Below are 69,753 nucleotides of genomic sequence, written 5' to 3'. Positions count from 1 at the left end.
CTGGCAAATGCTTTTTTTCTCCATCCTTGTCCATAGGGCCCACCGGAGCAGTTTGCTTTCACCTGGCATGGTGAGTAATACACATTCCCTGTCCTACCTTGAGGGTATATCCGCTCTCCAGACCCACGTTATAATTTAGCTGGCAGGGATCTTGATCACCTTTTCCTTCTACAAGATGTCACACTAGCCTGTTACATGGATGACATTATGCCAATTGGACCCAGTAAGCAGGAAGTAGCAACTACTTTACATTTACTGGTAAGACATTTGCGTGTCACAAAGTGAGAAGTAAGTCTGACAAAAATGTGGGTGTCTTCTACCTCGGTGAAAGTTCTAGAGGTCCGGTGGGGTGGGGTGTGCCAAGACATCCCTTCCAAGGTGATAATCAGTTGCTGCGTCTGGCCCCTCCTAGGGCCAAGAAAGAGGCACAATGCCCAGTGGGCCTCCATGGATTTTGGAGGCAACGTATTTTCCACTGGGGGGTGTTAGCCCAGCCTGAGTAGTGAGTGACCCAAAAAGCTGCTAGTGTTGAGTGGGGCCCAGAGTAAGAGAGAGCTCTGTCATTGTGCCATCTGAACCAGCAGATCCAGTTACAGAAATCAGGGTGATAATTGTCTTGAGTATTTCCTCCTTATTTAATTACGAATACATTTGTGTGGATACATATTTCTTAAGTAAGTATCTTTGTTTCCTCTGTTCTGTTATTACCTTATCATGTAACATAAGATGTTTTGACTTTAAAATACTGGTATTTAAGGATTGTTAATTTTACATCGTATTTCAGTAATCCTCCCTTATCCATGGTTTCACTTTCAATGATTTCAGTTACCCGTGGTCAACCACTGTCCAGAAGTAGAGGTTCCTCCTTTTGACAGCATCCGAAAATCCATAGGAACCCAACGCTTCGTCAGGAAGCCCCTGTCATTCACCACACTTTATCTCATCACGTGGGCACTTTAGCACTTTACATCATCACAAGAAGAAAAAGAGTGAGTACAGTAAGATATTTTGAGAGAGAGAGACCACATTCACATATGTGAATTACAGTATGTTATTATCATTACAGTATGTTGTTATAATTTGTCCTATTTTATTATTAGTTATTGTCATTAATCTCGCTCTGTGCCTAACTTACAAATCAAACTTTGTCATAGGTATACATGTATCAGAAAAAGCATAGTATATTTGGGGTTCAGTACTACCCACGTTTTCAGGCATCCATGGGTGGTCTTGGAATGATCCCTTGCACATAAGGGGAACCACTGTATTTCAGTTATGGGATTGTCAGGAGAGGAGTAAACATCATTCAAAGACCTTTCGCTTCTTTTGGGAAAGAGATTGGCACATTTTTGGTTGTACACGGAGTAATTCTGTCATGTTAGATGGAATTACGGCTTTTTATTGCTTTTATTTGGAGATTAAGTATAGCTTAAGGAAATATATATGTGCACCAAGTTGACAAGCGGTAGATTTATGATGATGATGGTCATAACCTCACTTTCCATGCATACTGATGGTTAATTTTATGTGTCCAGACTAAGGAATGCCCAGAGAGTTGGTAGGACATTGTTTCTTAGTGTGTCTGTGAGAGCTTTTTGGGGAAGAGGTTAGCATTTGAATTGGTAGACTGAGTAATGAAGACGGCCCTCACCAGTGTGGGTGGGCCCCATCCAATCCCTTGAGGGCCTGTCTAGAACAAAAAGGTGGAAGAAAGATGACTGTGCTCTTTGCTTGAGCTGGGACATCCATCTTTTCCTGCCCTCAGACATCGGACAACACTCTCCTGGTTCTTGGGCTTTTGGACTTGAGTTGGGACTTACATCATTCGTCCCCTGGCCTTTACATATTGGATATATATATATATATACATCTATCTCCCACTGGTTCCATTGCTCTGGAAAACTCTGGCTAATCTAGATGTGGTCATCAGTATTCAGAAGAAGACTCAAAGGCTTCTCTGCAGATCTCCAGAACTTTTTCATGCTTGCTTGCTCTCAATCTTTCTTTCTTTCTTCCTTCTTCCCATCCTTTCCCTCCCTCCTTCCCTCCTCTCTCTTCCCACCCATCTCCCTTCTCTCTTCAGTGACACTACCCTGTGAATTCTAGCTGCCTTGGCCTCCCAGGTGCACCTCCTCGACTCAGGGAGACCACTGGACTCCACCTAGGGGCACTGTGGCTTGAAAACTCTGTCTAGATAGTCAGATGTTGGGATCCTCTCTCTCTCTCTCTCTCTCTCTCTCTCTGTCTTTTAATCTCTCAGGGATCACTTCCTTTGTTCTCTGATGCCCAATGTCAAACAGTTGGCTTGTTTATTTTGCTCAGTTTTTTGTTTCCGATGAGAGGATAAACTCATTTCATGACACTCCATTGTTACTCCATGTTACTGGCCAGAAGGAATGAGCCCAGCTCTCTTCTCAAGCAACCAATACATCTCCAGGTGTTTCTCTTGGTCAGCTAAGATGGAGAACTATTGGCCCAAGCCATCCTAACTCCTCCTTAAACATTTTTTCAAAACCACTGGAGAGACCCAACGAGACCTTCAGGCTATATTTGGCCCTTGGGTCACCATTTTGAGATTCATTGCCTCCCTGTTTCCAGATATTCTTCACTGATTTGAACTCATTTGAGCCTCAAAATAGCCTTCACATTTTACAGGTGCAGAAATTAAGACTCAGAGAAGTTAGGCAACGTGCCCAAGGTTAGGAGCTGGAAGGCACAGGATTTGAACCCAGGTCCGCTCTCACTTCAAAGCCATGCCATTTCTTAGGAAATTCCTACCCTTTTGTCCTTATCTGCACCCTCATTTCACATTGTGTGTGTGTGTATTTTCTGTGTAGCTCTCCCCACTCTCTTCACCCCCATGTGTGGAGACTTTCTGGTTTTTGCGTTCACACCCCTCTGTGTTTAGCAGAGGGCCTGACCTGTGGGGAGACGATGAGGGAGTTTTTGCTGAACAAATGACTTCTCTACCTCTGTTTGTCCTCTTAACGCTTCATGCCTTCTCGAGTCCACACCTGTCTATTAAGTGGGAGGTATGTTACCAGCAGCCCAGGTGGGATTTCAACAGGCAGCTCTTACCTGTGAGGTGATGCCTCTGCTCCCACGGGGCTGAGTGATGCCAAAATAGTCGGTTCATTGGAGGGGAAAAGGGCTGGTTGACTTCACGTAAACACAACTTTTGAGGAGTCTTTTTTTTTTTTAAGTTAAATCCTAAGGTATTGGAGGGGGATACTCGACTCCGGTAGTCATCAAAAAAAATGCAAATTAGCAAACCAAACGTTAGCATAATTTAAAAACCCAACACGGGCATTAACAAAAATAGAAGAGATGTCCCCAGATGCTGCTGATGGCATTATAAGTCAGTAGTACTCTTCGGGAAGGCCATTAAGCAAAGCGTATCAAAAGCCTTAAATATGGTCATGCCATTTGACGCAGCAACTTTACATCTAGAACATTCTATCCAAAGGAGATAAGCAGACAGGTACACCATGATTTGTCCACGAAAATGCTTATTGCAGCCCTGTGGATATTCTATTAGTCAAAAAACAGGGACTTGATAAACGGATCAGTTTGAAAGACAACTCTGCAGACTTTAAAAAAACAAATATGTAGGGGCGCCTGGGTGGCTCAGTCAGTTAAGTGTCTGACTTCGACTCAGGTCATGGTCTCACCATTCGCGAGTTTGGACTCTGTGGTGACAGCACAGAGCCTGCTTCAGATCCTCTGTCCCCCTCCCTCTGCCCCTCCTCGCTCCTCAAAAATGTGGAAGAAAAAAATAAAACAAAAAACCAATACGCCGAAAAATAATGACTTAAAAATGTTTATGAACAATGGTTGAGCTCAGAAAGCTCAGGTATAAAATTATATTCACATTAACCATAATTAATACTTCCTGTGTGCCTCACTTCTCTAATTAACTCATTTAGTCCTTCTAATAATCTTATGAGGCAGGCAGTGTCCTTGTGGAGGTAGAAGGTAGGAGCACAGAGGCCCATGACTTCCCTGCAGGCAAGTCGTCGGTGGCTGAGTCAGGTTTCCAACGCTTTAAGGCTAAAACCCAGAGCCCAAGACCTTAACAGTCACACCAGAACTCCCCAAATGTGGCCTCTGGACCAGCAGCTCTGTACTACCCGGAGCTTGTTAGAAACGCGAATCTCCTTCTGAGCAGAAGCTCTGGGGTCGGGTCCAGCAATGTGTGTCTGAGCGAGCTTTCTAGGTGGATGCATGCTGGTTTTGGAGAACCACAGCTCTCTCTACACCGTTGCCTCTTTTCTTGAAATTGTGTTGAAAAAAAAAAACAAATCTATGAATGCAAAACATCCGATGAATTAGCCACTAAAGTATTAACAGAGCCATCTCTGGATGGTGGAATCCTGGGTAATTTTGATTTTCTTCTTTGTAAGTTTTGTTTTTTTTTTTTTTTTTTTTTTTTGTCATTTCCAAAGCTTGCACAATGAACACTTGTGACCAGGACAAAAAAAAAAAAGCCCCGGGGAGAAGGCATATATTTGCAGGGCAAGGGGGATGTACAGAAGGAAACAGTTTTCCTCAATCGTGCGCAAGCTCAAGCAGTGCCTCTCAAGTGTGAATCACCAGGGGGTCTGTTAAGGTGACCTTCGGGAGCTCAAGGTGGCTTGAGGTTCTGCATCTCCAACCAGCTCCCAGACGAGGCAGGTGCAGGAACCACACTGTGAGAAACAACGGACCGGGGGGCTGTAAGCCCTCAAGCCCCAGAATGCAAGCGTCACGAGGGGACACCTTTTCTTGTTCAATGATGTATCCCCAGTGCCGAGAAGAGAACAAAAATAGTCATCGAATAAACCCGGGGAGACCCTGCCGGCCAGGGAGGTCCTGCCGGGGATCCAGGACGCTGGGTTTTGATCATGGTTCTACACCTCCTGCCCAGGTTCACGGACAGCTGGGCAGGGTGACACCCAGCTGGGCAGCGTGACAGCTCGGGGCCCTCCTTTCCTCTGACCCGATGCCGAAGCCCCCACTCGGCGTGGGCTGGGGCTGCCTGGAGCCTCGCTCCAAGCAGTACTGGGAACTCTGCAAGTCTTGGCTGGGACTTCTGAGAAGCCCAAGGAGAGAACTTAGCAATGAAGAAATCCCTAAGTTGAGGCTTCTGCAGAAACGTGAACTCATCCACGTAGACTGCGCGCCGCATTTGGATTACAGGTTAGGCTCGTAAGCCTGAAATAAATTATACACTCTTCATATTATTCAACACTGTACTGTATAATAATAAATTATACAGTTATAGGCCTCAGCCCAAGTTATAACAAATTATTCCACAGCATATAATTACCCTGCACTGCACCATATAATAATAAATTAGACAGCTACAAACCTAAGTTGTGATTCCAGAAAAGAGATATGAGAAAGAACAGGGGTTGTTGGTCCATTCCTCTGATTATAACCTTGTTGTTGGGCAAGGCTGAGGAGAAAGGGGTTGATCCTTCCTCCTTCCTCCCTCCTTTCTTTCTTTCTTTCTTTCTTTCTTTCTTTCTTTCCTTCCTTCCCTCCTTTCTTTCTTCTTTCTTTCCTTCCTTTCTTCCTCCTTCCCTTCCTTCTTTTCTCCCTCCTTCCCTCCCTTCCTTCCTCCCTCCCTCCCTTCCTTCCTATGTTCTTACCTTCCTCCCTTCCTTCCTTCCTCCCTTCCTCCCTCCCTCCTTTCCTCCCTCCCTTCCTCCCTCCTCTTCCCTCCTTTCCTCCCTCCCTTCCTTCTTTCCTTCCTTCTCTCCCTTCTTTCCTTCCTCCCTCCATCCCTTCCTTCCTTCCCTCCCTTCTTTCATTCTTTCTTTCCTTCCTTTCTTCCTCCTTCCTTCCTCCTTTCTTTTCTTCCTCCCTCCCTCCCTTCCTTCTTCCCTCCCTCCCTCCCTTCCTCCTTTCCTTCCTTCCTTCTTACCTTCCTTCCTTCCTCCCTCTCTTTCTTCCTTCCTTCCCTCCCTTCCTTTCTTCCTACCTTCCTTTCTTCCTCCCTCTCTCTTTCTTCCTTCCCTCCCTTCTTTCTTTCCTTTCTTCCTTCCTTCCCTCCCTTCTTTCTTTCCTTCCTCCATCCCTCCCTCCCTTCCTTCCTTCCTCCCTCCTTTCTTCCCTCCCTCCCTCCCTTCCTTCCTCCCTCTCTCCCTCTCTTCCTTTCTTCCTTCCCTTCTTCCCTCCCTTCTTTCCTTCTTTCTTTCCTTCCTCCCTTCCTTCCTTCCTTCCTTCCTTCCTTCCTTCCTTCCTTCCACATATGTGGATGCCTCCTTCGTTCCAAGAACAGACTGGCCTTGGAAGCCTGGACGAATTGGAGCTAATGCCCATCCTCCCCCAGGTTGTCAGGGAGAACCACACGTGAGTTGACACGGCAACACGGTGTGATAACAGCTGTAGGAAGAGGAAAAGACTAGAAGCCGCCAGGTGGCAGATGTATTAGCACAGGTGTTCACTCCTCACAGCCCTGCAAAGCAGGTACCTTCTCTCCACTTGGCCGGGGGGAAGGAGCAGGGCTGAAATTCCTTGCTCAAGGTCACACAAGGAGAACCGGCAGGAAGGGGATTCGGGCCCAGGAATGTCTGCTGGTTATAGTCCTCGGAGGGTGCCATTCAGCAGAGGCAGCTTGGAAAGCAAAGGTCGAGTATATTAAGAATTGCACTTGACCGAGCCTTGGGAGACACCAGGTGGGGGACGTCTACGGTGAGTCCCGCACAGCAGGGGTTGTCGGTAGCCCGGGGGCAGTCCTGCTGTTCCTTCCCTGAGCTCAGGGGCCTGGTGTGTTATCGGAGAGCAACGCCAGTGGGCGGGTTTCACCCTTATGAAACTGCATTCTCCTTACACCCATTTTATAGATAGGGAGCCTGAGGCACAGAGGGAGCGGCCGGCTCCAAGTCACGCAGGGAGTGAGCGGCAGAGCTGGAGTCTGAACTTAGGCCAAGTCTCGTCTGCCAAAGCTTCCATTCTTCACCACTGTACCGCTAGTTAAAAAAAAAATCTTCGAAGTCTAAACTTATCCCCAGGTAGTTATAGGATAAGAGACCCCGGGGGACTGAGCCTGTGAACAGATTCTCAGCTGCATCTCATATCCAGTCGGGGCGTGCAGGTGCCCACTGGGCCACTGGTGCTCTAATTATTCACCTTTCTTTTCTCTTCGGAGGACATTAGACACGCGTAAGCTGTGATTGCATTGTAACGTAAGCGTGAGAGAAGCCCAAAGTGAGGGGCGCCCGGGGGGGGGTTCAGTCGGTTAAGTGTCTGACTTCGGCTCAGGTCACACGATCTTGCAGTTCGTGGGCTCGAGCCCCGCGTCGGGCTCTGCGCTCACAGCTCGGAGCCTGGAGCCTGCTTCGGATTCTGGGTCTCCCTCTCTCTGCGCCTCCCCACTCTCTCTCTCTCTCTCTCAAAAATAAATAAGACATTAAAAAAATTAAAAAAAAAAAAGAAGCCCAAAGGGACAGAGAAGTGAAGAGAGTGTCTCTGCCTGCAGTGGTCAGGGAGGACTTCTGGGAAGGGGAGGCATTAAAGGTGAATAGGAGTTTAGGTAGCATTCAACGTTTTTTATTTACTTTTGGGACAGAGAGAGACAGAGCATGAACGGGGGAGGGGCAGAGAGAGAGGGAGACACAGAATCGGAAACAGGCTCCAGGCTCTGAGCCATCAGCCCAGAGCCCGACGCGGGGCTCGAACTCGCGGACCGCGAGATCGTGACCTGGCTGAAGTCGGACGCTTAACCGACTGCGCCACCCAGGCGCCCCATAGTTTAGGTAGCATTCAAGGGAGGGAGAGGTGTTCTAGGCAAGAAGAGTCAAGGTAAAGCCCTGTAGGTGAGAAGAGATGGTCTTTGGGGAAATACCAAGTCCTTCTAGGTGGTCGTGTGAGCTGGGCAGCAGGTGAGGTCCGATGGCAGGCTGGACCTTTGGACGCCTCAGGAAAGAACCAGGACTTTATCCTGCAGGTGATGCTGATCACGATGTGTGTGGACTTGGGGTTCCTTGGGGACTTTGTAGCTTCCCGATGTAGCCTGAGGGGGAAACTGAGGCCCAGCAAGGACCAACCGCGGCCTGTCCTACATCCTCCGAGGCTCTCACGTGCTGATCGAGTGCTTGCGCAAATGTTCTTATCATATCGGTCAAATGGAAGACGCTCAGTTTGGGGGAGGGGGGGCTCTCCCTAGAAGAGCATCTACTGGGGGACGGGGATAGGGTGCCCATGCCCAGTTAAATCTGAATTTCACATGAACACCCAGTCACTTTTAGTGTAAGTATGCCCCCAAATATTGCATGAGACATACACACACTAAAAAAGTATTCTGTGTGTGTGTGTGTGTGTGTGTGTGTGAAATTCAAATTTAATTGGCTCTTCTATATTTTTATTTGCTAACTCTGCCAAATCTAGAGAGGGCCCCTTTCCAAACAAAACCCGAACTCTTCTGAATCAGTCAGGGGCCCGTCAGAGCAGCAGAGCCTTTAGGCGTGACCTGGAAGGAGGGCTCCATCCCAGGGCTGTGACCTCATGCAGGGTGGGAGGAGGCAGGGCCATCTGCACAGGCCGTTCCCTCCACCTCTAGCGGCAGCCAGATGTGTCTCTGGATCAGCCGGGCCGGCACCCAGAAAGGGGAGCTGCCAGGGATGTGAGCAAGGCCAAGCTGGAGCCTGCATCTATCTGTCACCACCCCAAACCTCAATGCTGCGGGGACCTGCAGGGATTCCTGGTGCCCTTCCCTGGAAGCTGTGTGTGCACCTGGTCCGGGACTCGGAGGAGCTGAAGATCCCGTTGGAGCTGCGGGATCCTGGGGATCTGACCGATGGACCTCCCACCCTTCTACCCCCTTCCCTTCAGCCCCTCACCCCCCACCTCCTGCCACCCAGCTGAACAGCAAGCAGTTCGGGGACAACGTGCGTGGGTGGCCTCTCTGCCTGGGCCCTGCATCGGCCTTCAGAGCATAAAACGGTGGTGGCTTCTTCACTTGTGTCTTTGAAACCTTGAGCAAAATGTCGCGCGGGGCCAGCATCACCCCCGGAACCATACGGGGAAAGGAATTCTGGGGCCCACAGCTCCAGCTTGGCTAGGTTGACACGGCTGGAGGCCCCGTGGCGGGTGACGATTACAAAGGGAAGGCCCCGGGAGTGCTGGATTTGCCTCCGGTTCTGCCCTTGACTGGCTCTTGGGTAACTTAGCTGCTCCGTGGCTCGGTTTCTCACCTGTAAAATGTGACCAAGACCCGTACCTCCCTGATAGAGTCTCTGAGAAGACAACGGGTCCCCTCTAGCAGCTGACAGCTCATAAGCAGTTAATGAATAATAATTCCTATCTGTGTCAGAGTTTGCTATCCAGCTGTTTGGTGATGGGGGAAAAAAAAAAGAAAGAAAGAAAGAAAGAAAGAGAAAGTCCCTTGTCTTAAAAGATAAAATATTAAGACGAGTCTGTTGCAAAATCCTCTTTCAAGAAACTCACCAGGTCAGTCTTAGAAAGATAACATACACCATCTTCAAAAGCATCTCCAAATGCCAAGATTAAAATCAGACGCTGCATGCACACTGGTTGTGAAACGCTGAGCTCTTAGCCTTCCTTCCCCTTCCCTGCAAATAAACAGAAATAAACCCGAAATGATACGAACGTTGGAAAAGCATGCCTCCACAGTGCTGCAGATGCTGGGCTGTTGATTACTAGAGAACGCTCTCTTTTAAAAGGCCACTTACGGAAAGGAAACCTAGCAGTGGAGACGGCTTGGAATGGAAGCCGGGAGGCTGGCTGGCAGGTGGCGGCCGTGGCCACAGGACTCTGACGAAGCCAGACGGGACCCCCGAGGGGTGGGAGGCAGAGAGTTCGGAGGACAGCAGCTCTCTCCTTTCCTGGTGTCCAGAGAGCGGCCAGGAGAAGGGTTTTCCAACCAGCCCTCCGTCATTTATAACCCTGGGGCCTGTTTTCAATGTCATCTCAGCACTGTGCCTTATTTTCACGGCCAAACGGAAGAAAACAAACAAACAAACAAAAAGCAGCTTCTCTGTGGTTGGAAGAATATGGGTAAATTGGCCTCTTCGGGGTGTTGGAGGCCTGTGTCTGACTCGCACTGGAAAAGGCAGCCCCTGGGCGGTCTTTTCAGCCACCACTTCGCCTGATTCTGAGATTTTTCTCCTCGACGACTTGTAATTGCAGGTGGTGACGAGAGCTCCGAATGCGTTTCGGACTCTGGGGGTCTGGGCCAGGGCGGGGGAGGTCGGGCAAAGTGTGGCCGGGGGCACAGCAGTTCGGGGTGGAGGCTGGGAGGCCCACACGTATGATGGGGACGACGCGGAACGCAACGTGGCAATCTGGATATGATGAAAGATATGCCCGCGTGTTCAGCCCGGCCATCCCACTTCTAGGGACTTCTGCACAGTGATGTGCATGCAAACCTGTTTGCAAGGAGGTAATAAATAGATGCGGTCCAAACCTCCATCAATGAGGAGTTCATGACGGTCCTCCTTCTTCCATTATTTCCCCCTCCAATCCATTCCTGCCCAGCAGGGTTTTTGTTTTTTTGTTTTTTTTTTGTTTTTTTGTAAAAAATCATATGGGGGCAGGCTGCTCCCTTGCTCTAGAGGGTTCCTACTTCTCTCAAGAGAACCCCCAAGCTTCCTGTCGTGGCTCCAGCCTGACCGTCCGACTTCCCAAAAATATCCACTCGGTGGCGTAGAGGGATGATCTCAGCGGGTGGAGATGGGCTGAGATGAGATTCGGGACGCCCTGGATGGCCGGGGAGGGGCTCAGGTGCACTGTTCTTATAGCACTTGCACTCCCTCCTCCGTGTTCACCTGGGACCCCAGGGTGGTGGTCTACAGCTAGGAGAGGAGTCACTAGGATACTGTACCCAAAGCGCCCCGCTCAGGCCCTCACCACCTGGTAGCTATCAGCAAAGTTGTAAACGTTCAGGGAACAGGCCTGTAACCTTTGTCGCCTGAAAGCTGCTTTCAATTTCCTGGAGCCAAGGCCACCCAGGGTCTCCCAGGGGCCTGAGTGTTTGGCCTGAGGCCAGGCTCTTCCCTCCTGGCGGTGGGGAGGGCAGGCACTCCCAGCTGTCGCCCAGCCCAGCGTTCCAGCGTTCCCACTGTGCTGGAATGTGACTCCCTGGGCCGCCCGGCCAGGGGAAGGCACAGGGACCATTCTTGGAATAGCTGAGCCTGGGGCTCAAGGTGCTAAGAGCCGGGCAGGTGATTTCAAAGGGCCTTTGTCACATCTCTTCAAAGACGAGGCTTTCGAACTTGTTCCGTGTCAGCGGAATACACAGCGTGGAAGTGAAATCAAGTTAGGGGCAGGTGGTTCGGGAATTCGGTGCAAGCCAGGGCCCTGATGTCTCCACACGAACACAAAAGGAGGGCGTGCTCTCGCTGGAACTCCCAACTCCCCCTTCGGATGGTGCATTTGGGCTCCTATAACCACCCCTTCTGACACCCGTCGCTGACTGCAACTCCACCTTTATTTGGGGGATTATTTGGTGATCCCCTCCCCCAGAGACACCCCCAAAGGCCTGGGACTTTTCTGTTGTTCCCCATGTGTCCACAGTATAATGTACAGGAGGCGCCAGGTACATGTTTCTTGAATGAATGTATTTTCCCCATGTTGGAAAGGCCCTGGGATTTAACCCCGCCTCTAAGACCAACTAATTGGGTGACTTTGAACTTTGCTCTCAAAACTATACAGCCCTGGAGCGCCTGGGGGGTCAGTTGGTTAAGTGTCGGAGTCTTGATTTCCGCTCAGGTCCTGATCTCCCGGTTTGTGGGTTTGAGCCCATGAGGTCGGCTCTGCATTGATGGGGAGGGGTCTGCTTGGGATTCTCTCTCTCTCTCTGCCCCTCCCCCTGCTCAAAGTCTCACTCTCTCTCTCTCTCTTTAAAAAAAAAAAAAAAAAAAAGCATTAAAAGCCAAAATGGAACAAAACTGTATGGCCCTGTGGTCAGTCCATCTGGATTTGAACCCAGGCTCTGCCTCTTACTAGCCTCATCACCTTGGGAAATTTTCTTAACTCCCTTGTGCCTCGGTTTCTTCATTTGGGAAATGGGGCCCCCAAGGTGCCTGTGTCACAAATCAGTGTGGAGGATAATAGCTTAGCATATGGAAAGCACTTATGACACGGATTAGCACAGAGGAAGGTCTAGATAAACATTAAGTCACATTATTTTATTATTATTTTTAATGTTCATTTATTTTTAAAAAAAAAATTTTTTTTTAACGTTTATTTATTTTTGAGACAGAGAGAGACAGAGCATGAATGGGGGAGGGTCAGAGAGAGAGAGAGACACAGACTCTGAAACAGGCTCCAGGCTCTGAGCGGTCAGCACAGAGCCCGATGCGGGGCTCGAACTCACGGACCGCGAGATCGTGACCTGAGCCGAAGTCGGCCGCTTAACCGACTGAGCCACCCAGGCGCCCCAATGTTCATTTATTTTTGAAAAAGCCAGAGCACGAGCAGGGCAGGGGCAGGGAGAGAGGGAGACACAGCATCCGAAGCAGGCTCCAGGCTCCGAGCTGTCAGCACAGAGCCCCACGTGGGGCTTGAACCCACGAACCGCGAGCTCACCAGCCGAGCGGAAGTCGACCGCTTAACCGACTGAGCCACCCGGGCGCCCCTATTTTGTTATTATTAAATCCACGTTATTAAGGTAGAACTTCCAAGCAATAAAAGGCACTCATTTTAAGTCACCGTTCCATGAGCTTTGATGGCCACCTGCGCCCATGTAAGGACCACCTCAGTCAACGTAAAGGACACAATGTCCACCTCCCCAGAAGTTCCCTCTGCCCCTTCCGCCAATGTCCTTCCCTTCTCTGGCACCCATTTCTCTGCCTTCTGTCAGGGGAGCTTAAGTTTTGCCGGTTCTAGATCTTGGCCTAAGTGGACTCACACAGTGGGCACCCTTTCGGGTCTTGCTCCTGGTGCACGATGGTTTTTGAGACCCGTCCGCGTGTTGCACGTATCACTACCTTGCTCCTGTCTGTTGCCGTCACTCGCTATGGCCGGTGACTTTCTCAGTCCCAGTGTCCTCATCTGTAAACCAAGGTCAGCAACTTCCACCTCGTGGACTGTGGTGAGGGCCAGGCAGCACCCTGAACCCCCTTGCTGCCCCACACGGCCCCCCCTCCGCTCCCCGGAGAGGGGCCCCCCTCCAACGTCCCAGGGAGCCCGGAGTGCAAAGGGTCAAGGGCTTTGCGGGGCTGATGGAGGCGGGGGGGGGGGGGGGGGGGGGCGGGGAGCAGCCTTCTGAGTAGATGCGCACCCGCGACATAATGGCTGTGTTTATAAAGCAGATTTGTTATTTTTTAATTCTTTGCCTCCGTGTCCTTTCCCCTACTTCCCTCTTTTAAGGGTAATTACGATGCAGGCAGGCACTCCCTGCGAGGAGACAGCTGAAGATTTAATTGTCCCAAGAAAAATTTTCCAGCGAAAGGTCCCCGGGTAACCGCAGCTCCGGGCCCGGCCACCCCAGCGCCTCTGCCCCCCCCCCCCCCCCCCCCAGTGTGATATCAGCGGTAACGCGTTCATCTGCATGTGCACGGGGGCCACTCGCTGGCGCCCCTGGGGACTGGGGCCGAGCGGAGCCCACAGCCTCTGTCGGGCCACCGCCTGCCTGCCATTAAGCCTCACCCGGCCTCCTTCTGGAGACAGCTCCGTGGCCCAGATCCATGCGACCACGACCGGCTGCCGCACCAGCTGACCCGGCCCAGAGCGGGCCCGCGGGGGCAGATGGTTCGGGTGGCTGGGAACCGCACCTTCCGCCACGAGGGCCCGGCCTCTTGTCCTTGGAGCGGGGGCCGGGAGGACACCAGCAGCCCCGGCAGCTTCCAAGTTGGGCCGGCCGCACCAGGGTGGTGCAGTTTCGGGGCAGAGGGAGATCTCTGCAATCTCTCATCGGGTTTTCTAAGCGCGGCCCCAGAGGAGGCATCAAAGGCTCAGACAGCGGTCACTGGCTCTTTGCCTGTTGTGGGGGGGCGGGGGGGGGGCACGCATCCATTTTGAGAAAAGGGACAGCTCTGAGCATGGGATCATGATGAAAGGCAGAATGACTCAGTGGGAAAAGTCAGCCGGATTGGGGTTTGAAACCCGCTTCCAAACCTGCCAGCTGGGGCATTTTCAGTTCTCCTAAGATGCCCCGCAGGCTCCAGCTTCTGGGCTTTTCCACACGCTCTCCTTTCCTCATCTTTCCTCTCCTCCCTCCCTCCCTCCCTCCCTTCCTTCCCACCCACACATCCATCCTTCCCTGCACCTATCCAGCCACCCATTCGTCCTCCCTCCCTCCTTCCCACCCATCCAACAAATATTTATGGGGTGCATCACACCGACTAGGCGCAGGGGTTATACTGGTGAGCATAGCCAGCACCCTCTGTGCCCTGAGGCAGCTCCCAGGGCAGTGCAGGAGGGGGATGTTAATCAAGGAATCCCACGGTCACTAGCCAGAAGCAGTGACCAGGGTTACAAAGAGAGGTCCTGGACGGGGTCCTTACGGTGTTGTTTTAACAAGGGGACGCTCCCAGGTTGGGCATTGGAAGACAATCAGGAAATAGGCCCAGCAGGTGTTCCAAGCAGCGGGCGTAGCATGTGCAAAGGTCCTGTGGTTCATTCCAGGAACCGCGAGGAGGCTGGTGTTGCCAGTGCAAGGAGCGATAGGGAGAGTGATGCAAGACGGGCCTGCAGAGTTTGGCAGGGGCCAGTCCTCACGGGGAAGGGCTGCTTCTGCGCAGCCTGACTCCTTTGGACCCTTTCTATCTGGTGCATTCTTACTCGTCTTTTAGGCCTCAGCTCAGGGTTTCCTCTCGTGAAAGCCTTTATTGCCCTATGCACACTGAGTGAGGTCTGGGAACTTTCTCCCAGTAAGAAAAAGCATCCGGTAGTTGGAAATAAGGCAAAGAAGGTGAAACTTCCTTTCTGTGCCATACTCGGGCATTGTTTAGAAAGGTCCCTGACCTTTGTGGAATCAGTTGACCCCACAAGGAGCGTAGCTGAGCTGGGCTTTGCTATTCTGTTTTTGGCATCCATCGTGTTTCGTAACTTCTCGAAAATTACACACAGACACCTCGTCCAGATGCTCTGGCCCCCGCACACCCCGTGAGCTCATAAGGGTGTGGCCTAGCTTCCGTCGGCCTGGTTTCCCTGGAGGTTTGCAAGGCTAGGCTCACAGCCGGAGCCGGAGAAATAATGACTGGCTGCATGAGTGATCTTGTCTCTTCTCCTCTCCGAGCCTCCATTTTCTTATCCGTGAAATGGACCTCACAGCACCCATCTCCAGTGGAAGTAAACGTTCGGTGACGTGAAGAATTCAGGTGCCCGGGTGGGCTCCTGTCTGGCACATGGTGGGCTTCAGTCTCCCTTCTCCCAGGGGCTGGATCTCCAAGGCAGGAAGTGATATTCTGGTGTTGGGGGGCTCACGGCCTGGCTGGCGGGGGCGAGGGGCGGGCAGACGGGAGAGAGGGGGAACAGGAGGTGTCCTTAAAGAGGTCAGAGGGGGCTTGAGGAAGAGGCCGGGCTGGGTGTTGGATTCCCCAAAGTTGGTAAGAGGGAGCCACCCCAGGCTAAGGAGGGAGGGAGGGACCTGGTAAGATTATTTCAGCCAGCAGGCGAGGCCCACCGTTGTTGAGCTCCTCTGAGAACCTGGCCTTGGTGTGTGGGTGTGAATGTATGTGTGAGCGGTGTTGGGGGGGGGGAGGGAGGTGAGTGTGGATGTGTGTGTGTTGACTGCTGTCTGCCCCACGCCGTTGCCGAGGTCTTAGATCTATTCTCTAACCTTCGCTAGAACCTGCAGGTGAAAGGTCCAGCCCATTTCCCAGGAGAACAAACCGAGGCTCGGAGGTGAAGCCACCGGCTCAAGGTCACAGGCGAGGACTCTGCAGCCGCCCACGCCTGTGTAGCCCTGGGTGGCGGGAGGAGGGCGTAGGCGTGGGGCGAGGCGGGGAGGCAGCCTCCGTAGGCAGAGCGATGACAGATAAATGGCTTGTCCTGTAAAGGCTGCACTTTTTCTTTTCCTGTTCTGCTTGCTCCGTTGGTCACTGGGGTGCTATCTCTCCACGTTCCCAGAGCCCTCACCGGGGCCAGGCCCCGGGCTGGGCTCCAGGACTGTCAGGTCGGGGCAGGCAACCACAGTTTGGGGGGGGGGTGAATCCCCAGGGGGACGGGGCACCGGTCTCTTGTGGGGTCTGACTTCTACACGGGGAAATGCAGACACGTTAAATGTGCACTTGACGGAGATTAATGTCCACAAGCCCCCACATAACACCACTCATGTGGAGATACAGGACCTCCCGTCACCCAGAGGGCTCCTCAGACCCCTTCCCATCGCTGCCTCCCTACAAGGATCGTCCCCCACCACCCCCCTCCGCCCCCCACCCCTGTTTCCAAGGTTTTGCCTGTTTTTGGACATCTGGGGCACATGTCTTTTCGGAAAGCATTTTCTGATTTTTTTTTAAATGTTATTCATTTGGAAAGAAAGAGAGAGACAGAGTTCACGCATGGGAGGGGCAGAGGGAGAGAGAGAGAATCTCAAGCAGACTAGTGCTGTCAGGGCAGAGCTCGACGTGGAGCTCGACCTCGTGAACTGTGAGATCATGACCTGAGCCGAAATCGAGAGTGGGAGGCCCAGCCACCCAGGCGCCCCAGTGTTTTCGATTATAAAGTCTCGCATTCGGAAAACAAGCCCAGACCCCAGTAAACACAGTGCCGTGGTTAAGGGAGGGCAGGAGAGACCCCACTGGTGGCAGGCTGAGCCCCAGGGAAGCCCAAGCAAGGCTGCTGACCAGGCAGGTGACGGGGGCCCCCCTGATACTCTGATGTTTTGGTAGCAGAGACCACGTGGTGTCTCCTGGCTCCCAGCAGAGCCCAGTGCCTGCCAACACGTCTGTGCCCCCTGCTGTGTCTCCAGCAACCCCCCCCCCCCCCGCCCCCCACCCCCTGGCCCTGTCGCGCCCGCCCGGTGCCCACGCACACCCACAGTGACGCCACTTCCTGGACGGCGGGTGGCCCCTGGACAAGATGTGCCATCTCTCTGTGCTTCAATGTCTTTCTTAAACAGAGGATCATCATAGCCCCTACCTTGTAGGTTTGTTAAGAGGACGGAGTGAATCGATTTTAAATAAGTTAATATTTATACAGAGTTGAGGAGGCCGACACGAAAAAAAGCGCTTATGTAAAAATTAAATAAACAAACCTCTGTCCAATTTTGGCTGGTGGGAATATGCTAGAACACGCGGGGTTTTTCACAGTGGGGTGTTAGAATCTCGTGGAGAAGGCAGAGATTTTGCTGATTATCACGTAAAGGGGGGGGAAGGGGGCCGCAAATGCCCTCTGGGTCCTCGCGTGGTGGGGGTTGGGTTGGAGGGGGCTGGAGGAGGTCGATGGAGTCCTGTGGTTCTCCTTTGCACAACGCGGAACCAGAGGAGGTACCCGATAAATGCCAACTGCTTGACTGATTTCCTGGCGGGCAGGAAGAGGGTCACTTGGCTCCTATCAACTTTCATTCCGCCTGCCAGCCCGCAGCCCTGGAGATTTGGGCCTTGGAGAAGCAAGGCCCAGGTGCTGCATAAAATCCATCCTGCAAGTCTCTTTGCCTGGACACGCAGTCCGTCACACCACCCCCCACCCCCCAGCCCTTCCCAGAAAACGGGAGGCATTTCCCCACCCACTCGGCCTGGACACATGCCTTGAACACCTCATCCCCGCAAGCGGCACACGTATTTTCCAGGTTGGGCCCTGAGGGAGGCTGAGAGCTGAGTTTTCTGCCACAGCCAAGGTCCTGGCCTGCGAGGCAGGTGACTTGTCTACACCCTACGGGAGGCTCTTTGCCTGAAGTGTCTTAGGTCCCTGAACACGTGCCTCAGGCCAAGGGCTCGGGGATAATCCCACGTGGGCCTGTGGATCCAAGCGCCAAGTCCCAACTCGACTACAGGTTCATTCGCGTGGGATCTCCAGGTCCCCCGCACTTCCCTAGCCTCAACCTTCCTTCCCTGCAGAATGGGCACAACCCCCTGCTGACGGCTGTAATTGAACGAAGCAGTGCGATGTGATGCGGGAGAGCCAGACTCTCCGGGTTCAAGGCCGGGCTCTGCCATGGGACGCTGGGGGAAATGAATTCACCGCTCGGTGACTCAGTTTGCGCATCTCTAAAATAGGGATGATGGGAGTTCCAACCTCCTATGGGGGTCGCGGGGCGGCGGGGGGTGGGGGGGACCAAATGAGGCCAACGACTGTGCAGCACTTGGCACGCGACTTCCCATAGTTCACGGTCAGTGCCAGTACATGATTGTACCAGTTGAGGACGCAGGGGTTAGAGGCTGGGCACTGAGGTCAGAGGGCCGGAGTCTGCGTCCCAGTGACATCACCCGTTAGCTGTGTGACCCTGGGTAAATTAAACCACTTCCTTACCTGTTACGTGAGGTCAGTAATAATACCTAGCTCCGGCTGTGAGGTTTGAAGGGGCCGATCAAGGCAGAGTGCTGACACACGGTAAGCACTACTTGTCAATATCATATAGCCATCGTTATATAACTGTCGTTAATATTATTAATATTCTAATGGAGAGGCAAGGAAGCCAACACTTGGTGAACACCTATTACAGGGTAGTACTTGACGTGAATCCTCTGGCGAGGATATTCAAGGCCCAGCACTGGGTTTCTGCCTTCGGTCGAGGGGGGACGTAAGGTTCCCAGAGGGGGCGGGTGACCCACTTGTCCAAGACCCCAGAGGTGGGGAGGGGCACTCGGTCCCAGCTGTGCGATGTCCAGGGCAGGAAGGAAAGACCGACGCTTAAGCGAAGGCCTTTCACGTGGCAAGCGGGGGGCTCGGCGCCCCCCGGCCCCCCTTTGATCCGCACGGGAACCCTGGCTGCGGGTAGTACTGTCCCCCTTGGGCCGGTGACAGGCCTGAGTCTCTGGGAGGTGAGCTGTTTCAACTCTGCAAAGTCGCAGAGCCGGGATGCGACCGCGGTGGTCTGTCGGAATTCTGTTTACGCAGGTGTTTGGGGCACAACCTTCCGCCGACTCCCTCTGAGCCAGGGGAAGCAAAGTCTTTGTGTCTAGAAAACCCCAGAGAGAGGTCCAAACCCTGCAGTCCCCAAGCCCTAGGGGCCGCACGTGATCCTCTCCCAGACGAGGACGGGTGGTGGGGAGGGGGAGGGGCACACTCCCAAAGACAAAGACACTCCACACCCAAACTGGTCGTTGTTACCCAGAAATCTTTATTACAAAAATATTTTGCAAGCCAAAAAGTTTAAGTTGCAACTATATACAAAATGGGGCCTGTTTCCTTCCTAGCAGTCTTAAAATAAACTCCCGAAACCACGCTCCTTCCGTAGTGTTGTTTCGACCTCTTCCTTTTCCTGGGGTTCGATACACAAGGTATGGGAATCTCCAGGCTGCCAGGCCGGAGCTAAAGCTGCACAACTTCCTTGGCCTCATTCCCTTCCTCCCCTTCCAAAATTCAAAATAAAATAAAATAAAATGGCACCAAGAAAACACTCTCTTAAAATTCTGTGTGCCTACATGGGTGCGCGTGCACGTACATGGGACACGCTCAAGCACATGTGCCTTCTCTGGGCAGGAGAGAGGGAGGCTAAGGTTGACAAGCCAACCTTTTGGAACTTGGAAATGGCCCGAGCCAGGTGGCTGGGTCACTGTGCTCCCAGATGCCACAGAGAAACCCTGGCTCATCGGCCAAAACTGTCCACATGGCCCCGTTGGCTCACCCGATTCCTGGATGCCGTCGTGTGAAATGCCAAATCTCTGTCCCCAAAGAACTGGGTCTGAGCTGAGCTCCCAGGGTTCCATGCATAGGACCTGCTGATGGGCAGCATGGCTCAGCTTCTTGTTCTGATGGCCTGGAATCCCTGGGGCATCCGATGGATGGCCGGACCCAGGGGGCGACGAAGATTAACCTTTCCGCTCTAAGACTTGGTTGGTTACGCGTGAAGACCGAATCGACAGGGCTCGCAACGTCTGCTGGCCCTGGGCCCAGCCAGGCCCCCGACTGGAAGGGTGGGGATCAGAGGCAACAGGTCACAGCATCTGCCCAACCTCCTGAGACAGAGGGACAGAAGGAGGGTCAGTCCTGGCTTCACAGCTGCCCAGTCCTCCTGGCTGTTTGGGATTTATTCCAGTTTGATCCCCAAAGGGTTTGAGAGCAGAAGTAGAAGATTCCTCCTGCAGGCACCAGCTCAGAGAGCTGGAATGGGGTCGTCGTTAAGGGGTGGGGAAAACAGACAGGCATAGCTTCCCTCCCCTGCGTGGCCTTCCAGCACTGGTAAGATGCCAGGGAGCAGGGGGGCATCTTTTCTCTCCCCTCTTTCTGGATGAGAAAACGGAGGCCTCGGGTCTCGACAAGCTTGCACTGTGAAGGACGCAGCCAGGAGGAGGAGCACTGAGCGGGTCTGGACTTAGCACGATGGGGGCACAGAAGACCGCAGTACCAGCCACGTGGCTCGGCTGAGAACGTGACCTATTTTGCCCTGGAGGGAAGGCTAAGCGTCTCCACGGGGCAGCCGCACTGCAACCTTCCTCCCCATCCTCGGGGTCTGGGATGTGGGGGAACCCAGTTTCCGCCGTAAGAGGGTCCCCCCCGGGACGACCAACTGGTAAACCTTAGACCGCACAAGACCCGACCAGGTACTTCGACACATGACAAAGAGCCAAGAGAACGTTGCTGTCGTTTTAAGAAAAAAACCAAAACAAAACGAAACACCACAGATCAAATTTTCTAACACCTCAGGTTCAAGATTGCACATTTCACATTTCTCGATAATTTACAGGCGTCCGCAGCGAGATGTTGCTGAGTTAGTGCTAGCTGGAGGAAGCAAGCTCGGGTCTAGAAAGGAGAGGAGGGGCCGTGTGGAGCGTCACGGTTGGGACGGCGGGTCCTCAAGGAGTCTCGGAGGGCCACCAGGAGGAGGGGCGTTTTGTTACTCAGTCCTTGGTGGTGGCGGCTGTGTGGGGGTTCCTCGGAGGCTCCTCCCCTCCCCCGGGGCTTGCGCCTCATCAATCCCGGGATGGGGAGGCTAGGACTCTCGGCAGCAGTCTCACCGAGTCTTGGGATGAGGGTCCCGGAGGGTTTTTTTCCAGCTTCTCCACGGACGGGGCAGTTCGATCGAAAGGGACAATCTTTCCAAGCCCCAGGTGGGTGGTGGTAAAAGGACGTGGGGTTGTCTCCCTCCTCACCCTGGAAGATCAGGCTGCAGAGCACGAAGGGGGCAATCAGGGTCTCCAAGACCGTGACCGAGACCCGCATGTTGATGGAGACAGGCATGAGGGTTCTTGGACCCTGGTGGTTCTGGCCAGTTCCCAGGCGGGTCCCCCGGCTAGTCTGGCAACATCGGCCTCCGCGTGTGGTGATGTGGGGGGACTGTGGCTGCCCTGGAAATGTCGAAGAGCCACGTGGGTTGGGGAGACAAGAGCCAGCCTCATCCTGGAGTTCCAGGGCCTGACCCATCCCGGCCCTCTGGGAACTGGGCTGGCTGTCCCCATCACGGCTGTCCCACACGGGACAGGAAGGCTTGTGGGGACAGACCCTAGAGACGACCACGGTCCCATTCACTTCCTCTGGACCTGGACGCTGGCATACTCCGAGTAGGATGGCTCGGGCTTGGGGGCTGGCTGCTTGGGGGCCCGGTTGAGGTGGACCATGTCTAGGTCGGCGTAGGTGAGGGTGTCCTCGGGCGCGGGCGGCGGGCCGGTCTGAATGCTGGCGTACTCTGTGTGGTTGTTGGGCTCGGCGGCCCGCGGGGCGGCCTTCTTCCCCTTGGGCAGGTTCAAGTCTGCGTATGTGATGTCATTGTTGTCCTGGATCTAAATGTAGTGGAGAGAAATTCATTCTGGAGCCCCCAGCCACTCCTCCGCCCATCGGTACCGAGGCTGGACGCTTCTGTCTCCCCTTGGGCCCCGCTGGCTCAGCCCTAATTCACGCCCCCCTCTTCTTCAGCCCAGGTTCCCCGCCTCCGGCCTTACCCTTCCGATCCTCACCTGGCCCAAAGGAGCCTCCTACCCGCCAGTGGGGTCACCTCACGGCGCCGCCTCACTGTCCCTCCGCCCGACGTTCCGTTCTGTCCTTTCAGGGTCCTTCCCTCTGCCTGCTGTCCGTTCCCCTTCTCGTAACGAACCCCCTTCCACCTTGTGCCTTTTAGCACGTGCATCACTTCAACCTAAGACCACCCTCCCCTCAGCTGGCTCTAGGGTTCCTCTCTGTGCTTCCTCAAGCCGTGTCTCTCCACGACAGCACCCACCACCCAGGACCGACTCTGTCTGGGGGTCTGAGTAGGTGCCGACCCCCAGTGGGTGGAGATACTCATCCGTTTACTGGTTTATTCAACACACCTTCACTAGGTTATTTGTTATGATGCAGAACCCAAGGCTGGCATTGAAGAAGCCCCATCGGTGTGGAATGAACGAACGAACGAAAGAATGGATGGCAATTTCAGCCTCACTCAGGGTGCAGCTGGGGTCCGGGAGACTGGGAACAGGGGCATGTGAGAACAAGAGCCCAGGTAGCAGGTGAAGTAAGGAGCCTGGGGTTTCAATCCTTCTCCTGCTCCGTCTAGTTGAGCGCCTTGGGGCAATCCACTTAAGCCTCTCTGGGCCTCGGTTTCCCCATCTGTAAGGCGGGGCTGGGATAGTGTCTGTTTCCAGGGTCCCTGTGAGGCTCAGACATGATCGCCCAGGTAAAGCGCACAGAACAGAGCCTGGCACACATCGAGGGAACCCGTGTGTCCGATAAATGCTAGCAATCATCAACCGCCTGGCAAATCTGAACATCTCCCGTGTGCTAATCTTATCGCTCGCCACGGCTGCCTTCAAATTACTCATCAGGAATTGCAAACTTTGCTTCTTCCGTGCCCAGCACCTCTGCTGTAGCAGGGGGCGGGGGGAACACCACCACGGCTCCTCGCTGGTGCTCAGTAAGCACCACAGAGCGCAGCTCCCCCAGGCTTACCGGCTCGGCGCCATCGCGGGGATCGTCTTATCGAGGCCCTATCTCAGCCCGTCGCTAGGAGCCCCCTCCCCCGCTTTGCAAGTGAAGAAACTGAAGCCCAGAGAGGTTAAACAATTTGGTTCAAGTCACACAGCTGCAAAGGATCCAGAGTCTGTTGGACCCGACAGCTGTGGTCTCACTGCACGGCCCCCTCTGTCCCGAGCCTTGCACACTCACTCGCTTCTCTCTGGGAAACCCACAGCAACAGCATTAAAGTTCCTCCCTGGCAGGGGCCGGCACCTAGCACTGGGGATTCGAGACACAAGGCTGTAAGAAGCTCCGTGAGGGCCGGGCTGTGGCTGCCTTGGTCACTGCCCAGGGCCTGGCACATAGTAGGTGCTCAGGAAGTCGTGGCCGGCTGCGAATTCTGTGCAGGTTTTAGTGACCACCTCTCACCATCATCCTTTCCCCTGAAAGTTCCAGAGAGAAGTCCAGAGGTAACAATGACTGGGGAGAAGGCCGAGCTTTGTAATTACCCCTCGGGCTTGTGCCTGGGCCGCCGGGGGCGGGGGCTGTCCCGGGTGGGGAGAGCAGGCCACAGTTGGGGCTTTACAAAGACCGTGCCTCTCAGCAGCCCGACTCTGTGCAACAGATTGCATCTGAAACGATGACAACACCCCGGGAAATGTCAAGGACAGCTGGTGCTCTCTCCTCGCGGGTTCAGGGCAGGGCCTGTCTCATCACAAGAGGCAGAGGAACCCTCGGCCTCCAAGGTCTGACAGCGTCAGCCCGTGAGAAGCAGGGTGAGGTCTCTCGGAATCAGGCCAACCACGCTGCCGGTGAAATCGCCCCGGCAGTGCTGCGGAGAAAGTGCCAGAAAGGGAGCATGCCCTTGCATGAGGCGATCGGTGAACAAACTGTGAGCGGTGCCCCCTGGAGTTGTGTGTTGGGTGCCCTGGGTCAAGGAGGTGGTGACCTTCTCCTGGCTGGGGCAGAGGACAAGGGGGAAAAGAGGACTGTGAGCATCCCCCCACTCTCTCCACCCCTGCCTCCACCCCACCCCTTCCCCCACTCTGGGGAAGGAGTCTTAATTTAGAACAGAATCTGCAACTCTGGTTGATGCAAGGAGATTGCACCAGTGAGAGTACCAGGAAGGGCATCTCACCAAGGACTGTACCTGGGTTATTTCTCTGGTATTCTTCTCGGGCTCATGCAACCTAAAAAGGAAAGAGACACACAGATAAAAATATCCTCACTATCTCCAGTGCTCATGCAAATTGGTAAGAATAACATTTCGGTTCCATTTCCTATATGGGCGGAGCAAGTCACAACAGAAACACAACGGCTTTATCAAATGTTTGGACAAAGGGGTCAATCTCACGAAAGAGGAACTTTCAGCAAGGCACTCCCCCCCCCCCTTTTTCTTTGAAACCCACTCTTCCCCAGCAAGGATCTTCAAAAGTTGAAATACCGGGTGCTGGGGAAGGTATGGTGAAACAGACACGTTCACGCATTGCTGACGGGAAGGTTAAACCCACACCCTTTTGGGAAGGCAGCTTGGCAAAATTGAGAGCTTGACTCATAAGTGCACATTTTTTTGGGAGAACTCAAAATATAGAAAAAGCTTTCTGCACAGAGGCATTTGTCACAGAGCGGGATAGGGAGGAAGGTTTCCATGTTACAGCTCTGCCAGTTGGAACTGGTTAAGGAAATCAGGATAGACTCATAGATAAAAACTTAAAAGGTTTATGAGGAAGGGCTTTTTTTTTTTATTACAAATGATTACATTAAAATGATAAGCAAAAAGGCAACATTCTCTGGAATGATCCCAAGCCTATAAAATTGTGTGGATCGCCCGGGGAAGGAAACGTAGTAAAATCCTAACTGCAGTGGTCTTTGGGAGGGATTTTTTTTTTTTTTTTCCATTTCGTTCCCGTATTTTCCACACGTTCTCTATTCTACACATCTAGGTCTCAGCATTAAAAAAGAGAGAGAGAGAGAGAGAGAGAGAGAGAGGCGGAACGGTGTCCTGGTTAATCAAAGAAGCTGTTCATGCACTTGATTCTGTAATTGGAGGCCATCGCTTGGCTCACTGCAGGGTCATGGTCAAGGTGGTGAGCAACCCGGAGCCACTGTTTCTGTAGGAGTTGTGTAAATTCTCAGGCCGGCAACTCCAGGGATGTTAGCCTGGATAATGTCAGAAATGAGCAATGGGGCTTGGCAGCAGGGTTATTAATGGATTTGGCATGAGCTCTTGGCTCAGAAAGCAGTTCTGGGGCATGACAAGCCCCACGTGGCCACAGAAACAACCCTCTGGGAGCAGGGACGCTGGCTGTGGAGGAAGATCACGAAGGTCTATCCACACCCCTATTGCTTCCAACCCTTCCAGGAACCCCCGCTGCCTCTGGTTCAAGTAAGACTCATCACCCTGCGCGTCAGCCCCGCACGGTCTGGCCTCTGCTGACCTCCCCAGGCCCCTTCATGCTCCTGACCTCAGTGACCCACTTACCCACCCACCAAGTCTCTCCTGAGGGTTATTCGATGAGACGCATTTTGCGTCCACAACGGCCTGGAAAGCTGCCCTCCACCGCTCTGTCTCTTGGTGAACTTTTATGCACTCTTCAAGACTCAACTGTGGTGTCGCCTCCTTGGGAAAGCTTCTGTGACAGTGGTGGACTGTCTAGACTGCCCCTCCGTGACAGCCACAAGCCCCCTTGCCTATTTTCCAACGCGTCTGTCTGCCACCTGCCTGCCACGCTTCCTCAGCACGTGGGTACAAGTGCTCTAAAGTGACCTGGCATGAAGATAGACTGCCCCAGGGCCTTTGCACATGCAGCCCTCCTTGCCTCTTCATTCGCTTCACTGCTTCTCTTCCCTCAGATGTGGTTTCAAATAGTCCTTTCTCAGGGAAACCTCCACTGAACCCCAAACTCCAGTCTCAGAACACTGGGTTCCTCTCTTTCAGAGCGGACTGGAAGTAATCATCCATTTGGTTGTGTCCGGCTGTCCTGTGTCTGAGAATGGCACTGCTGTTACCCATCCCTGTGCGCAGGCTACAGAAGTGGGAATCAACCCTGATTCTCCTCTGTTCTCCTTTACAACCCATGTTAACCCATCCCAGCGCTTGCTGACTCTGCTTCCAAAATCCCAGCCACTCAGCCTCCCCCACCGTCCTAGCTCCCTCGTTTCCTCAGGAGCCTCTCTGGCGTCCCTGCTTCTGTTTCCGCCCCTTGGCCTGCCATTCTCCACATTGGAAAAGGCATAAGTGAGGTCACGTCATATTCCGCTCCAAACCCTCAACCCACTGTCCGCACACAGGGAGATCCATGTCTGTATCCAGGATGGTGCGGCCGCACGATCGCTGCCCCCTCCCCCCCCGGGATGTTCTAGCCTCCCATCTCTTCCCGTCGCCCATTCCAGGCCAGCTGCTCTGACCTCCTCCGTGTTCCATGAACATTTCCAACTGCTCCTGCCTCGGGGTCTTGGCACTGGCCGTTCCCTCTGCCTGGTCCACTCTTGCCCCAGATATTCCCGCAGCGGGAGCCTCCTCGTCCTTCAGCTACCTTCTGAATGTCACCTCCTTAGCCAAGCTTGCCCTGACCGCCCACGGCACCCCACCCCCTGCTCTGCTCCGTGCCCAGCTGTATTTTATTTAGTCAGCGCCTGCATCACATCGTGCATTAACCTCCCCACCACCTCGCTTGGTGACCTGCCCCCTGATGGACCGTGGGCTCCGCGCTGGAGCCCCGACACCCAGTGACGGGCTCATACACTGGCAGCGCCCCCAAAGTATTTGTTGAGTGAGTGAATGAATGAATGAATGAACGCGGAATCAAAAGGGCCACGAGACCGGGGCGAGTGTCTGTTTCGCTCTCCTTCACAATCCCCCAGCTTAAGGCCTGGCACGGAGCTGGGCTCAATTCAGATGAATAAATGAAAGAATCAGAGAAGCCCTAAATATTCCAAGAATAAACGCACTGAATGTCTGACAAGTGAACAAATGGCGGCCCGAACGAACCCCAGTGCCCAATTAAGGGAGCGGAGACATAGTTTGCTCTCGTCTGAGCTGGGGGAGATTACAGACAATGTTCTACCTGCACGCTCCCAACCCAGGGAGTGAGAGCTACCCAGGCCCTCACCAGCCCTGCAACCTGAAGGGCCCTTTGAGCTCAAAGCGGCGGCCTCTCCCCGCCCCTCCCTCGGCACCCTCCCCGAGGTGCTCGGTTGTTACCCACGCCAGCGTCCTCTGGAAAGCGTCTGATCCCAGCCAGCCGACTGAAGCCAGCGCTGCATGGAAACTACCATTACCTCTCACCAGCTATCGCTTTGGTTTCGAGAGATGAAAGGGACAGAGCAATCTGACGGCTCCCTTGGTAGGTTCACGTTGGAAAAATAGAAAACAGGCAGAAAACGGTTGGCTTCTCTGGGGAAGGAGAGCATCAGAGCACCAGCGTTCAGCGTCAGAGGTATCTGGGCCGGCCTCAGAGTTCTGGCACCTGCTAGCTGTGGGACCTCGGGAATGTCCCACGACTTCTCTGAGCCTCGGCTTCTTCCAGCACACACACACACGGCCAAGAAGAAGCTTTTAGAACAAGGGTTCTCAAAGTCTGGGTTGGAGGCAACAACATCAGCACCACTTGGGAACTCATTAGGAATGGAAATTCTGCATCAGAAAGTCAGGGGCGGGGGCGCCCAGTACTCTGTGTTTGCACAAGCCGTCTAGAAAATTCTGCCACACACTTGAGGTGGAGAAGCTCTGTTCAATTAAAACGGGATGATTGCAAATCAGAGGGGTTTTGCTATAATTAAAATCACCAACGGGCTACTACAGGAAAAGGCATAGATCGGTTCCCGGAACGCAGTCAGTGCTTGATAAATGTTAGCGGCCGAGGCTATTATTATTATTATTATTGACACCGCCCCTTTCTTTCAGGAACTTACTGTCTAACTGGGGAGATCAGACAAGTAAAAAATAACGGCGACAATAAGGAAAAAAGAAAAGAAAAAAGAGCGATCCGTATCTGAGGCTGCGAAGCGCTTGGAGAAGGAGAGTTTTAGGGATCCGGGGGAGGAAGAGATGGGGATTGGGACCACGGTCTGGGGTGGCATTCGTTCAGTCCTCGTTCATTTGTTCATTCAACACACCTTAACTGAGCACCTACTCCATTCCAGGCATGGTGTGAAGTTCAGCAGTCACGGGGTGGGTTATAGCACGGGGCACGTGCATTGACAGTTTGAATATACCACCAAGGTGTCAGTCCAGGGGCCCCAGGAGAGCTCGCAGGACGGGCCTCCGTCCTGGGCGGGTGGTAATGTCCTCTCCGAACCGGGAGAAAGGGCGAGAGGTAAGCAGATGAAAGGGTGACTTCCCATGTGGCACATCTCCAGGGGGCGCTGTTCACGGAACCCACTGTGACTGCTGCCTCCTGGCACGGTAGAGACCTTGGGTGGTGCCTGAGCGCATCTCAGGGAGAGAGGCCAGCACGCAAGGGCTGGAAGGACAGTGAGGACACAGCGTGTGGGAGGCTGTGAAGGGAGTGCAGCCAGTCTGAGTCACCAAGCACGAGGGCTGGGGAGTGGCCAGGAATGAAACTGTCCAAGTTAGTAAAGGCCAGACCACGAGGGGCTTGAGGGCCTCAGTAGTGCGGCTGGACTATGTTGAGGGCCGTAGGGAGCCACCGAAGGTTTTTAGGCAAAGGACAGAATTCGAGTCTTGCCCTTGGAAAAGAGTGTACCCGGCATACACACACACACAACGCCCCCATTGCCCCCAACCTTGGTGTTGTCCTTGACTCTACAGTCCATCAGCAAGCCCTCTTGACTCTACCTCCAAAACGTATCCAGGATCTGAGCATTTCTCAGTCATCCCACTGCCACGGTCCAGGCCACCATCATGTGCTTGGGCCACTGCAGTAGCCTCCTCCCAAGTCCCTCTGCCTCCTCTACCCTCAGCTCCTACAGCTTGTTCCCCACACGGCGGTCAGGTGGTACTTTTAAAACCAAAGTCAGATCAATCTCCCTCCTATGGCTCCTCATCCCACAGGGAGTAAAACCCTAGACCGTTGGCCTCCACCCCAGAACCTCAGTTCCTGCTCTGCATTCAGAAATCCACAAAGCTCTTGAAAGAAAGAAATAAAGAAAGAAGGAAGGAAGGAAGGAAGGAAGGAAAGAAAGAAAGAAAGAGAGAGAGAGAGAAAAGGAGGGAGGGAGAGAGAAAGAAAGAAAGAAAGAAAGAAAGAAAGAAAAGAAAGAAAAGAAAGAAAGAATTGCACAACCTATTTGTTAGCAAAACCTGACCTGAACCAACATGAAGCTATTTATGGCTTTTATTTATTGCCCATGCGGGGCATGCCCATGCAATTTATTTATTGTTTCCATGCAGGTACATTCAAGTGGTAGATTATGGGGATATCTGGATCTCTCCACTGGGGGTGAATATCAGGGGCTTTCCTTTAGAAGCTGAAAAGTCTGAATTAGTAATAAACCTGGCTGCACGGTCTTGGGCTGAAACCGCAGACCTGAATCTCTCTAGGCTCATCTCTTGCCCTCCCTCGCGTTCCTTCTGCCCCAGCCCACAGGCCTCCTCGGGTCCTCTGGCTCTGGCCACGCCCACTCTCTGGCCCAGCAGACAGCCCTCCTTCACAGCATCCTGGCTCAGGTCCCTGCTCACATCCTCTTTTCAACAGAGGAAGCCTCCTCCCCGGCCTAAACTAGCTCCCCTCATTCATCTCCATCCCCTTGCTGGGCCTGACTCGTTACCACCTGACATAACATCACACATCGCTTCCTTCTCTCACTGGAGTCTGAGGCCCACGAAGGCCTGGATTCTTGTTCACTGCTGTCTCTCCAGCACCCGGAACAGCTGGCACATAGTAGAGACTCAGCAAAAATCACTGCAAACATGAACCAGCAAACTAACGTACCATCTGTGACGTAATATCACACGCTAGCCCCTGACCAGGCCCTGGGCTTCAGTAGGACAGTATGAGGCTTCTACCCTACGTACCTTGGCATTCCCAGGGTCACCCGTGCCAAGGAAGTCAACACACAGTGAACGAATGAAGGTAAGGGCAGAGTATCCAGCTTGGATCTGGGAGCTGTGTGTGTGCAGCAGCTTTCTGCCACCACCCCGATGAAATGTGATGAAGGTCTTGCTGTCTATGGACAGCAGGCAGGAAACCAGAGCCTCTGTGTGCGGAAATCGCCTCATTTGAGACAATCATGAAAAACAGACCTGGCAGAGCAGCTGACAAAGGAGAGAAATGGGAAGGTTGCCTGGCACAGGAGTGAAGGTCAGTGGGTGTGGACTCTGCTTTTCAGGTTTTGGGCGTTGTCAACCAACCAACCAACTAACCACCAACCAACCAACCACCAACCAACCAATCAACAACCAACCAACCAACCAACCAATCAACAACCAACCAACCAACCAACCACCAACCACCCAACTAATCAACCAACCAACCACCAACCAACCAACCAACCAATCAACAACCAACCAACCAACCACCAACCAACCAATCAACAACCAACCAACCAACCACCAACCAACCAATCAACAACCAACCAACCAACCACCAACCAACCAACCAATCAACAACCAACCAACCACCAACCAACCAACCAACCACCAACCAACCAACCAACCACCAACCAACCAACCAACCAATCAACAACCAACCAACCAACCAACCACCAACCAACCAACCGATCAACAACCAACCGACCAACCACCAACCAACCAATCACCAACCAACCACCAACCAACCAACCACCAACCAACCAACCACCAACCAACCAACCAATGACCAACTAACCAACCAACAAGCAACCAACCACTACAGAGGCATCCTAGCCCAGCGGCACACTTACCTCGTAGAAGAAGTGGAGCCCTTGGCTGAAAGAGAAAAAAACCAAAAAACAAAAACCAGTTATTTAACCTAGAAACACTGTTCTTATGTAACTCTTTTGGTTGGAGGGGGACAAAGGTTTGCCTCCAGGGAGGTTGTGAGGAATTGTTGAAATCACCTCCTTTGAACCACAGGAACTCCCCCATGCTCACTCCAGTGGGGTGCTCCATCATCTTCTGTCAGGAGGGCCAGTGGGCTGGGCCTTCCCACTTCCCCACTTCTGGGGGTTACCAAGGTCAGATCTCAAAGCAGCCTTCAGCCCAGGAGGGGCCAACTGCCCTGCTCTGTCTGGGCCTCAGTTCCACTCACGATACACCTTACCTGAGACCCTACAGGAGCCCTACAGGCTCTTCACTGCTGGAGAACAGACTCTAGTCGGGGGGGGGGGGGGTGGGGAGCCGGTGTGCATCCCATGTCTCGCCCCCCCCCCCCCGACCCCAGCTCACTCACTGTGTGACCCTGGTGGGTCACTTCCCCTCTGTGAGCTTGGATTTCAGCTCTCCAGCTCACAGGGTTGGGCTGGACATCCATTTATTTTCATGTCACCACTTTCCAAAAAAGGATCTTAGGAGGGAAGAAAGGGTCCATCTGGTTCAGAGATTTTAAGCCTATGATATGGGGCATCCCACAGAGAAGCTGCTGGGGTTTGGCCACTATTGGACTCCCATGCCACTGTAAAATTGTAATTAAAAAGCAACCTGCACACCAAACGCGCTCTGCACCACGCTTTGACAGGCTGGAGGCTGCCACAAGGCGAGAATTCTCCCTGCTGGGTGAATGCCTGGTGCCTGGACAGGCGGTGGAGTTTTAGGTGAGCGGGGTACCAGCTGGGAAGGCTGCAGCCCGGCATCCAATGTCCAAATGGACGCCGATGGGTTGCAAAGTGCCGGGACGTGGGTCGTCTCAAGGAGTCCAATGACAGGACACGGACCACTCACTTTACACCAAAGAGACTCGGTGTCTCCCTGGAGCCACACAGCTGGTAAGCAGGAGGGCTGAAATCAGGACATTTCATCGCAAGTGTTGGGAGGATGGGCAGACTCCTCCAGGGACCAATGAGGGGAAAGGTCAACTCACCGGGGAGGAGACGATGTGTAGAGTGATCCCAAACATGGTCCCTGGGGGACCCGCTGACCAGGTTTGAATCCCGGCCCTGCCACTGACTAGCTGTGAGGCCCTGGGCACGTTTTAGAACATCTCCATGCCTCAGTTTCCTCATCAGTAAAAGTGGGTTAGTAACACCACTACAGAAGTCTGTGGTGAGAACAATGCCTGGCACATGAGGAGAACTGAGGGAGTGCTAGTTGTCACTGTCACCAAGCCTCCGTGTGACAGCTGGGCTCTGCACCCAAAGAGACCCATCACCCAGGGGCTGGGATTTCACTAACGGCCACCGCGAATGCTATCCAATCCTCACTGGGCAGCGGACTCTGCTTCGCCACCCTTCCCGTGCGAAGGCTCTCCTTGGACGTTAGGGAAAAACCACCGGGTGGATCACCTGGCAGAAGCCCTTCCAGATTCCAGAGAGGTGGGGCCTGATGCCAGCCTCCCAGATGGGGAGCTAAGGCTCGGCCAGGACTCACAGCCAAATGCTTTCAGCCAGTCCAGGAAGGAGGGAAACCTGGGGGCCGGAGGGGAGGGGGTGCAGAGGAGAGGTGTGAACAGCACGCCCATCTGAGCCCAGCCTAGGGGTCTGGGTGCAGAGAGGCAGCTCGGGACAGCACTTTGCACGTCACAGTCCATGGCATATGGTGGGTCACAAGCAGCATGTTAAAGAGAATTTAGTATAGACTAGGACAGAAAAGCAAATATCAGAGTTCCAATTTTATCTATAGGAGTGTGGTACGTACGTGCTGGGTTGAGGCATGAAGTGTATTTCTATAACTTGAAGTCAAGTTAAGTTGCAGAAACGCTGGCTTAAAATGGTCTCCTCCAAGGGAGGCACTGCTCTACCCATTTTATGGATGAGGAAACCGAGGCTCACGGAAGCCAAACTGATCGTTTAGAGCATGTAACAAAGGTCTGGAGCCCTGGTTTGTCTGACTCCAAAGTCAGAGGCCTTGTCACAGCAGTAACTACATGCACTCAAACAAGGGCATGATGTCCTAGATTTGAACTGGTGCCCTCCTGCTGGGGAGCCAGAGGCTGTGTGCCTTGCTGCCGTGAGGACAGCTTTCCAGGAAGGTGGCTCATGTTTCTGGGCTCATGTACAATTCTGACAACATTTACTGAGCACCTGCTGTGTGCCAGGCACTGTCCTCACATTTCACGTGACATCACCCATTTAATCTTTCCAATGGTCTTAGGGAAGGTGCTGGTATGATCCCCACTCCCTCCAGCCTCCTGCCTACGGGCTGGACCTGTCAACCTGGAGAGGTAAGAGGAAAGCAGGAGTTTGCCGGGGTTACCGGCAAATACTGTTTCCTCGGGAGGCCCTCTTCACACCCTGGCATCTCCCTGCTCTTCACCTTGGTGGTGGTCCTGTGAGGAGGTGAGGCCTGGAGCAGTGACGGCTATCTTGCGCCCATGAGGAGAGGCCGAGGGAGGGCCCCCCTCCCCATTCCAGCCTGGTGATGGTGCTGCACCAGCCATGGCACCAGCTACTGCTGGGCTCTTTGTGGAAGAGACTGGACTTCCTCATGGCCTCGCCCTCTGGGAAGGACAGCCTCGGGGCGCAAACTCTTGGGGAGGAAGAGGAAAATCCACGCACCTTTCTTCTGTCGGATTCGGAGGAGGTAGAGGGCTGCGATCACGAGAGTCACCAGCAGGGCACAAACCACGCCCACCACAATGAAGATGGTCTGGCTTTCATTTTTGTCTAGGGACCACACGGAACAGAGGCTTCATGTATGCAACTTAGAAACAGCGAAACTTAATACCCACCACCCCTTTTCACCGCGAGGTAGGCATCATGAACCGAGGACATCTGGCCGTACGTGTTGGGAGCCACGGGGGCACGTTCAGGGGTAGGCACACCCTTCCCGGCGGGGGCCACCGTGGGCAGTGCTAACACCACGCTGATGTGCCAGGAGGGAAGATGTTTGTTGCTGACTGCTATGGAGGAACCCTGGCTTCAGGACGTGGGCAGAAATCTCACTCCCAAGGAACAGAAACATGTCCCCTTTCATCTGGAACGAGCCACAGGGTGGCCACCACGGCAGTGGTGAAACTCCGAATCACGACTACTCTACAGAGCTCTCAGGAGCAGTCGACTCATCTGTGCCCGGGGCCCCTGTAAGGGAGACTGTGTGGGCGGGGCTGGTGCCAGGGCACAGGTAGGGGATCCTGCACTAGAGCATTGTGGGTAGTCAGGAGCAGGGCTCTGAGCCATGGACACATGGGTGCAAACAGTGCCCCTGGTTGTGTGTCCCTGAGTGAGTCATTCAAACCTCCCTCTACACACTGACTTCCTCTTGTGTTATTGAGGCCAATAGTAACCTCAACCTCATTGGATAGCTCTGAGGATTAACTTACTAAATGAACAATCAACCAACAAACTCACTCTTTCATTTGTTTTGAAAGCATTTCCTGTCTACTCTGTGCCTGGGTGTGTGCGGGTCCTAAAGCTATGAGGCCGAACAAGACAGCCACGGTCCCTAGCAGCTGAGTCTCAAAGCTGAAGGGTCAAGTGCCTCCTCTTGCATACTGCCATAAAGCAAGCAAGGAGGCCCAGAGGGAGGCACTGACTTGTCTGAGGCCACCCAGCATGTTTGCGACAGAGCCAGAGTCGAAATCCACGCGTCCCAGCTCCCAGTATAGTGCTCATCCTATGGAAGCCAGGCATCAGTGACATCAACGGGACACCCTGGAGGGCCCCACGCCTCCTAAAGCTTCCCTGTTCCCTTACAGGATGCAGCGAGGAAAGAAATGGTCTCTACTGTAACCCATTCGAAAGGTCGGCCACGTACAAGGCAGAGCCAGGCGAACGGGCAAGTGATGGAACATTCCATAGTGGCACCAGAACGCCAACTGGGTGCTGCTAATTTGACGACAGAAGAGAGATACCCCGACAACGCGTTGGGAGGGGCTGAGAAAATGAAACCCCGACACCTTTCGCTCCAACACGGGGGTGGCCGTCTTAGAGGGGCATATGCACTTTGGCCTAGAAATGCTTTTTGGGAAATCGTCCCCCAGAAACAGCTGCACACGTCACAGAGCAGGTGCAAGGTCATTCATTACAGCAGTGATTATACTTGAGATAAGCTGTAAAGATTCTGAGGCCTTCCACCCCATTCCTGGGGTGCAGGCTTGCGAAGGCAGCCAGAGAGATCAAGGTGAAGTGCGAAAGAACAGGAGGAGGAGGTGGCTGGCCTGGCCTGGTGAATTAAGCTCTGGCAGGTGAAGGAGCAGGTGGCAGGAAGCTAGGGACAGTCCAGTCTCCCTCCCTCCCAACTCTCTTTAATGTATGTTTATGTCAAAAGATCTACAGAGACACGAACCAAACTCTTACCAGTGGTCACTCTTGGGAGTGTGGGCTATGGGGGAGGGGCACTCACTTTAAAATTTGACTGTATATCTATAGACTTCTAGATTATTCTATTATAGGCATGAATGACTGCTTTTCACATGAAAAAAGAAAAGATAGAATTTAACGTGCCAGGTCAGTTGGCATCTTGACCTCACCCTGGGTCGTATGCGTTTCCTGGTCCTTCTGGTGGGCAGAGACCACAAGGGTATGGTTTTTGGTGACCGCGGGCTGCCCGTCATGCTGCACCTGGCAGGTGAAAACCACATCTTCCCTGTGGGCGGATAAATTCACCAGGAGCCAGCTCGTCCAGTTAAAGGTCCCATCCTTGTTCTCTATGAGGTTCGAGGCCGTCGAGGCCGTTTCTGTTCGGGACACGTTTCCGTTCTCCAACCAGGTCAGCTGTAGGCGCTGGGGGTAGAACTTCTTCACTTGGCAAATGACCTTCACCTGGTCCCCTGTCACGGGTTGCTGGGCAACCTCCAAGGTGGGTGGAACTGAAACAGCACAGAGCAGAAGCTCTGACCTCATGGAACAGACACATCACCGGGGAGGGGCTCGAGAACTTAGGTCCCCCCACACAGCAAGGGAATCACGCAGATCAGTGCTAGGCATACAGTTGGTGCTCAAACACTGAGGGTAGGCTTTGCATGCGAGTGAAATCCCTAAGCACAGTGCCCAGTACACAGTAGGTGCTCAAGGCCTGGTAGCTCCTATTAGGGTAATGATGAGTGAAATCGAGATACGCAGCCCCCGGCATGCAGTTGGAATAGAATAACTAGCAAAATCCATGAAGTCACCGAGCACACAGTGGCTGGATTACAGTAGGTGCTCAATAATTGGAGTGGCTATGGGAAAGTAAATCAAACTACCTAGCACGCTAGGTGTTCACCCGGAACTGCCGTTAAAACAGGAGGAGGTGACGGTACCCCTGGGTGCCCGGTGGTTGGGAGGGTCTGTCAGGAGGCAGGTTCCAGGGGATGGAAGGCTGGGAGCACGGAGTGGGGGAGGGGCAGGCTGGGAGGCTTGGGGGCCGGAGCTGGGGTTGGGCCGGGGGTGACGGGCATCTACCTCGGAGGGTCTCGGACAAGTTGGCAGTCCCACGAAGAGGAGGGCCCCCCTGCAGGGTCACGTGGGCCACCTCGCAGATGACCTGGGAGCGAACGTCCCCCGGGGCCAGCGGCAGCGTGGTTGTGCTGGAGATGCTGTAGGAAGCGCTGTCTCCCTCTGGGTCCACGGTGGTCTGGGAGGCTGCCAGCTCATTCCCGTTTTTGAACCATTTCAGGGTGACGTTTCTGGGGGAGAAGCCGTGGGACTCGCAGGTGAAGCTCACAGTCTGCTCAGGTGTGGCCCTGGCCGTGGGGCCTGACACCACGGGGGGAGAGGGTTTGGCTACAAGAGGAGCATTTACGAGCAGTAAGCATGACTGTGGTCATCCTCACCAACGACAGGTATGTGACACTGTGCAGAACCCTCACGGATTATTTTCCAGCCCTGCAGGGGTGGAGGGGGCCCCCAGGAGAGCCGGAACCAGGTGGCCAGCCGCCCGTAGGCCTGGACGTGGCCAAGCCCAGCGCCCCCGGTGAGAGGGGACCGCAGGCCTTTCTCCTACTTGGGTGGGAGTGAGGGGCACGTGAGGCAAATACAGGCAGTTTTGCTTTGAATTGAACACTGAAAATGCTTCTCCAGGACCAAACTCGGATCTGTCTTTATCCCAAACTTAACTTACACCTGGAGCTCTCCCTTCAGGTATTTGCGAATTTAGTCTAGTTTTCACTCTTTCCACAAATATTCCATAGGGTCTCATCTCCAATCCCTGAATCTGAGAGGGAGGGAATGAGGGGTTGTTTTTCTGAATCTGCGTTCTTCTCTTGGGTCAGTGTTGGGTTGAAAACCAAGATCACGGAGTGCTGAGAAAGCCAAAGATGGTTAATTTTTCAATCGTGAATCAATTTCAAGGACAGAGACACCGGCCTACGGAGCAGGCAGAAGCCCTCTTGTGTCCTGGGAACACACACATCAGTGACTCGAGAGGGAGGGCATTTCACCCACAGAAGGTCCTATAGGGTGTCTCCAAATTGTTAATTATTACCTAATGCCTTCCGTAACAAACATAGGAAATATTACAAATATTTACATTTGCAAATATTTAACTTGCTCTCTAAAACTCATCAGACATTTTGGGGACACAGAAAGAAGGTGTCACCAAATCAGACATGAAAACACGAGCAGTCCGGATGCCCTACAGGGACAAGGTGATCAGTTACCGGTTGCGGACAGCATTTTGGGCACCTGACGCCAGGCTGATTCCTCCCCTCAGCTCCCTAATCCCTCCAGCAGGCCTTTGAGGGGGGTCCAGTATGATCCCATTTATGGGACAAGGTTCAGGGAGGAACGCAGCTTAGCCGAGGGCACACAGCAAAGGGCGGGGCTCATCTCCCGGCACACACCAATGATTAGTTTTAGCTTCGCTGTTCTTTCTTCTTACACCTCCGTGTCTTGTTTGGGTACCACGCGGATCAAAATACCACGTTGGTAACATGGGAGGATGTATGTAAAACACAGAACCTGGCACACAGTAGGTGCTTAATAAACAACACCTATGATTACTGTCGTGAGATCTGGTCGTGCCTACGTCTGAAACGACTTGTTTGTTAGGCAGTAAGAGAGCAGAACAAAAGCTTAGCAGAAACACAAGAAAAGTCCCAAAGCCAGCTCCCTGCAGCTGCCATGCAAAACCCCAAATGAGAAAAGCAGCAGAAACCAACAAATTATGATTCTCTCCCTCTTCTTTTAATAATCCCCTCAGGAAACAAGTTTGGCGAATTGGCTTTCAAAACACAAACGAGATCACAGGCGTTTTCCCGCAGATTAGCTATTTACGGAGAGCTGGGAGCGTTTTGAAAGGAGGGAGGACAGATTTTGTCCGTGACATTTTGGTGTGTCGAGGCAGAGAGGGCTCTGGGGCTGAGCAGCGAGGCTTTGCGCGGATTCTGGCACCTGTTCAGACACACGTGTGGTTAAAGATGGGAAGGTCCCCTGGCGGGGCAGCTCGGATCTGAGCAGGGTGTCGCCAGCCCCTCTTTGGGCCGGAGGGCAGGAGGCAACTCAGCCCCAGCCATGTTCCTCAGGAGGGTGCCCTGGCCACCCCGATCAGGCTCATTTTCCAAGGAGCTGTCACGCGCACGGGTGATTCTGAAGCACCCACCCACTGAGAAGCTCCTCTCCGGCCCCAGCAGCACAGGGAGCCACCCTTATCAGGGGGAGAAGAAATTCAGCGTTTCCTCTGTGACCTCGGGGAGCGTCCAGCTCAGGGCGCTTCCGTGCTGGCAGTGAGCATCCCCCGGAGTCGTTAAATAATTCACCTGCCCAGACTCCTGTCTGACCAATTAAAGCAGAATTTCTAGGGTGGAGTCAGGGTCTGGGGATCTTTTTCAGCGTTTCCCAGGCGATCCCAATGAGCAGCCCAGGTTCAAAGGCACCCACCACCGTCCCCACACCCCCCTTACACTCGAGGCCTGGGAGGAACAGGGACCCAGCCAAGGTCCTATTATAGCTACATTCATGGGATACTGACCGCGTGCCAGGCCCTGCTGTTAGCACCTTAACCGCATTCGCTCACTCAGTCCCTGCAGTGGGGTTGTGCTGTCACACGGAGATGAGGACACGGGGCCCGATGTGGGGATGACTCATCAGAGATCACAGAGCTGGAAGGCAGGGCTAGGTGGGAACCCAGGCGGCGGGGCTCGGCCACTTCCAGAGCCGCTGCGTGCAGATACCCAAGAATCACCTAACCCCCACATCCGGGGCTCTCTGGACCTCCTCTCCAATCCTGAGACCCCTGACCAGCAGCCCGATTATCACCACAGCACAGATGGGACACGGAGGACCTGAGGGACGCCGAGACTGGCCCAGGATCGGACAGCTCTGGGAGGAGCACCCAGGGCTCACTGAGGGTCTGTCCGCTCACACGGATCACTGTGTCCCCCTCATGTCCTGCCGAGGTTGGTCTAATGATACACTTCCTGCAGGTGAGGAAACGGAGCCCAGCAAAGGGAGCCGGGTCACAACCTTGAGGGGCCACCTCCTCCGTGTCAGGCGACGCAGTCAGAGTGCCTCAAATCCTTCAGCTCTCTTAAAGGGAGTCCATGATTAGGACCATTTTGCAGATGAGGAGACTGAGGCAGAGAGAAATGAGGACAGCTCATTTCTGAGGACAGCTAGAGTCTAGAAAATGAACTCTTGCTCACGGGGCTCCGGACAGTCTCTATGAACTGCCTCCCCGTCACCCGCAGTCTGCAGAGCCAGGAATGGGGTGTCTGGGTGGTGTCGCTGGCATGGCGGGGGCCCCCCCTGCTCCGCCCAGGCCCCTGCCCCAGGCTGCTCAGCGAAGGAGCCACATCCCACAACAGGGAAAGACTCCTGATGCTCTCACGTGTGTGGGTGCGTGTCCTCCAGGAACAGGCTCAACACTTCATGAGACGTTCGCCTATCTGTCTGATCTGGGGGTGTAATGCTAGCCCCGCCTCCCCCCAAGGACTCTTTCTCGTTCATGCTTACTGCTGACGATCAGAACAAGGCACGATTTTCAAGGAGAGGGCTGTAGCGCTTCGGAACCTTTGGGGGAAATGATAAAAAGGAAAAACGCGGGCTCACTGTTCAAAGGTTCAGGGTAACTTGGTTTTAGGCCACACCTACTATGCGCTAGGCCCTTCCGTGGAAACCGAATCCAAAGCCGGCTCAGGAAGGAGTCTGCCTGGAATGAGATGGGTTCTGGAATGGGCTCCTTCCTCACGGGACACGTGAGCATGAGCAAGCCCCTGTCACCTCGTGACCTCAGGCTCTGAATCCGTACATGGGGGATCGGGCGGGATGGGCCCCTCAGGTGCCAACCTCCCAGGATTTTGGATCCTAGGCCTCCGGTAGGAAACCCCCAATGATCATCTTCTGCTTCAAGGAGGCAACTCCTAACGTGGACATTCTGAGATGCCCCAGCTCTGCCTGCAGTCTTCAGAGACCGCCTGAGTGGGTCCCTGAATCCGGCGACAGATTTCTGAATAGACCCACAGCAAATCCCCAACCTCTGGCATCTCCTCCAGCCAGGGTGTCAGAGTAAACAGCGAGCCTGTGCCTCTCAGGACTTTCTTTCGGTGCGGTTTCTGAAAATGAAATAAACAACTGCATTCTCCCCCTCCCTGCCCTGGGTGCACCTGTCCTACCGGAAGGGAGGGGAACACAAGCTTCATGAGAAAAAAGCCTTCGCCTGTTTTGTTCCCTGCGACTTCCAAAGCACCCGGAACAGAGAATGCACACAGCAGGTGCTTAGTAAGTGCTCAGTAAAGAGAACCCTGGCCACATCGAGCGGAGGTCTCTCCGGAGGCAGGGGTGTGGTTGGGCCTTGTGACTGGGAAAGTCACTCAGACTTTCAGTCCCTCGTCGCTGGAGCCAGAGGGCTGGTCAGGATTGGAAAAGGGAAGAGCTGGCAGCCTGCAGACCGCGGTTCCAGATTTTCCCACCGTTTACCAGCCGTGGGGCCTTCAGCAAATAGCACAACCTCTCCGGGCCTCAACTTTCCTGATCCGTGGAAGGGGCTCATTCAGGGGCACCCGCCAAAGCACCAGATCCTTATCTGTTGCTCAGACAGTGGAGGGCATTCTTACTGACTTGCCGTCACAACCAGGGGACGGAGCGATACTCACCGCTCACGGTGACCTGGGTGCCTGGTCCAGACTTAAACTCCACATCGGGGTTCCCTTTCTGGAACTTCACACAGTAGTAGGTTCCCGTGTCTTCTGGGGTGATGTTACTGATGCGGATGGAAAAGTCCATGTTGTTTCTCCTTGTGGCGTCTGAAACATTTGTTACTCGAGGGGAGTGAGGGTCTCCTCTGAAACTGAAGATTAACTCCCGGCCTGGCCCTGTGCCCCTGAACCACTCGACCTTCCCAACGGGGACCAGGGAGGTCAGGGTGCAGTGAAGAGTGGCCGTCTGTCCGGCCGCCACAGACACCGACTTCTCGGGCTGGATCACCTGCAGTTCTGCCTCACCTGCCACACCTGGGGGGAGAACAAAACAGCTATTTACCATCCTTCTGCGATCCTGTCCGTCCACGCAAGTGTTTATCCACAACAGCTTTCACCGACCGAGTGCACACAGTGAGCTCAGCACGCTGCGTGTACCCGGCATGTAGCCCTCGCGACGAGCCTGTGACACGGGACCCTGGTGCAGACGAGGAAACAGCGGGGAGCAGGCTGGAGGTCCTGAGCCCCTCTCCGGAGAAGTCACGTCTGAGCTGGGCTCTGAGCTCACCAGGATGAAGGGGTGCCGTGTTCCTGACAGAGGGCACGGCTGGGCAACGGCCCAGAGGTGGGGGGCAGCACGGTGTGCGTGGGGCTCCACGGGGAGCTTAGATTCTCTTTTGGGCCTGGCCCAGGAAGCAGGCCCCGAGCCAGGAAGCCACACTCGGCAGCTGGGGCTCATCCGGGCTGTGAAGCCATGAGGCCGGAGGACCTGGGTTTGAATCCTGGCTCAGGCCTTACTGCCTTGTGACTACAGCCATCACCTGGGCCACCGAGGAGATCCAAAAGGGATTGACTGCCCAGCTCCTCGTGGATGGGAGTGGCGGCCTTAGTTCGAGCAGGTGCCTTCACGGCTCTCGAGCCTCAGTTTCCTCATCTGCCTAACAGTTACTATGACCCCATCTCGATGGATCCCCGGCAGCACCACACAATAAGCCTCGGCCAGGGACAGTGTGGACAAGGAGCATCTGGTCTTTGGAGCCACCTGACCTGGTCTGAAATCTGGCTCGCCTTTTACTCACACATGACCCGAGTTTATCCACGGGGTTTGAGTCTCAGCGCCCTAATCTACAAGATGGCTGGGGCACCCCCTAGCCCTCTGCTCTGTTCTGAAAATAGGATGACACAGAGAAGTGACTTAGCACCACACGGGGCACAGGAAGCTACCGTGTGTCATTCCATGACAGGTAAGTGAGCAAGGGTCTGTTGTGTGAACTTCACTCCCACCCTGGCTGATGTGTCTCCAGGCCAGACCGTACTGGACGCTGGGGGCACACGGGCTGGACGAATGTCAGGCCTCAAGGGCTCCCAGGCTAGGGAGCTGGAAGGCTTCCTCGGGCTCAGTGGGAGCGGGGGAGGCCCGACTCCTAAACTGGAGAGCAGGGGCGCCTGGGTGGCTCCGTCGGTTGAGTCCCTGACTCTCGATTTCGGCTCAGGTCCTGATCTCCCAGTTCGTGAGTTTGAGCCCCCCAGCAGGCTCTGTGCTAACAGCGTGCAGCCTGCTTGGGATTCTCTCTCTCTGCCCCTCCCCTGCTCTTACTCTCTCTCTCTCTCTCTCTTTCAAAATAAATAAATAAATTGAAAAACTGGAGAGCAGTGGGGCAGAAGACACGGTGGGGGGGTGGGGGGTGGGGGGACACAGCCCGGAAGTGACAAGGCAGGGTCAAGTGGCTGAGAGAAGTCGCTGAGGTACTCAGGTCACAGCCCGGGCCTGATTCTGAGCCAGGTGGGGGCGGGGGGAGAGAGGACACATAATAAGCCCCTGGAGAAACACAGAGCCGGGGAGACAGAGAGGGCAGGGGGATAGACACAGGCCGAGGGAGAGGCAGACAGGGACAGGGACAGCGAAAGAGGGGGACAGAGTGGGGGAAGGGAGAATAAGAAACGCAGACACGGAGTGGCGGCAGCCTGGCGTAGGTGCTGACGGGCCACGTGTCTCCTCGTGGTCACTCGCCGACCTGCGGTATGACCTTGCCCCGCCCTGACACCTGTCCTGGGCCACGTCTTTGCCTCGTACACCAGACAGGGTGCAGCCGACGCCCTGAGCAGCCCCCTCCGGCTCTGGCTGGGCAGAAGAGAGCCCTGGGGGTCTGCCCACCCGCCCGTGGCCTGGTGCCACCCACCGGCAGGGGCAGGGCGCCCAAAGCAGGGAAGGCCCTGGGCTCCAGGCTGCCCTCGCTGCTGGCGAGCCCAGGGCCTCCGCACAGGCCTCTCAGCCCCCTGGGCCGGTCGTCCCAGCCCTGACTCCCCAGGCCAGGGGTCACCCGGTTCTCCCAGCAAGTGCTAGAAATGCAGGCTGGGGGTGGGGTGGGGAGCACAGGCGCGGGTTCCCCTCCTCGCCAGCTCAGCACCGCCCTCCCTGGGCCTCCCTTCCATCATCCATAAGGTGGGGTATGAGCATCCACTCCCAGGGCAGGCATGAGGACTGGGGCACGGTGGGACGTGAGTACCGGCCTCGTAGGTGCTGGGTAAATTTTAGATTCTGTTCCCATCATCCCCACAGACCTAACATCTACACACCTGATTGTGGGGTTTCCCCCCAGCCAGGAGGTAGCATCCACAAGGAACTGCTTCCAACCCCCTGCCTGGAACCGTGTCTGGCATACAGGGGGCCCCCAATAACCACACGTTGAACGAACACACACTCACGAAGGAAGGAGGGATTTCGCTTGCTCGGGTGTCGAATGAAGCTGCCGAGGGCGGGCGCATCCAGGAGCCGGTGCGAGCGAAGCCAGGCGCCTGGGACCGCGCCTGGCCCCCGGGGCGCGCAGAATAGCCGCCAGTTATTATTATCCTTATCAATAACACCGTGCAGGGCTGTGAGTCAGCAGCTGGGGAGGGGAGCGACGCGAGCAGGAGAGGGCTACAGCATCAGGCGCGCAACGTGTTGGAGCAGGGCTATTCTTGGGGTGCAGCCGGAGGCCTGTAATCACACCCCGGGCAGGCGACAATAAAATCTGGAGTTGGGTAGGGCTGGTCCCCCCCCAACCCTTTTTTTTTTTTTAGCTTCTCTTGAGCTCTCTACCAACTGCAGCCAGATTTAGGCAGCTTAATTAATTAGCTAGTGTTTATAAAGCGTTTGAAGAATTTTAAAAGTGGGACGTAAGTGCCAAATATTATTTTAATCTGTGTATATGTGTGTTTTTTCCAGCAGAGAGGGTTTTTTTTTTTTTTTTTCCTCGCTTGCCTGCTTTTCTTCTTCTCTGCAGGTTCTGTTCTGGGAACCGGGCTTGTTAAAAATCACCCCCGCGGTTCTGGGCCTGGGGTCATCGTGCTGGCATCGCGGACAAAACCATTTCCTGCTCTCCCCTGCCCTCCTGGCAGGGAGAACCACCGTCCAGGGGCCTGAACCGTCTCCGGGAGAGGAGGGCGGCTGAACAGGCATTCTCACACGCTGCTGGTGGGGGTGGAAATTGGAACATCCTCTCGGGAAAGCAGTTTGGCAGGAAGTACCAGAGGTGTGAAAGCTGTTCACCAGCCTTTGTGGGGCTGTTCCATGAGGACATAACCCCAAACACGTGTGGGGTTCCCGCACGACGAGCTTGAAAAAGTCGGGGGAAAACCCAAACGGCCAATGAGAGGGGATGGTTAAGTGAATTACGGCCTATCCTCTACACGGAGTTCGCGGACAGAAATAAAAAGCCATCGCCGTGGAAACTGGTAATCTGGACAGTTTTGCATGGCATAATTTTAAATGATGTTGTGATTATGCAAATAAAACCTGTTCACTGCAAAGCATTTAGAGACAACAAAAAAGTATAAAAACACAATAATAATCTCTCAGAATACCAGCAAAGGTAACTGCAATACGAGTGAATAAAACAGTTATAAATGTGAGTAAACAAAATGATGTGAAATCATACGCAGATAACTAAGGCTATGAGAAAACATTCTACTTCATTCACTCAAGTGTTCTTATAAAAATGAAAAATCAGAACTATGCTAATGTCCACGAGAAGGAGACCAATCGATCCCGTGACGGTGAACTCACATGATGACCAAGTTTGCAGCCGCTATAAATGATGGTGTAGAGGCACCTGGCTGGCTCGGTCAGTAGAGAGTGCGACTCTTGATTTCGGGGTCGTGAGTTCGAGCCCCCTCTGGGTATAGAGATTACTTTAAAAAAATCTTTAGGGGCGCCTGGGTGGCGCAGTCGGTTAAGCGTCCGACTTCAGCCGGGTCACGATCTCGCGGTCCGTGAGTTCGAGCCCCACGTCGGGCTCTGGGCTGATGGCTCGGAGCCTGGAGCCTGTTTCCGATTCTGTGTCTCCCTCTCTCTCTGCCCCTCCCCCGTTCATGCTCTGTCTCTCTCTGTCCCAAAAATAAATAAAAAACGTTGAAAGAAAAATAAAAAAAAAAATCTTTAAAAAATGATGGGTTAGGGGCACCCGGGTGGTTCAGTCAATGAAGCGTCTGACTCTCGATTTCAGCTTAGGTCATGATCTCCCGCCCTGCATCGGACTTTGCGCTGACAACACGGAGGCTGCTTGGGATTCTCTCTCCCTTTCTCTCTGCCCCTGCCCCTGCTCATTCTCTCTCTCTCACTCTCTCAAAATAAATACATAACACGCTTTGACAGATGACGGCGTAGAATTACAATTATCAATGAAAAACTATATTATGAGATCAGAGTCACTCAGTAACATAGTCAGTGAGATCTCAGACTTCTAAGTTTTGAAAGAAAAAATATATATTAAAGGTTAGCGGTGGTTAATTCTGTCGTAGATTTACAAGGGACTTTGCTTTCATGTTTTCTGTTCGCACGACTTGTGCCATAAAAAAGTAGGAAAAACTATGCTTTCAGTACGATTATGACTTTGTAAAATAAAATAAAACTGTATCTAAATAAACAACAGCAAGGTACTATATACAAGGCTGTAAAATGCAACTCTCTTTGGATCGCAAATCTAAAACTGAAGGCTTTTTCCTTCTATTTGGGGTATGTCACTAGATGAATGTTAAACATTTACAGTATTCTATTTTGTAATAGGAAAAATGTACACGTGTGATACATATATGTTTGTCATGTTACGTACACGTTTATTATTTAGATGAACCTCCCTTCCAAGAACTTTCCTTCCCTTCCCTTTCCTTCCACTGCTACTTTCCCCCAGCATCTGATACAGTGCTTGGCACAGACTAGATGCTCAACTAATCCCTGCAGAGGGGCGACTGGGTGGCTCAGTCAGTTAAGCGCCCGACTCTTGATTTCAGCTCAGGTCGCGACCTCACAGCTTGTGGGTTCGAGCCCTGTGTCCGGCTCTGCCCTGGTAGCAAAGAGCCTGCTTGGGATTCGACTCTCTCTCCGCCCTTCTCCTGTCCGTGCTCTCTCTCCCTCTCTCAAAATAAATAAGCATTAAAAAAAATCTGCAGATAGTGACTGACCAATGGAATGTCTAGAGGGAAGGGTCTGCAACGAGAATCTCCATGATGCTGTGGTGAGTTACTTCTGGGGAAGGAGGCCAGCGGTTGGCACATTTTCTTTTTCGCTTCCTGGTCAACAATAGAGTGAAATCTGCTCCTTTGGCGAACATTTACTCCTTTTGGAAAAAAAATAAAGTTTTCTAGCGGGAGAAGTGTGCACAATGGGTGCTAACGGCCCCGTGTTATAGGAGGGACTCAGTGTCCAACAGGACGTGGGGGGCTCACAGCATAGTGCAGGTCAGCGGTGAGTGATTGGAGCCTACTGTGCACCAGGCCCCGAGCAAGGGCTGTGCAACGTCCCTGGGCTCACGGAGTCCGCACACAAGTGGAGAAGATACACTTCAAAGGAATAACTCAAATGATCACATTTGGAATGAGCCCCCGCCCTTCAGACAAGTGATTCCTGCTGGCCTCTCTGACCCCATCTCCCGCCCCCTCCCAGGGACCTGCTGCTCCCGCCGCCCCAGTCTGTCTCCCACAAATAAGTCAGGATAATATGAGGAAGGCCGTAGGATGGGGGCGGAGACCTGACCGTCGAGCTCGGAAAAATAGATTTGATTCTTTTTTTTTTTTTTTTTTTTACAACATTCCTCTATGGCTTTTGAGATCAAGCAAAGATGAAAACAATTTTCACTGGAAGTGAAAAAATAAGAATGGATGCTTTCTAATGGGAAAAACCAAATCAACGTAGAACTGAAACTTGCCTGGGGTTCCTCCCCAGCCTGCCTCATCAGGGCTCGAGTACAGAGCTGGGAGGTGCCTCGCCCAGGGACAGGCTTTGCCCACATGGGCGCTCACTGCCACTCACGTGGGGGCCTGCCCGTCCCCGGAAGCAGGTTTCCACAAACTCAAGGAGCCCAGAGGCCTGGGGGGCTACGGCCAGAGCTCTGGCAGGGCCCAGGGCTAAGTACCCCTCTAAGGCCCAAATAACACCCGGCCCCCACAGCGGGGTTGGAGCTCAGCAACCCCCTCCCTGAGCGCGATCGTCATCACCCGCCTTGGGGGACGGCTGCCGGTTTATGATGCCACACACACACCTTGCCGGGCACTGCCTTTGGCATCTTCCGGGTTACGATTACGGGCCGTGTGTGAGACTGTGCAGTGCGGGCGTGTGGAGGAGCGAAGGGGCAGACTCCGCTGGAGCGTGCACATGTGTGCACGAGTGTGCCCGGCGAAAGCACACATACTCACACGGATGCGTGCGTGGGCCCAAGGGGGCGGGTACAAAGGGAGCGTGGGCAGGAGGGAGCCACAGTGCTGCTCAAGAGTGTGTAGAAGCAGGGTGAGGGGGTGTGGACTGTGTGCGGGAGAGTTGCTGAGTCGCAGGTGGCCTGGGTGCGCGTGAGCGTGGCGGCGGCGTGAGAGGGCATGTCTGTGCCCAGGGGGTGTGAGCAGATGTCGGGGAGGGGTGTGAGCATGGGGGTGCTGGATGGGTGAGCATGGGGTGAGCATGGGGGTGTGGATGTGCCCGCAGGCAGGGGGGCACAGGACCAGGACGTGCGCATGGGCGTGTGCTTGTGGGTATGCACACTCTGGGGGGGGGGGGGCGGAGCATGAGCGCGATGGGAGCAGTGTGCATACGAGCGTGAACATGAGCGTGTGCGGTGGCAGAGTGCTAGGAGCAGGGACGACGGCGTGTGGGGACCACTGTGTGTGTAACGCTTGGGTGCCCACGTGCCCAGCTGTGCAGGTGCCGGCGTGAGTTTCCACACGCAAGGCTGCTAAGAGTAGGGGCGGGAGAGCCGCTCCCCTCACCCCTGCCATCAGCTGCTGGTGGGCGATCCGGTGTGGCAGCTGGTCCAGGATGCTGCCCTTGACCGGGGGCTCGAACCGTGCTGAGCACCCACTTACTCCGTGCTAGCCCTGAACTCATGCCCCGGGGTAGGGAGCAGACGCCCCCCCCCCCCGCCCCTGCCCCCCAGGGCTGATCCACAGGGGGCCTTGCGTGGAAGGCTGTGGATCCCACAGTTAAAGAGGGGAGCTCAGGGCTCGATGCCAGTGTGCTGGGGCTCCGACAGCCGCAGCGAGGCCCTGATTCTCTCTCAGGTGGCCCGATTCATTCGTGCCCTCTCGAACCTCACTCAGCTGCCAGGCCCAGTCCTAGACGCTACAGGACACCAAGATGGGTCCCTGCCCGTGTGGGGCAGAGTCCTGGACATGGGCAGTGACCACCTAGAGAGAGATAAGTGAGTGAAAAAGGGGCTTGGGGACGGGGTCTCAGGACAGGGGTGGGACATGGGAAGACTCGCTGGCGGTGGTGGCCTCCGGGCTGGGCCGGGAAGGCTGACGGAGGCTGGGGAGAAGGGAAAGCATTGGATCCGCAGGAGCAAAGGCGCAGAGGAGAGGAAAGGGGTGTGCACAATCGAGCGACCGGAGCGGAGTCCTCGGGACACGCTCATCTGACCACGAGCAAGCTGGGATAGGGCTAGCCTGGGACTGGGCTAACCTCGCACCTTAAAGGATGGCTTCAGTCGCCATCTGAACGGCAGACCATCGCCGGGAGCAGTCCACTGGCACCGCTGGGCAAAGCCATCAGGCAGACTCCCCAGATGCCGTGGCGGGCACTACCAGCCGCATTAGAGCCAGCACAAATGGGGTGCACGTGGCCTTGTAAATAAAATGGGGGTGGGCCCAGGGTGCCCAGGGTGCCCAGGGTACTCTCTCCTCCACCCCCACTCCAGGCAACTCTGAGCACTGGGCATGGTGCCATATCCCTGCGGGGAGAGGGTAGACCCCAGCAGCCCGCTCCACGGAGCAGGGAAACTCCTGAGGTGCCAACAATGGGCTTGGGCTTGGGCTCCGGGGCCAGAAGACCTGTATGTCTCGTCCCTACAGGGGTGACTTGGCAAAGTCACTCTTCTCCAAGCCTCCCCTTTCTCACCTGTGAAAAAGGGGGTACCACTGTCTCTCTCCCCAAGGCAGAGGGTAGTGGTTGGAAAACTGGACTGAGAACGGTCCCCCTTCCCCACCACGTCCTTGCAGCCCACCCACCAGCAGATCGTGCCGATTCGTGCCGATTCGTGCCGATCGTGCCAAGATCTGGCCAGACGCTGATCTCTTCTGGCCACCTTTCTGCACCACCTTCCCTTACCTGGATGCAAACTGACCTTCCTGTAGTCGTATTGCTATGAGACACACGAGAGAACACACGCTCCCCTTGCAGCCAATGGAGCCTTTAAAACAAGCCAGGTAACATCCTTCCTTTGTTCCAAACCCTCCTGCAGCCTTCACAGAATCCTTCTGGTGGCTGCCAGGGCCCTACAGCTGGCTCTCAATCACGTCAGATTCGCCTCAGGGCCTTTGCACTTGTCACTGCCTCTGCCCGCTTTGCCTCCTTCAGGCTTACCTGAGAGGGCTTCCCTGGCCACCCTGTAGGAAATGCTGCCCCCTTCAAGGTCCCTTGGTCTGTTTTATTTTCCTACATATCACCTACCACCTGACGTATTACACAGTTATTTGTCAATTTCATTAGCTCCGCTTATAAGCTCTTGGAGAGCAGATCCTCAGTTTTGTGCCCTGCTGTATCCTCCAAGTTTATGCCACTGCCTGGTATTTGTCGCATGCACGTTCTGGCTTAGATTCCAACTCTGCCACATACGAGACCCCAGGAAGTGTCTTCACCCCTCTGGCCCCGTGGTTTCCCATCTGTAGACGGGGGATGACCATAATAATGACCACACTAGGGTTGTTCTAGGAGGAAGCAGGCTACTGCGTGTGAAGAGCTCAGCACTGTGCCCGGCAGAGAGGAAAGCGCTCGGCGCTGGCCGGCCGTTACTGTGCAGCCGATATTTCAGGAGGGAGGGGATGATGGGTGATCACAGCTTTAAGCCTGAGAAGCGAAGGGCTCTCTCCAGCCCAGAGCCGGCTCTGCCTCGACAGCCGCATGAAACTTCTCCCTGCTGCACCTGTGACCAGGCGGGCATCCTTCTGACTAGGAGGCCGGGGAGGGGCGGGGAGGGCCAAAGGTCTCAGCGAGTGTTTGCTGGGTGTAGACAGGACAGGGAGGTGCTGAAGCAATTTGCTTGCAGTGCGGCCCCGTTTGCAAAGCAGCAGGGAAGGAACTATCAATACACGTGCTCTGACCCCCCCTTTGTATTCACCCGGCCTGGGTGGACCAGATGAGGCTGGGAGAACACAGAGGGGACGCCATCCCCACCATCCACTGTACTTGGTACCTCGATGACCTAAGGGCCCTCTTCTCACCTTCCCGTGTTGCAGCGGGAGAAACTGAGGCCAAAGGTGGGGCCTGGAAAGGCTGAGAACCCACCCCGCAGGCCCCACTGTTCCTCCAGGCCAGGCCCGGGTGCCGCCCGGCCGCGCTCTCACGGGTGCAAAGTGTGCACGAGGTCAGGTAATGGGAAGCCCTCACTAAACTGTCATGACAGCCCCGGTGAGGCTGTTGTCACCACCCCCCCTCCTCCAGGTGAGGAAGCTGAAACCCTGAGAGGCAGAGGAGGGGCAGAGGCAGGACTCAAACAGACAGCTGCTCCCGAAGCTTGTGTGCGACCGCTTCTCCCCGCCACGACGGGGTCCCCTCCAGCTCAGGCTTCTGGATTCTCAGGCTGCCAAGGACGCGCACGCGTTTCCCCAGCCGAGATAAAGGCCCCCTTAAAAGCAACACGCATTTATTAAACGACATTTGCCAAGGTTTCAGCACACCCTGCTGCCGACAGCAGACAGCCTCTGGATGAGATTTTTCCCCACGCTGACACTATTCACTGATGCCTTTTATAGTGCTCTTTGCAGCTCACAAAGCACTTTCCACAGCTCTTACTTCCCTTAACCCTCAACAGTCCCCACGCGAGAGGGAACAGTGGCACAGTTGCCACTTTGCAGATGGAGAAACTGAGGCTCAGAACAGGGCAAGGCGCTTGCCCCGGAGCCCATGCTTCCAGAGTAAGTGGCCTGTGTTTGGATTCGAACTCAGGAATGTGCCGCGGAGCCCACGCTACTGCTAGAGAGGGGCCCGAGGGCATCCGTCGAGGGAAAGGGCGAGAGTGGGGGGGAGCCTGCAGGACGCGAGCCTCCGTTTCCCAGGAGGAGAAATTGGGGCTGACAGGGGCAGCGTGGTGGGTTTCATTCAGGTCGTCCTGCTGACAAAGGATGCTCTTTCAAGCCCCCAACCATGACATGATGGCCGAGCAGCAGTAACAGTGACAGTAACAACGGCTGGAAAGCGTCAAACACCCGCGTTACCAGGAGCCCTCACTAGGCCTCGCCAAACCGCCACAGGAACCCAGCAAGACAGGGCTGTCCCTACTCCCATTTCACAGATGACAAGACTGACGCTCAAGGAGCTGCGGCCCCTTGGCCCAGGTCCTGGGGCTGCGGATCAGTCGCGCTCCACCGGCACCTTTACCCTCCGCACCAGGCGGCCTCACGCGACGAATGGCTCTTTGGGAGACGCTGGCCCCAGGCTGGGCGCTCCAAATCCCACCCGGCCGCGACACTGGAGGCGCTAATTGTGTCGCGTTTCATGGTTTGCCAGCTCATCCATCACAGTGTCCACACCGGGGTGAGCGGTTCGGGAGAGCCAGAATTTTCATAAGCACAAATTCTGGGGTCTCTTGGCCACCTCCCTCCACCCCGGCTGGCACTGACGTCTTGGGTTTCTTGATGTTTTACGGGGTCCCTGTGACAGCAAGGGGGGCGGGGGTTTGTGGCGCGGCCAGGGAGCCAGACGCAGAAGCGGAGCCGCGTCGTGGTGAGGGCACAACTCCGCTCTCAGACCAGGGTTACGGCCCGGGTGATCTCGTGGCTCGGAGCCTTCTCTCGAAAACAGGGATCTTACTAGCCACCTGTCCTTCCTTCAGCCGTACGTACTAACCTGCCTACCGCTGCCAGCCCCTGTGCTAAGGCCCCAGGAGGCGCAGCAGGGACTAAGACAGACACAGCTTACATCCTAGTCGGGGGAGAGAAGGCTGAAATAATGACACAAATACAGAAATGGCTAGGAGGGCTCGGAAACAAACTTGTCGCCATGGGAGAGATTACGAAGGGGGGACCGCTTTTAGAATGGGGTGGTTGGGAAGGGCATCTCTGAGGAGACGAGATTATAGCTGCAACCCGAAGGAAGCAAAACCGGGGAAGGTAGTCCAGTAGGACAGAGCTGCGTGTGCAAAGGCCCTGGGGCCGGAAAGAAGGCTACTGTGGCTGAAGCCCACAGAGAAAGGAGAGTGTGGTAGGAGATGAGGTCACAAGACGGACGGGGCCCAGAAAATGCTCTGCCCCATGGATCACGGCAAGGGTTTGATTTTGTTCAAAGTTTGGAGCAGCAACAAAGAGGATTTGAGTCACCTGGCTGCTCTGGGTGACAAGACTGGAGGGGGCAGGAGTGGAAGCAGGACAGCAGGGATGCAGAAGCCGCAGCACCGAGGGCCTGGACTCAAATCCTAGCTCTGCACCGACAAGCTGTGTGACCTTGGGCAAGTCACTTCACCTCTCTGAGTCTCAATTTCTTCATCTGCTCAATAGGTATAATAATAGTTCCCATCTCACGGAACTGTAGTGAGAATTTAACGCGGTGATGCAAAGAGTAATGATCCTATCCCAATGGCCTGACATGTTCGATGTCAAGGTGGTCGATGAACCAGACCCCATTTGGTCTGGCCCTGACCTCTCCCGATTGCCACACTGCCTGTCTCCCTTCACTCCAGCCTCACTGGCCTCCTTGCTATTCCGGGAACATAGATAACTCATTGCAACCTCAGGGCCTTTGCACTTGTCATTCCTTCTGTGCGGCTCACTCTCCTGATATCCCCATGGCTGCTCCCTCGGTTTTATTCGGGCCTCTGCTCCTGAGAGAGGCCCTCCGTCTGTCCCCACTCGATCTTCTGTTCCCCTGCCCTGCTTTACTTTCTTTATAGCACCTGTCTCTACCTAATGCAGTATTTACTTGGGTCTGTTTTCCTTCCTCACTAGGACGTCAGCTCCATGAGAACAGGTGTTTTTGTCTATCCACGGTTGTATACCCAGCAAGTCGAGCCACCCTGGCACATAGTAGATGCTCCAAAATATTTGTTGCATGAATATTTATAATTAAAAGGGTTGTGACGAGAATAGCAAAGAGTCGCAAAGTGGGTAAGAGTAAACCGGGGCTGGGATCTGGCTTTAACTCTCGCTGGCTACGTGGCGTTGGGAGGAGCCCAACTTGGCTTTGGGGAGCCTCGGTTTCCTTATCTGTAAAATGTGGATGAAGGACCCCCATGCCTTTTGGCACGTCGGGAGTGTTAGACAGCGGGGCACGCCAAGAGATGCATGGCAAAGTAGTAATGGCTGAAATGATACCCGATGTCCCCCCAAACTGCCCCCGGTCCCCCACCCCCAGGAGAGTGAGGGCCAGGTGAGACAGGAATCACAGACCAGCCTTGAAGCCAGGAGGCATCCCTCCTTCCCATTTTGTGTAGGTTTGAAATTTTCCAAATGAAGAAGCTAAGGGAGAGAGAGCACGGATTCGAGGCTCCGCTCGTCCCTAGCACATACTGCAGTATTTCCTTCTATCGTTTCTGGAGGACACTGTCGGCTCTCAAGAGCGGCGGCCACAGACACGGGCCTGGCAACGGCCCCCCCCCCCACCCCCCACTCTGGCCGGCTCTCCAGGCTGAGGCTCACCGCTCCCTCCTGGCTCCCTGGCTCCCTCCTGATCCCCTCCCGGCTCCCGGCGCCAATCTGCGGCCATCTAACACCCTGCGCCCCCAAATGGATGTGCCAGGAAATCTCACAGACACAAAGAGCCGGTTTGTATCATGTCTGACTTCCACCTCGGCTGTTTTGCATCTCTCTGGACGGAGGGCCTGGCAAGACACCTGGCCGGGAAAATCCATCTTGCCGGGGGCTCCGTCAGAAGACCTGCCCCAGCAACGCCCAAGTTAACAGGAAAGCAGTTTCAGCTGTGAAAATAGAGGCTTCCTTCTCCGGGATGGGACGGAAACCCGTCTTGGGAACACCCGCCACCTCGGCCTCCCGGGAGGATACGCTGATTGACAGAAATAGGAGACGAGCACCAAGACGGCAGGATGCCAGCACCCCTGGGCCTCAGTTTCCCCACCGGTCAAACAAGGCGGAGGGATACCCACTTAACAGCAGGGGCTCTGCAGTCAGGCTGCTCTGGGTTGTCATCCCAACTCTGCCACTTACGGTGGGGCCTCGGGCAAGTCGCTCGGCCTCTCTGCGCCCTGCTTCCCCCTGGGTCGAACCGCTCTGATAACTGTGCACCCCACCCGGGCTAACTGTCCGTACCGCTGGGATCAAACGCACCAAGTGCTGAGCCCAGTAAGTGGCTGGAAACAATGGTTCCCATTATTATTACTTTAGTATTTTTCCACGGAATTCGGGATCCCGTCAGATTTCTGGCTTTAACGATGGAAACTTCCAGCTCAGCCCAGTTTTAAAAAGCCTTGGCCTGGAAGAGAGGGCGCTTGGCGTCCCACCCAGGCCTTGCAGTGGCTCTTGCCGTGTGAGCCCACAAGTCTTTTGCTCTCTCTGGGCTGCAGAGGGAGGGGCTCCGGGAGGGCACTAACTGTCCCCCTCCAGGCCTCTGCCGGCTTTCCGGGTCTGGGAATGAATGCACAATTCCAAACCTGTGGATCCGGACAGAGACACCTAGAGGCAGCCCGCGCCCACAGCCTCAGTCCCAGGAACAGACGAGTATTAAATCGCACTCGCCTGGGTTTCCGCTCAAGTTGTCCATTCCCCAGAACGGCACAAAAGCCGCAGGGAAAAAGAAAAGAACCCCGGACTGAACGGCATTCACTCCCGTGGAAGCTTTTGTTGTTCCGCACCCACCGGGCGCAGGAAGCTGTGCTCGGCACTTGACGAAACTCAGCCCCGCGTTTGCAATGATGAGGAAATCCAAACAGAACAAGACAATGATGGTACGAGGCTGGCTACCACGCGCTGAGTGCTCCCTGCTCGCCAGGCACAGCTTCAAGCATTATACGTGCACCTACCGACTTAACCCTTGAAACAGAGCAGCTCTGTTTTACGGATGCGGGAACGGACACGCAGAGTGCAGTGAACCGCCCAGTACGCGGTGGAGCTGGGATTCACACCCAGGGCTCTGGCTCCAAGCCTGCGACTGCGCACCCGGGCTCCGCTGGCTACGGCTGCAGAACCACCGCGCCAAGCGAGGGTTAGCCACGTATGCAGCAGGCGCCAAAACGAGGAGAAAGCAACAAGTAGCCTCAGTGAGGGGCAGATGGAACCTGGGCCGGGTGGGGGGGGGGGGGTGGGGGAGGTCCAGAGAAGGAAGAGCTCCCTCGGATCACGAGGCCAGCACGCACCGAGGGGGAGGAACGGGTTTGGACACGTGACGATCAGGAGGTGCAGGGAAGGGCATCTCTGACGGCAGGAACAGCGTAAGCCAAGGCGCAGAGATGAGCGAGTTGAGCTGAGGGCATGGATGGGTACCAAAGCGTTTACCAAACTGGGTTAGGCCGCATGGTAACAAGCGGTACACAAGCCAACCGCCTCGTGTTCATATGTTTGGGGAACGCTGGAGTAAACAGGGTCCAACTTGGGATTCTACAACTCCTCGGGCCTTAGGTGCTAGCTAACGTGCTTGAGTGGCCGGGAAAGCTGCGGTCTGCAGGGAGGAAGCGAGGCTCTCCTGCAGCCCCTCGGGTCAGCGCTTCAGAAAACATGTGGCTGGGAAACCAGGCCTGTCAGGGAGGGAGCCCAGCGCTGTCACACGCTGCTTTTCTTTTAGATTTTTTTTTTTTTTTTTTTTTTTTGGAGAAAACTTGGACCCACTCAACAGTTTTGAGGCGGGAGCGACATGATCTGCGTTGTGTTGACAGGCCAGAAATCTGAGCACATTTGAAACAGAGGGAGGGGGTGGGGGAGAACCTTCCATCAGTCCAAGACTCTACAAATAAGAAAATAACCTGTCGCACGGAGCCATTGGAAGCAGGGAGCAAGCGTGTGTGGGCTCCACACAACAGTTTTAGACTCCTTTTCTCTCACACACCCCCTCTCCATCTGCCTCAAAGGGCACCAGGAAAATGCAAGGAGGAAGACTGCAGCTCTGGGGGCTCCGGAGCGCGGCAGCCAGGCGGGGGGGGGGGGGGGGGGGCCTCTGGTGGAAGCCGTGTCACTCCCGTGAGCTGTCACTTGCAAAGGGCTATCGCTTGGTGTTTCCATCCTCAGCGTGCCTTCCGAGAAAGCACCGTGACTCGGTGGAGGGCTCCTGCCCCAGAAGGAGCCCTTCACACGTCCTCCGTCGAAGCCCAGAGGGGGCTCCTCTCCCTCCCCCCAGCCTGGCCTAAGTCACCCTGATGGAGTCAGCGAGCTTCTTCCCTCAGAGGCTGCCCAGCCAGGAGGACTGGATTCAAACTCCTGGCCCCCTGCCGCTTACTCCGGGGGGGGGGGGGGACAAGTTTCTCCTCCAGTTTGGGGCTCGATTTTGCTCATCTGCAAAATGGGCCTAGCGGCCAGCCCGTGCTCTGCTTTTGCTGACTGATAGGATGGCAGAGACAGGCAGTCGGCACACAGCCTGGATTACGGTTAACTTTCAAAGGCATGGGTTCGCCTCCCTTCTCTCAAACGCGTGGTTCCAATCAGGACTTCGTATGTGATGAATGACGACAGGTACAGGAATGAGTCACACCGTAGGTCTCCAGGGAATTGGTAAAGGAATAATTAACGGGCAGAAAGCACCCAGAGAACACCATGGCTTTAAAGAAACTTCCAACGGCCCGAGCCCATTGGGGCCAAAGTGCCTGCCACCCCCTTTCTCTTCTTTTGAAAGAGGAAGTGAGATTACCGTCACCATTTAGGAAAGTACACGGGACACACCAGGATGTCCCCCTCTGCCAAGGAATCAGAAAGTCACCAGAGGGCCCAGCTGTCCCCCAACACCTGAACCCCAACTTGGCCTGGCCTTCTCCAAGGCCAGAGTGAGGGGCGAGTGGGAGCTCGCCCAGGTCTGCCCAGCAGGGCACCCAGAGGTCCCATGACCTCGGTGGGGCCAAGGCAGGGAGCCTGAAGGTTCAGAGTCAGGCTGCCTGGCTGTCCCCGAGCCCCTTGCCCTGCTCCCAGTCCCCAAATCTCCCTCAACTCAGGTCGCTTCAGGAAACAGGCCTCACGTTGGCTCCAAGAACACAGGTTGGTGACTTCACCGGCGTCTTTTTAGAATTTCCCTCTGGCAGCATTTGCGCTAAAAGCAATCTTTAGAAACTTCTTCTCCTGCCTTCCCCAACCCAGATAATTCACATGACCAGCCCCCTGCAAAGAGTGATCATGTGCAGCCCCAGCAATCATGTGACACCTCCCGGGCTGACAGTGCTGCCTGAGACACTAATAGTCACTCAATCTAACGCCGCCTTCCTATGCCTGACATTTGAGTTTCTCACTCGAACAAATCTATTTTCTTGGAAAATTGGCCAACTGCCTCCTTCCTACCTTCCTGCCCTTCTGTCCTGCCTCTCTTCTGCTTTGTCATAAATTCCATGCTGGGAGAAACCGAGGGAGGGGCCCGAAGCCCCATCCTTCGGGCAGACCAGGTGATTCCGTCCTGGGGCCCAGAGTGTGGCCAGGAGCCCCGTAGGCCACAGAGTGAAGGATGCCGCGAGGCTTCCGCGATGTGACGGCGACACCCCACCCCTTCCCACCACCCTCAGCTAAGAAATTTATTCCTACCTCCTAAGATTTATTTATTTCAAAGTTAATCTTGGCCCCTCTGCTGCTCCCACTTTTTCAGGCTATTGATGCTGAATGGATTGGAACGGAAGTTTTATGGCCTAATCTTTGCCATTTTATAGATTGTTTTTATAGGCAAAAAGGGGAGATGTGCTCACAAGAAGGGGGCTGGTGTTCCCAGCCAGCGCCCCAGGAAAGGCAGGCCGCCCATCCGAATGCTTGTTAATCAGCGTCACTGGTCATTTGCCAGAAACCGAACCACAGGGTCCTGGTTGAAGAAGGGTCTGGGATAGACATTTAGAAATTGACTTGGGCCCGGTTCCCTATGTCAGGAAAATGAAGCACTTGTGAGAGACACTTGTGCAGGTCCAGGCCAGGCCAGGAAGGACGCGGGGCAGGAACCAGGACTTGTGCAGGGTATAAATGGCCGGCTCCTGCAGGAAGGAGCGGATCGGACAGACATGAAATGTGTCAGGGCTTCCTTCACCCGGGGCCAGGACCCAAACGTAACGGGAATACCCTGGGTGGGGTGGGGGGGGGGATGCCTATGTGGATTCCTGGGGTTTTGGGGAAACTGCAGGGCAGAGAGAAGCTGCTGTCTCCCCCCCCCCCTCCACCCACTCTTTGCTAGTTCTCCCTTCCTCACTGCTATCAGATGGTTACCAGTCTCTAGGCAAATGCAAAAGGCGGGTGGTGGGGGGGAGGTGGGTACTGAGCTCATCTTTACCTCCCTCCTCGAGGCGGCTGGTGCAGACCCCTCAGCCTACAACACAGCTCCCGAGGAGCCAAAAAACAAGATCCCCATTCTTCTCCCCCATCCCAACTCCTTTAAAGCCGTTACTCCGCCCCCCCCGTGCCCTCCCAGGAGACCCAGGGTTTTGCAAAACCCCTTTAAGAAGCAGGACTCCTGAATGGTGACCTCACCCCTTGGCGAACACACACGATAGCCTTCAGAGCCCGCCTGCTGGAGACAGCCAGGTGTTTGATGTAGGCCAACAAAAAGACATGCTCAGAGCCACAGGTAACAGCCCCACAGAGCACCTGAACTGCGGGGAGCTGCCTGGAAGCCTGGGGAAGGCAGGAGGAAGTGGGAGGGGGCAGAGGACAGCAAGAGGCTTTGGCAAACACAAGGACAATCCACGGAGCTTTCACATCAGGATCTGTTGATCACAGCAGCTCATCCCAGAGTTACTGCGGCCTCCCTTCCTCTCTCTTTCCCATACACACACCAACACTGTGTTACTCTGTGCACCAGAGGGAGAGCTCACTCTTCCCTAATTGCAACAGCCTGTTTCTGTTCCATCCCAGGCAGTACCTGGGGGACCCCCCCCCCACCCCGGCTCTGGCGCCGACCCCCTCCTCTCAGACCCTGAAGTCAAACATGTGGAAAGCAGAAGTCCAGGGAAAGAGCTCTTTCTAGAGAAGCCAGGGGCACTTAACTCTAAAAGCCGCTGACAGCCTGCCTCCCCCATCAGATGGGGCAGGGATCGGGTCAGTCAACTCATCTGGGTATGTCCCAGTGCCCAGCACAGAGCCCAGCACAATGCCCCCACGATCAGAGTCCAGGGCGAGTGGGTCCTATCCCTGGCTGTGTGACCTTGGGCAAGTGGCTGGCCCTCTCTGGGCCTCAGTTTCTGCATCTGTAACCCTGCTTCCAGATATGTCTCCCCTTACCACCGCTGGACATTAGCCCAGGGGCTCCCAGTGGCGCTCTGACAGGCGTGGGCCCGCAGTTTGCGGCCGGCAGCGGCGGGGGGCAAGGGTGCTTACCTGTCCAGACGCAGGACGCGGCGAGCAGCAGGCAGAGCAGCGGCCCGAGGCGGCCGGGGGCCGGGCCGGCGGGCTCCATGGGCCGCGGCTGCGGAGCGAGGAGGGAGAGCGGCCGTGAGTGCGCGCTCGGGCGGGCGCAGGCTGGAGCGGGGAAATGACTAAGGCTCCCCCCTCTTCTCCCCCCCCCCCCACCACCTCCCCTCCCGGCCGGGCTTCCCCCCCCCCCCACCTCCCCGGAACAGGCGCCTGGAGCGGCTTAGGAGCCGCCGTCACCGCCGCGATTTTCGGAGAACCCCCCCTCCCCCCCGAGAGATCGAGAGACGGAGAGGGGGAGAGACCCCAAGCGCGCGAGAAATAAAGCCAGGGACGGCCAGGGAGAGGCGGCAGGAGAGAGAAACAGACCCGAGGGAGCCAGGCGGAGAGCCAGAGACACGGAGAGGCGAGAGAGGGGGAGCGGGGAGAGGGGGAGAGAGAAAGAGAGCGAGCGGGAGAGGAGTGAGCGAGGCGGCGCGCAGATCGCGGCCGCCAGCGCGGGAGAGAGGAGAGGACCGCGCGCGCAGGGGCGAGGGGCAGCCCGCCGAGCCCCGCCGCGCCGCCCCCGCCGCTGCCCACCTGCCCCTCCCGGGCTCCTCGCGGCGCCGGCGGCTCGGCTCTGCTCGCTCCGGGCCCGCAGTCCCGGCCGCTGCCCCCGCCCTCCCGGCAGCCCGCCCCCCCCTCTCGCTCGCCCTCCCCGCCTCCCTCCTTCCCGCCCGCCCCGGGAGGCTGCGGGGCTCGGGCCGATCGGCCCCACGTCGCCCGCCAGCCGCGCGCCCGGGGAGGGAGGAGGGGGAGGAGGAGGGCCGCGTCGCCCCCTCGCCCGCGCCGCGGCCCCGGCTGCCCCGCCGGGCCCGCGCGGCCAGCAGCCCGGGGAGCGGTCCCCGCGAGCGCCCCGGGACCGGACGGGCCGCCGGCTGCAACACTGTGCCGGTTCGGGCGCCCGCGCGGCGCCCTCCCGGCCCCCCTGGCCCTGGCCCCCTCTCCGCTCCGTCCGCCCGCCGAGCTCGGACCTGCGCCGCCGGCGACGGCTGGGAGGCGGTGGGAGCGCCGCCGGGGCTGCCCAGAGGCCGGGGCCCCTGCTCCACTTTGCGCAAACTTGTTTTTCTAAGGTCAGCGCCGCGAGCTGGCTACATCGTCCTCTTAAGGTGGACTGGGGAAGTTGCGACCGACCTCCCTCCCCTCGCCTCCGGGACTCCGGCCGCGGTTAGTCCCCGCTTCCCGCCGGCTGGCGAGCGGCTGGAGGCGGCGCGGGAGTGGGGATGGAGGGGGGGGGGGGGCGGGACGGGGAGGGGGTGTCTGCCTTCTGCCCCTCCCCGAGTGGCCCTGCCCCTGTGCCCTAAAGCTCAAGGCCCCTCTGGGTGGGGGGGGGGGGGGGTGGGCGCGCGCGCGCCCGAGGGCCCCGGTTCTTTCAGAGCTGGGCCGAGGTGAAGGAAAAGCAGGAAGTAAGTGAATGTAGGGGGAAGGGGGAGAGGAAGGAGAGAGTGATGGTACAAAAATAGCGTGTGTGTAGGAAGGACTTCAGTACCGCCTGGAAAAGAGGCGCAGGGAAGCAGGGAGGAGAGGGAGCGAGAAGGGGGGCTGTGGCCGAGAAACCGGAGGGGATGCGTCGGGGCCTCCCCGGGGCAGTAGGCTCTCTCGCCAGGTGCCTCGGTGTCAGGCAGGGCCGATTCAGAGGGTGGGGAAGGCCCAGGCAGGGGTGTGGGGGAGAGATGGGACTTGAAGGCCTGGACTCCAGGAAAATGACAGACAGGGGGGAAGGTGAGGGGAAAGGAGAGCAGGGGCTAGAGGCCTGGAGACAGAGGACAGAGCCTCCTGGTGAAAAAGCAATTACTCTCTCTCTCTCTTTCTTTCCCGACTCTCTGTCTCTGTCTCTCTTTTTCCTTGAGGGAAAGCTGTGTTCCCAACAGCAGCCAGGCCAGCGATAGGGAGCGGGGGGTGCCCTGGTCACCTGGCAAGGGTGGGTGGACGAGGGGTCCAAGACCCTCTGCTCACGGAGGGACTGGGGCTTGGAAATAAGGCCCTTCAGAGGACGTGAATGAAGCACGGTGGAAGACTGACCAGCCCTGCAAATAGAGAGAGGGTTGAGACCCACAGAGGGGAGCGGACTTGTGCAAGGCCACACGGCGAGGCCTGGGGTAAAAAACCGAGATTTTAATTCCCGATTCCCAGGCTAAATAAAGACCTACGCAGGGTGACCCTACCCTCACCCCCAGCCCAGCCTCCTCGTCAAATGCCTGGTCCTGGTGTGGTGCTAAGTAAGGCAGGCGGGCAGGCAGGGTATACCTGTTTAGGGCCTGGACCAGGCTCCCGGGGTTCTGATCCCACCAGCCATCGCTTGTGACGGTGCGGACTTGAGAAAATACCTTGTCATTTCTGTGGCCCAGCTTCCTCATCGGCAGTGACGCTAACAGGAGAGTGGACCTGAAAAGGCTGTTGTGAGGATGAGATGAATTCATTTTGTATAGTACTTCGAAAAGTGTTTAGTGAGTACCCAGTCCTGGATACTATTTGATAAATAAGTAAACTGTTTGGCGACAGTCCTTGGGACCCCACGGGGTTCTGAGCCGTGTCTGAAGTACAAGGGATTTTCTTTTCTTTGGGGGGGGGGTACAGCAATGACCCGTTCAAGGTCCCTGTCCCCAAGGAATTTCCATGCGAGTGTGTGTGTGTGTGGGGGGGGGTGGATAAGTAGACAAGTGGAAATAATTCATGTACAACAGAAGAGTGAGCATAGAGAGTGAGAAATGAGGGCTCATTCGGATGTCAGGGCCTCTCCGAGAGGCTGGGAGCTGAGCCACCAGATGGGGCAGCAAGGTGAAGATTTGGGGGTTTGCTGTTCCTGGAAGAGGGAACAGCATGTATAAAGGCCCTGGGGCCACTTGGCTGGAAGGGAAAGAGCAAGGATGGGGAAGAGTGGTCCGGCCGGGTGGCCTCGCGGCCCTTGGTAGAAAACCTGCATTTCTTCTGCAGATAGGAAGTCACCAGAGAGTGTAGAGCGGGGAAGCTCCAAGGTCTGATTTATGTGTTTTAAAAGGCCACTCTGGTGGAGAGTGGATGGTGGGGCTTGAGGGAGGGGAGTGTGGAATCGGGACGCCAGTGAGGAGGTGGTTTTGGGGGGCCTCCTCATGTCTGAGGTGGGGGGTAGAGAGTCTCTAACTCCACAGGCCACATCGGGCAGAGACCATGAAGGTGACCAGCTGAGGCTCTTGGAAAAATCCATCACCCAAATCTATCTGGGGTACAAGGCAGAGCAAGAGCTGCCTGCTTGAAGGTCAGCGACGAGGCGGTCTCCGGGCCTGGGCTTCCAGAAGGCTCTGCCATCCACCGTTCCCCGGGACACACACGCAGACCTCCCCGGGATTAAGAAACTGCGGATTAAGGAAGGATAATAATTGAACCACCTGCTATTTATGTATAGCACCTTTGGCAAAGACAGTCAAGAGGCCTTCCCCACACTGGGGCCCCTTTCACCCCCTCTTCTGCCCCAGGAAGTGGGGAGCGGTGGGGGTGGGGGTGGGGGTCTGGCCTTGTTCTCCTAATCCAGAGACCACAGAAAAGTTACCCTTGACTGACGGTCAGGGCTGGGAGGTCATTGAGACCAGTGGGCAGCCGGGTATGCTGGGGTCGGGGGACAGTTTGCCTGAGGTCACCCCAAGCGATTGTGGCAGATCATTGAGGTGAACCAGCCACCTCCACGGGAGGCCTCCTGGGTTGCCCTGGATTCAAATCGAACTTCCTTCCTACGTATGCCATTCATTCATGCACTCGCCAATACTCTTTAAGCATCTATCGTGTGCCAGGCACTGTGCTAGGCTTGGGAATACAGCACTGGGGGGGGGGGGGACAGACAAAAACCCCTGCCCGCAAGGCAGGGAAGGGGCCCAGGAGTGCCCACGAGAGGAGACGGGTCAGGGAAGGCCTCTGACGACGTGCTATTTGAGGGAAGACTGCAAGATTCGGGAAAGGAAGCCAGAGGCGGCCCCGTCTGTGCTTTGCTTTTCTCTGTCACTCCCCATGCGCAACCTGTCAGCGATGCCTGTCTCTACCTCCAGAACCAAGCCGCTTCTGAGCGTCTCCACCACCTCCCACCTGGGCACCTTCTTTCCACCCTCGACCTCCCCTTCTCCCATCGACTCTCCACAACCAAGCCGCTTCTGAGCGTCTCCACCACCTCCCACCTGGGCACCTTCTTTCCACCCTCGACCTCCCCTTCTCCCATCGACTCTCCACTCAGCAGCCAGAGGCGTCCGTTCTGGAAGGCAGGTGTCATCCTTCCCCTGCTGTCCAGGACTCGGGAAATGACATGTGTTTTGTGAGCCTCAGTCTCTTCATCTGTGAAATGGGAGTAACACGGCCGACCCTGACATGGGGGACAGGGTGGGGGGGGGTCAGTGTGGCAGGGATGTGAAGGCAGCCATGGTGGGAGCAAATCTGGAGTTTGCCTCTACGGGTTGGGGGAGGGGCGCCCTGGGTGTGCAAGGTTCCCCTGGCGGGCATCGGTCTCACAGAAGCCCCAGCGACTCCACTGCGTTCCCAGAGGCAGAGAGTAAGTGGACCAGGGTCACTCTGCCAGGGCATGCTGGAACCTGCAGGGACCCAGCTCTGCAGGGCAGCGGCCCTGCCTGGGCTCTGCTCCTCTTCCCAGAACCCTGAGCTGGCGTCAGCGGGCAGGCCGGCCAGGCTGCCTTTGTGTGGGGCCCGTTAGGAGGCTGGAGTTGCCAACCACCTAGTTTTCTGGGCAGCAGGAACCATTTGGAGTTAGAGGCCTCAGCCATGGAGCCAGAACAATAAAAATAAAAATAGCAAGGACTCCCGGGCAGCCTGGACCAGGGCACCAACTGCCCCAGAGAGATGTTCCTGAGGAGCTGGCGAGAAAGCATGGTGGGGGCAGGCGGGGGGGTTGAAGGTGGGGGGGGGTGTCCTTGCCCTGCGTCTGCTCTGCTCCCCGACCTGTATCGTGGGGTATGGCCAAGGCTCCCCGCAGCCATTTTATAGCTGCAGAAACTAAAGCTCAGGGGGATGGAGTGACTTGCCCGGGACGCACAGCTAGTGAGTGGCTGAGCCAGTTTAGGATTCGAACTCAGTTCCCCAGATTAATAGTGGGGAAAAAAAAGTGAGCCGCCCGAGGGGGCGGGGCGAGAAATCAGCAGAGCCTGGATTTGAAGGGTCTCTCTGAGCCTGCGTGTCAAAGCGCCCCACTTATAATCGCCTCTCCACAGTACCCCACCTTTCCACACGGGAATCAGAGCTGTGGTTTTCCCACTGAGCACCCGGAGGGGTTGTTGATGCAGGAATCCCAGGGCCCCACCCTCAGAGGTCTTAGGTAAGGCCTGAGAATTTGCATTTTGACAAGGCCCCAGGTGGTTCTGGTGCTACCGAATACAGGACAGGAACGTTCCAGAGCCCAGTCCCAGCTTTCCTGTGGGTGGGTCTGTCTACCCCTCTGTTTCCTGTCCTCCCTGCCCAGGGGAGAGCAGAGGGGGCACGGGCGGTGGCTCAGAGACTGCAGCCAGTGCCCCGAAGCTGAGGGGCTGTGACAGATCACCCAGCCGGGGCCTGGGGGAGCCATGCTGTAATTAGTGCTTTCCAAGGGAAGTCAGCGACTTAAGTATCTTGGCAGGCAGGCAGGCAGGCAGCTTGCCTGAGCTCCTTAGGGGTGGGACCACGCTGTCAGGCCCTAAACCCTGTCCTCAGGCTCTGGGAATCTGGCTCTGCCAGGAGCCGAGCCCAGCTGTGCGGAGCCCGGTGTTCCTTAACACCCCTGGGTGGGGGTCTCCTGCAGGGTGGTGACAGAAGGGCCGGCGTCAGGCCGCAAAGCTGATTGCTTTGGCGCGCATCGGGAGACCTGAGTTCAAGTGCGGACTCTGCCCAACGGTAATACTGACCTAGCTAAAATGCAGGAGCGCCTGCTAATAAGCCCCCGGCTTGAAGGACTTCAGCGGATTCTGTCATGTGCCTCCGCCTCACGTGACCGCAATTCTTATCCCCGTTTCACAGATGAGAAAACTGAGGCATAGAGAGGTTAAGAGTAAGCTTTTGAGCTGCAGAATTCGACTTTGAACCCAGGGGTGCTCCTCGCCCAGCCCCCGCTCCCCACCCCTGCACATTCTGACTTCTCCTTTACTGAGAGTCTGGGGCCCCACGGTGCTATCTCTGGGTGTTCCTCCCCACCGCAGGGCTGGCTCTGTGATGTCTGGGCCCCTCTGTGGCATCCGGACCTGGGCTGGTTGACTGGCCATAGGCACGCAGGCATGTGTCTATCTGCCTCTATCTCAAAAAAAATAAATAAATAAAAATAAAAACAAATTTTTTACATATTTATTTATTTTTGAGATAGAGAGACAGAGAGTGAGATGGAGAGGGGCAGAGAGAGAAGGAAACACAGAATCCGAAGCAGGCTCCAGGCCCCGAGCTGTCGGCACAGAGCCCGCCCCGGGACTCGAACCCACAAACTGCAAGATCATGACCTGAGCCGAAGTCGGACGCTTAACCGACTGAGCCACCCAGACGGCACCCCCCCCCATCATTTTGTATCCCTTCACCCCACTTTCTCTTTCTTGGTAGCATGTAAATACTATATAGTTCTTGGTTGCTGTGGCTTTCCCCCTCTCAAGTTGGAGCTCCATGCGGGGCCTTTGAGTCTGTTCTCCGGCACCCGGAGCTGTGCCTACAGGGGGCAGGGACCTCAGTAAATGAGGTCGACCAAGTGAAGGAGGGAGCCGAGCGTCCAGCAGCTCCGTCCGTGGGGACGGACAGCCCTGCTTGGCCTGGGGTTCCTCGAGGAACAGATGTCCTCATTGAACTTGGGTTTCCTTCCCGGGCAGTGAGGCCGGGACTCCAGTTGGCCCCATTCCTGTTCTAGAGAGGAAGTATCTGTCCCTGGGCAGGAACCGGCCTGGCTCTCAGGAAAACTGAAGCAACATACACCACTTTCTCCGCTCAGCTTCTGTGGCCCCGGGGCCGCGGGTGGCCACGTCAGCCTCCACAGGGCCCCGGCCTCTGGAGCAAGGAGGACGGTGGGATGGGAGGCCGTGGGAGCCTCACGGCCGTGCTGTGTGAAGGGGGCCTCGCCTGCCCAGAACCGGGCCCTCACCCTCCTACCCGTTTGTGTAGCCACACAAACGGAGGCTCCGTGAGGGGCAGAGCCAGCCTGGGTGACACGGGATTGGTGACACGGGATTGGTGGCAAGCAAGGTGATGAACCAGGCCTTTCCGTACCAAACCCCCGACGTGTCCTCCTCGCCTGCAACCCACCCTCCTCCCTGTCCCACCTCTAAGTGCCTGGCCTCGCACCTGACATCCACCGCCAAAGTGTCCTCTCTCCCTGAGCGTCAGGCTCTGTCCAGTCGAGAAAGTAGCAACTGTCCCCACGGAACAGACAAGACTGGAGCGTCGAGGGGGAAACGCTCCAAGTTAGCCTGACCGCCCTCTCAGGCTTTCCTCGCCCCCCGCTGCAGGCCAGCGACTGGGTTTAGTCAACAGGTGTTGCAGGGGTTTGGGCGCAATGGCCCGGCGTTAAGACCTTCTGCGTTCTGGCTAAAGTCTCAAACAGGGAAATTGCCAGAGAGAACTGGACAATTGGGGAAGAAGCGGGGGCTCCCCGACTGCCTTGAAATGGTGCCCCTTTGCTGAACAGGGCTGGGGGCCTGGGAGGAGGCCTAGGGGTCAACATCAGGGTGGCCCCAGGAAGCCAGACCTGAGTGGCAAGGCCTCTGGCCTCACCGCAGACCCCACAGGCCCACAGCCCTGCTGAGCCAGGGAAGATGGCGGGTCTTCATTCAGTCACAGGTATTTCCTGAACACCTGCTGCGGCCCGGGGTTGGGGGGGGGGGGTACCAGTGGGGGCGGAAGATACGCGCATGGCTGAGGAACCACACCCGCATACTCGGTAGGTAGTGATAGCTGCTGAGGAGGAGAAGTGTGGCCCTGAGTGTCTTGCTCAGGGAATGGAGTTTCCAGAAGAAATCGAGAGACAGAGTCACGCCGGAGTATCGGCAAAAACAACCGCTTTGGGGCTTTTGTTCAGAGCAACATGGGGCCCGGGAGCTACAGGGAAGGCGGTGGAGATGGATTCCTGGAAGCCACCTCAATCCCACCTGCTGCTCAGTTTCAAGCCTAAATCTTCCCGGGGTGTCACTTGAGGCTCTGGACAAAATTTCGCAGCCTCTTCCTCCCAGCCTGAGGGCCCCAAACTTGCCACCATCTGTGCCACAGGAACCAGAGAGAGAGAAAAACAACCCATGATAGCCTCTTTACACGGGGCTATTCTGAAGATTCAAAGAAAGACTGTATATCAAAAGTCTGGCACACAGGAGGCACTCAATAAATGTTCTATCACTTTCCCTCCAGCCCTACCTGTCCTTTTAGGTAGCGATCTATGAGGTTTCATCTCATTATTTCAGGGTTTTCTGTTTTTGCGTCTGTGTGTTCCGTGAAGTGTATCAGTGCTCTAAAAGGATGTGCGCGCGCACACACGGGCATACATTGGGGGTGCGTGTTTAAAACGTTTTTACTGACCGGGACCATGATCAAAATGTTGAAGACGGCCGTTTGGAAGTCCAGTGGAATCGATAGAGACTATCAGAGCCGGAAGGGATTTTAAAGGCCATCGGTTGCCCCCCCCCCGCCCCCCACCCCCAGCAGCCGGTCTCCCATCCGATACGCAAACCTCTCTGTTATACCAGCTTCGGTTCTGGCAACGGGGAGCTCATCCCCTTTCCGGGCAGGTGCGTGTTGTACAGGCTCTGGGGTTGGTTTCCTGGCCTCAGTGCCCGTGTGTGTTTCAGCTGCTCCCAAGCTCCCTGGCACCGGGTCACAGCTCTGGGAATCTCCCAAGGGCCCAATGCCAGGCTGAGCGCATAGTAGGTCTCCAGTAACGTCCCCTGAAGGAGTGCGGTGGTGGAGGGATGAGAGGGGGTTGGGAAGGATGCCTTTCCTGGCAATTCTCCTTTGGAGGACGCACCCACTAACAACACAGCGCTGTGGCCCTCTGGGGTGGGGGGGGTGGGGGTCTCAGTCTAAATAACACGCATCTTTGAGTTTGTGTGTGTGTGTGTGTGTGTGTGTCTATATATGTGTGAGCATGCCGTTGTGTTGCTCTGTGTGGCTCGGCCTCTATAGATGTGTGTGTTTCCCTGCAAATACCCACGTGTGCTGTGCATGTCTTTCTCTAGATCTTTGTGTTTATGTGTATTGGCGGGGGGGAGGGGGCGCTGTCACCGTAGGGTCGTGTGTCCGCCCCTGTTCGTTTGGCTTGTTTGAATGTGTGTGAGTGCACGCGGTCTGCAGATGCCTGTGTGTGATGTGGACGTCTCTCTGGGTCTTTGTGTGTCTGTGGGCTCGTGGGCCTTTCTCTGTGCGTCTCCCCTCCCCTATTCAGCCCTACTGGGGAGCCAGGAGTGAGTCCCTGCAGCCCGGTCTACTGAAGGCCGTCTGGCTGGCAGATAGCAAGGGCTCCACACCCCTCCTCTCCTGCTCAAGCAGCGGCTGTGCTAATCACTGGGTTATATGCAGATGGCAAATGTGGGCTGCCAGGCTTGGAGGAGGGACTGTGGAGGGGGTGTGCAGATGAGCAGACACGAAGGAGCATGAAGACAATTTAAAGGCAGAAAGGGGAAAACGAGCCTGCTTGGTTTTGGAGTTCGAGGTGCAGGCTTCTCTCCAGAGGCATGAATCCGATGGAGAGGATGTGATGTCTGTGGTAGCTTCCCTCTCATCAAGCCAGAGTCTTACGATCACAGGATTCTAGAAGGCTAGAATTTTAGATCTGCGGGATTCTGGAATCTCAGCCTCCTGCAGCTCCAGCCTCTTAGAACCACGTTCA

The 69,753-nt window shown here is 55.5% G+C and overlaps 1 protein-coding gene and 1 long non-coding RNA gene across 6 annotated transcripts; one reads left to right on the top strand and one right to left on the bottom strand.

The window, feature by feature from the left end:
- Positions 1-15,112: 15,112 nt before the first annotated feature.
- Positions 15,113-15,949, top strand: LOC125162126 (uncharacterized). The gene is made up of 2 exons (XR_007150903.1): positions 15,113-15,299; positions 15,740-15,949. It is a non-coding gene; the product is annotated as an uncharacterized LOC125162126 (long non-coding RNA).
- A 3,202-nt stretch (positions 15,950-19,151) lies between these two features.
- On the bottom strand, positions 19,152-61,157 carry SIRPA (signal regulatory protein alpha). 5 transcript variants are annotated; one of them, XR_007150901.1, is made up of 10 exons: positions 60,941-61,157; positions 59,895-59,982; positions 40,965-41,321; positions 36,337-36,657; positions 35,424-35,762; positions 33,511-33,618; positions 30,763-30,787; positions 24,056-24,107; positions 22,296-23,876; positions 21,641-21,770 (listed from the first exon to the last, which is right to left on the bottom strand). XR_007150901.1 is itself a non-coding variant. In XM_047852724.1 (9 exons), exons 2-9 carry the CDS (start codon positions 59,971-59,973, stop codon positions 21,516-21,518), a joined length of 1,536 nt encoding a protein of 511 aa, XP_047708680.1. In that variant the 5' UTR covers positions 59,974-59,982; positions 60,941-61,150; the 3' UTR covers positions 19,152-21,515. The 5 variants fall into 5 exon arrangements, 3 of the variants coding, with proteins under 3 accessions (XP_047708680.1, XP_047708682.1, XP_047708681.1); XR_007150902.1 differs by having other exon boundaries at positions 24,068-24,107; XM_047852724.1 differs by lacking the exon at positions 22,296-23,876 and having other exon boundaries at positions 19,152-21,770; positions 60,941-61,150.
- Positions 61,158-69,753: the final 8,596 nt, after the last annotated feature.

This window comes from Prionailurus viverrinus, chromosome A3, assembly GCF_022837055.1.
Source record: "Prionailurus viverrinus isolate Anna chromosome A3, UM_Priviv_1.0, whole genome shotgun sequence".
Lineage (NCBI taxonomy): Eukaryota > Metazoa > Chordata > Mammalia > Carnivora > Felidae > Prionailurus > Prionailurus viverrinus.
This window is presented reverse-complemented; position numbering and strand designations above follow the sequence as displayed.

Bases quoted from the DNA above. Each gene is read 5' to 3' on its own strand.
- SIRPA (XM_047852724.1), bottom strand. From the start codon at position 59,973: ATGGAGCCCGCCGGCCCGGCCCCCGGCCGCCTCGGGCCGCTGCTCTGC. The intron at 35,763-36,336 runs GTAGATGCCCGT...GTGCTGTTTCAG, and splicing joins CTTGTCCGAGACCCTCCGAG to TTCCACCCACCTTGGAGGTT. The intron at 33,619-35,423 runs GTGAGGTCAAGA...TGTGGTCCCTAG, and splicing joins GGAAACGCATACGACCCAGG to ACAAAAATGAAAGCCAGACC.